Here is a 72,089-nt window from a genome sequence, read left to right on the forward strand (position 1 = left end):
TCAATATAGTACTTGAAGTCTTAGCTAGAGCAATAAAACAACTTAAACACATCAAGGGAATGCAAACAGGAGTAAAAGAAGACAAATTATCTTTATTTGCAGATTATATGATAGTATATATAAGTAAACATAAAAATTACATTAGGGAAATCCTACAGTGAATAAACACTTTCATCAAAGTAGTTTGATATAAAATCAACTCACAACAAACATCTATAGCCTTCCTACATACAAATAAAATTAGGGCTGAGAATGGAATCAGAAAAATTACACACTTCGCAGTAGATATATGAAATAAACTTGGGCTAAATCTAACCAAGAAAATGAAAGATTGGTATAATATATACTTCAAGTCTTCAAACAAAGAAAGAAGGTATCAGAAGATAGAAAGATCTCTCATGCTCACGGATTGTAGGATTAATGTGATAAAAATGACCATCCTTCCAAAAGCAATCAACAGATTCAATGAAATTCCCACCAAAAATTTCAACACGATTTTTCACATACATTGAAATGACATGTCTCAACTTTACATGGAATGAACAAAAAACCTCGGGATAGCTAATACAATGCTGAACAATAAAAGAACTACAGGAGACATCACCATTTCTTAATTCAAGCTGGACCTTTCAAAAGTGATATGATATTGATATAAATACAGACCAGTCAATCAGTGGAATTAAGCTGAAGTCCCAGACATAAATCCACACACCTCTGGACTTCTCACACTTTCATAAAGCCAGTATCTTTAACAAATTTTGCTGAACAAAGTTGATGTCTGCAGGTTGAAGAAGGCAAATAAAATCATACTTCTCATACTGCATACGACTCAATTTCCAAATAAAATCACACTTCTCATACTACATACGACTCAATTTCCAAATAAAACCATACTTCTCATACTGCATACGACTCCATTTCCAGAGGATGAAAGACCTCAACATAAAGTCATGCACTGAAATTGATGGAAGAGAAAGAGTGGAAGAGCCTTGAATTCATTGCCACAGGAAATTTAGCAAATAAAACATGAATAGCAGAGGCATGAAAACCAACAATCGATAAATAGGACCTCTGAAATGCTTATGGAAGGCAAAGGACACCGTCAACCAAAGTGACTGCCTGCAGAACAGGGAGTAATTTTATCAACTCCATATCCATTAGAGGATTATGTGCAAAATATATAAAGAATCCTAAAATCTGGATATCAAAAACTAAGTAATTCAAATTTAAGATGGGGTAAAGATATAACACAAATGATTACTCATGTTAGTATGGTTGTAGAATTAGGGGGACACTCCAGCTAGTGGGAATGGAAATTTGTTAAACTACTATGGAAATGAGTATGGTGGTCCCTCTAAAAGGTTAAATTAATCTGCTTCAAGATCCAGGTATTCAACTCTTAAGTAGTTTATGCCATTGCTGAGCACAACACAGTTATAACCCCCTGAATATGAGCTGGTGCCTGTGTGGAGCCCTCACCCATGTTCCTTCTAATGTCTTTGCTATAGGAAGTTACTGTGAAAGCTATCAAAAGAGAAATGTGAACATCAACTCTGCATCAAATTCTATGACCTACATTCATGTCTTGCTAGAGCAATGGTGGCATGGAACATGAGGGAGTAGCCAGTTTGTTTTGTATTAAACCCCACTCCAAGAGATAGTTTTGTGACCAAAAATCAGACAATAGAAACCCAAAGTCATAGAGTAAAACCAAACATGATTGAGAGCAGGAAGCGGCAACAACAACAAAGATAGATAGATAGATAGATAGATAGATAGATAGATAGATAGATAGATAGATAGATAGATAGATTATAGATAGATAGATGATAGATAAATGATAGAAAAATAGATAGATGATAGAGTGATAGACACATGCATGAATGTACGTATACATACATACATACATACATACATACATACATACATATATTCACAGTTAAAATAATTCTAATGATATTCTGCTATACTCATAGATCAGTGCCTTATCCAGTCATTACCAGAGAGGCTTCCTCTGGTGGCAAAAGGGAATAGATACAAAAGCCCACAGGCAGACATTAGCCAGAGAGAATCTCAGTTGAAGATGTTCATTAAATTTCTCCATTCAGAGCTCAGGAAACTCCGGGCAAGAGGAAGCAGTAAGATTGTAAGATCCAGAAGAAGAGGAAGACAACAGAAAAACGAGGCATTCTGAATCAACAGAGCAAGGCTCCCATTAACTCACAGAGACTGAATCACCAAGCACAGGACCTACATTGGTCTGTGCTAGATCCTCTCTAATTTGTTGTAGCATTGAGCTTCATATTTTTATGAGACATTCGAGTGTGTGAGGAAGTGGCTCTCTGATTATTGTGCCTGCTGTTCAGAACTTTTCTTTTGTGGGTTTGTTTCTGTCTAGCACCAACGTGATGGGTGTTGTTTAATTTATTATACATTTTTTGTGATTTTCTTGTCATTGTCACTTAGAAGCATCTTCTTTTCTAATGAGAGACAGGAATGGAGCAGATCTGGATGGGCAAGAAGAGAGGAGGAACTGGGAAAAATAAAGGGCAGGGCAACTAGAGTTAATATGTATTGAATGGCAAACAGCCTATTTTTAATAAAACACATCAAGTCACAACAATTTGGTCTTTCTTCAGAGGCTCTTAGGTCTCATCATGAAATGCAGTTCTCTCAGCTTATTAACTTTTCTGTATCCAGGGAACCAACTGCTCACTCACTCAGAATACACCTTTGTCAACCACACTGAATTTAGGCACTGTGTGCTTAAATTTATTTGCCTTATTGATTATTTTATATCATTTTAAAATATTTATTGAAACAAGAGACTATTTATCTTGAAAAATTCTAGAGAGCCTGACAAAGACAGGGGTGGATGCTTGCAATCAGCCATTAGACTGAGAACAGGTACCCGAGGAAGGCGTTAGAAAACGGATTGAAGCACCCATCTTTCTGTCTACCCCTGCTTGAGCTTTCCTATGAAAGGACTGTTCAGACAAAAGTAAATCACCCTTCTTTTCCAGATGACATTTTGTTTTTGTCATACTCCATTATTTAAATAATAACCAATATGAAAAAAGTGTAGGAAGAGCTCTCCATTATCGTATAAAAATAGGCTTAATTATTCAAGAGGGGTGACAACAAGATACTAAAGACAGAGATGTCTAAGAAAAACTGGGTATCCTCAGGACCTCCATGGTCATTTCACCAAAATTCTTACTCTCATTCACATAAATTCCTTAACATAAATATATTCATACACACACATCTTTGTCTACACTCATATTATTTCTATGTGTCATCTATCTATCTGTCTGTCTGTTCTGTCTGTCTGTCTGTCTGTCTGTCTATCCACCCACCCATCTGTGATATATATGTACACACACACACACACACACACACACACACACACACACACACACACACACACACACATATATATATATATATATATATATATATATATATATATATATATATATATATATATATATATATATGGTTAGGCATGGCCCCCAGTTGAGGGTTGAGGCCACCAACTCATATCAAAATTTTTAACCCAGAATTGCTCCTGTCTAAATGAAACTCAAGACGGATGATCAAAATGTGAATGCTTCACTCCTTCTTTAAAAGGGGAACAAGAATACCCTTGGCAGGGAAGAGAGAGGCAAAGATTAAAACAGAGACTGAAGGGACACCCATTCAGAGCCTGCCCCACATGTGGCCCATACATATACAGCCACCCAATTAGACAAGATGGATGAAGCAAAGAAGTGCAGACTGACAGGAGCCGTATGTAGATCGCTCCTGAGAGACACAGCCAGAATACAGCAAATACATAGGCGAATGCCAGCAGCAAACCACTGAACTGAGAATAGAACCCCCGTTGATGGAATCAGAGGGGGAACTGGAAGAGCTTGAAGGGCTCGAGACCCCATATGTACAACAATGCCAAGCAACCAGAGCTTCCAGGGACTAAGCCACTACCTAAAGACTATACATGGACTGACCCTGGACTCTGACCTCATAGTTAGCAATGAATATCCTAGTAAGAGCACCAGTGGAAGGGAAGCCCTGGGTCCTGCTAAGACTGAACCCCAGTGAACTAGATTGTTGGGGGAGGGCGGCAAGGGGGAGGTGGGGAGGAACACCCATAAGGAAGGGGGAGGGAAGGGGATGTTTGCCGAAACCAGGAAAGGGAATAACACTCAGAAATGTATATAAGAAATACTCAAGTTAATAATAAAAAAAATAAAATAAAGGAAATACAGGAACAAAAAGTGGACAGGAGATTGAAGGAAAGGCATAGGGTAGACATTTGTAGTTCCAGTACTCAGTGCTAAGTAGTCAAAATAACAGTGAATTACAGATGAGGTTAGAATAGTAAGAAATTCTATAAAAATGAGTTGATTTGTGACATGCTGGAAATCTTTACAATGGGAGGAGCCTCGTATTATTGGGAGAGGGGAAGAGAGCTGGATGTTGTGGTGAACACCTTGTAAATGACTGAATCATGCATGTTTAGACAATGGTACCTTCACAAAAAACTGCAAAGGTACTTTTTGGAGTTTCCTGCTCGGGGAAGATGTGGAGACCCCTGATACTGTGCAGAGAAGTCAGAGAATGTCTGCATCTCTCCTCTCTGATTCACCCATAGGCGTGTTTTTCATATGTCTGTGACCACATTAAAACTTTTATTATAGGTTTTTGGTTCATTTTATATAGTATGTTTATCAGTAAACAATGCATTTTTTTTTCTGAATTCTCTAAGACTTAACAAGTAGTTTTCTAATGTATAACAAAGTTGCATAGAAGTTACAGACTATCTTCCCAACTACCCACTTGTAAATGGTGCTTAGTTTTGGGATCAGGCTTACGGGGAGATTTCTCCTAGTGCCTGGTTCTATTTCTAGTAAGTTGACTTATGAATAAATTGAATTGTAAGATTCTCAACTGCTGTCCTAAAACTGTTCATCACAGGTGATAAAAAAAAGAAAATTTCTTACAGATCTGGTCACCAACTTTTTGTCTTTTGTATTGAATGTATAGTGAGAAAGGAAATTTTGTTGTGTACAATCACATAAAGCAAGTCTTGACTCTGAAATGTAGAGGAGGGAGTTAATATCAGTCTGCTTAGAAAATGAAAAAACAATTTTAAGAACTCCCTACCCACCCCCAAAAATACTCATAGACAATTTTGAAACAGAAAAAGCATAAACAAGGGAGATTATGTATGTGTTAGGTTTACAATTTTTTTTATAATTGAGGAAAATAAAGTTGTCTAATAGAAGAAAATCAGTTATTTAAATATTAAACAGAAGACAAAGTTTTAAAACCAAGTTTATAAACTGAAGATCCAGCAAAACGTTGCAAACACTGGTGGTAAATAGTTACTCCTTGACAGTTCTCAGTAGATACCTCCTCTTAGGACGTATTATAGTCAAATATTACATGCAATTTCCCTGGCTTGGGTTTTCTTGTTTACATTAACTACTGGGAGTCTTTAGTGCTTAAATGCTACAAGGAGAGCAGAGTCTTGCTGACTACGCTAGCATTATGTATGCACAGCAACTTTTTTCAGAAGCATAATAGTTTTAGCAAAGGTGCCTTGGGCATATTATCAAGATGCTATTAGAAACCATGCTGCGTTCATGGTTATTGATTTTCATATGTATCTAGCAAGGGATGAATACTCATATATATTTGTTTATTTGCATTATATCACAAATGTCTTTGAATTACGCACAAAACCCAAACTAACTGAAGTGAAAGAGGACAACTCCCCCGAAATCTTGTATCTACGGAAAGTGGCTAAAAATAACAAGATTAAATATTAAGTATTTTTAAATGTACAAGTATCTTCAGATTTGTCTCTATAAAAGCATTGTAAACTCATTCCAGTAATAATGTAGTACAAATGGAATTTTTGGAGATAATTTTAAAAGCTCTTAACATTCTATCATGTTGATAGAATACATTGATATAATGCACTGATTAAAAATAAATTAATTCAAAACTATATATTTACATTTTCTACTTTATGTGCTTAGAGTGAATTAACATAGTAGCTTAATAGTTGAATTTTATTTAAACTATGATCATATAAAACATAGTGTATATCTGAATTAAGCATTGATAAAATATATAGAGTAGGAAACAACTTTTAGATTTAACATACAAATTTGCTTGAAAGAGCAATACAATAAGAAAGAATATGTATCAATTAGCTCCTAGGAGTCGTTGATATCAATTATAGATAAGAATAAAGTTTGTTGGACTAATACAACTTTTACAAGCCCCAACTGCATATATCTATTTCCATAAACAGTGATATCCTTTTTTTCTTTTTTATTCTTTTATTGGATATTTCTTTATTTATATTTCAAATGTTGTTGCCTGTCCATAACCCCCCTACCCCTTCCCCTGCTTCTATAAGGGTATTCCTCTCCCCTTCCACTCTCCCTTACTGCCCCCTCCACTGACATTTCCTAACATTGGGGGGTCCATCCTTGGCAGGACCAAGGGCTTCTCCTTCCACTGGTCCCCAACAAGTCCATCCTCTGCTACCTATGCAGTTGGAGCCCAGGGTCAGTCCATGTATAGTCTTTGGTTAGTGGTTTAGTCCCTGGAAGCTCTGGTTGTTGGCCTTGTTGTTCTTATGTGGTCTCAAGCCCCTTCAGCTCTTTCAGTCCTTTCTCTAATTCCTACAACAGGGGTCCTGTTCTCAGTTCAGTGGTTTGCTGCTAGCATTTGCCTCTGTATTTGACATGCTCTTAATGTGTCTCTGAGAGATCTATGTCCGGTTCCTGTCAGCCTGCACTTCTTAGCTTCAATCTTATCTAGTTTTGGTGACTGTATGTATTTGGGACACATGTGGGGTAGGTTATGAATGGCTGTTCCTTCAGTCTCTGCTCTAAACTTTGCCTCCATATCCCTTTCTATAGATATTTTTGTTCCTCCTTTCAAGAAGGAGTGAAACATCTGCATTTTGGCCATCCTTGAGTTTCATGTGGTCTGTGGATTGCATCTTGGGTAATTTGAGCTTTTATTAATATCCACTTATCAGTGGGTACAAACCATGTGTTTTTTATCTCCTGTGGTTGAACACCTCACTCAGGAAGGTATTTTCTAATTCAATTCATTTGCCTATGAGTTTCATGATGTCATCGGTTTTAATAGCTGGGTGGTACTCCATTGTGTAAATGTACCACATTTTCTGTATCCATTCCTCTGTTGAAGGGCATCTGGGTTCTTTCCAGCTTCTGGCTATTATAAATAAGGCTGCGATGAACATAGTGGAGCACGTGCCTTTGTTTTAGGTTGGAGAATCTTTTTGTATATGCCCAGGAAGGGCATTTATTCAATTTATTTATTCAATTTTATGAGTTCACAAAATTATTGAAAGGCAGCAATAGTAAACTGTATATAAAAAATAAACATCTGATAGTAATAGTGTCTGGAAATATATATAAATAAATACTTAGAGATTCCTTTCAGACATACTTAATAAAAATATATCATTTTTGCCTTCTGAAATCTCTTTCTCATTTCTCTATTTCTCCGTTATCACAGGAACTTGCGAGTATTTCAGTTTTTTAAACGTATTTGATTTCACATATCTCTGCCCTGCTTTTCTTATCCTTCAAGCAAAAAGGTATTGATGATTAGTACTTCCCATTGGAATTGCTCTACTAGTGAACTAAACTTGTCAGTTATATTACCACAAGTATTTCCCACACATGAATCCTTTGTACCACTGTTCAGGGAGCAGAGAACTAGAAGGATACCACGATGTCCTGTGTCAAGAGTCATCCAGTCTCCAGCTGAGATGATGGCCACACAAATGGTCACAGAAGTTGAATTTTTTTTAAAAAAAAAATTTGTTCTTTTCTTTCTTTTTTAATTTTTTTCATCTTTATTAACTTGGGTATTTCTTATTTACATTTCAATTGTTATTCCCTTTCCCGGTTTCTGGGCCAACATCCCCCTAACCCCTCCCCTCCCCTTCCTTATGAGTGTTCCCCTCCCCATCCTCCCCCCATTACCGCCCTCCCCCCAACAATCACATTCACTGGGGGTTCAGTCTTGGCAGGACCAAGGGCTTCCCCTTCCACTGGTGCTCTTACTAGGCTATTCATTGCTACCTATGAGGTTGGAGCCCAGGGTCAGTCCATGTATAGTCTGTGTACCCCAATTTTTAATAGAGTTATTTGGCTCTCTGGAGTCTAACTTCTTGAGTTCTTTGCATATTTTGGATATTAGACCTCTATCAGATGTAGTACTGGTAAAGATCCTTTCCCAATCTGTTGGTTGCTGTTCTGTCCTAATAACAGTGTCCTTTGTCTTACAGAAGCTTTGCAGTTTTATGAGGTCCCATTTGTTGGTTCTCGATCTTTGAGCATAAGCCATTGGTGTTCTGTTCAGGAAAATCTCCCCAGTGTTCATGTGTTGGAGGCTCTTCCTCACTTTTCTTCTATCTTTACATTGGTGGGACTGGAGCGTAGAGAGGGAAGGAGGGAAGTGATATAATTATCACTATTATTATTATTATTATCATTATTTGCTTGTTATACTATAGATCTTACTCATTACCTACCTCCCAGTCCCTCCTCCCACAATCCTTTTTCCCCATCTCCCTTCCCCTTCTCCTCTGAGAGGGTAGGTATCCCCTGCATCTTCCCCACTCTGGTGCTTAATGTCTCTGCACTACCTCTCCCATTGAGGCCGGACAAGGCAGCTCAGCTAGAGTAGCATAACGTATACATGGGCCCTGCTCCATTTGTATGGAATCTACATGAAGACAACGGTGCACATCTGGTACATTTGTGTGGGCAGGTCTAGGTCCAGCCCATTTATGTTCTTTGGTTGGTCGTTAAGTTTCCAACATCCACAAGCGTCCAGGTTAGTTGACGCTGTTGGTCTTCCTTTGGGGTTCCTATCCACTTAGAGGTCACAATCCTTCCTCGTGTTCTTCTGTAAGAGTAACCAAGCTCCATCCACTATTTGGCTCTGGATTTGACTGAGTGTGCTTCTAAGTGGAATCTCTCAGAAGACAGCCAGGCTAGTCTCCTGCCTGCAAGCATAACAGAGTATCATTAATAGTATCCAGGATTGGTGCCTGCCCATTGGATGGATCACAGAATGGAGCTGTTTTTGGCTGGCTGTTCCCTCAGTCTCTGCTCCATCCATTTTCCCTGCATTTCTTGCAGACAGGATAAATTTATTTTGTAAGCTGTGAGAAACAAAATCTACCTTCAAGATCTATGTTGGAACCCATGAATTACATATATACGATATTATTTAATGATGAATAGTAATTATTTATTGCTTACACTTATTATTATTGTTGCTGTTATTGTTATTGTTATTGCTATTTAGGAAAAGCAGATAACACCTAGAAGACCCTATGTTTTCATAGGTTGCTACAATCTGATAAATCATTTTCTTGAAAAGCATTTCCAAGTACATGGGTCCAGAGTTAGGAGTAAATTTGTCTCAATCTGATACTAAAATTCCTTTGTTGTTTTGAAATTACAAGACTAGTTCATTTTCATAGTCATGACTGATGATACACATGAGAAGAGAGAATATGTAGAGAAATGATTCAGACTTTTTAATGTGCACAATCTTTTAGAAGTATTTTATTTGAAAATAATGGATATTGAATTTAAAATGTCAACTTGGACATTTCTAGAAACCTTCATTTAAGTAAGATCTACAAACCCAAAGCCTGCTCATCAGAAATATGCACAGATATCAGCAAGAATCTCTCATTTGCTTAATCGTGCTCCAGTGGCCTGAGATCTGGTCTGCATTTTTACCTGTATACTCTTTTTCATCATGTTTGATTTTTTTTTAATTCCTGTTATTTCTGAGTCACCGATTCAGATTACAAAGGTCTGAGCTTTCAGTGCAAAGATTTTTCCAAATGAATTGGTAAAATTATTGAAAACCTGTTCGAACATTTGTTGGGATTCGTTACAAGCTACCTATTCAAAGGGACTCTCAGTGGGTGTGTGCATGTGAGGGGGAGGCATTATTTTAAGGGAAATAGAAAACATGGTTTAAAGCCCAAAAACAAAAACCAAGAAAAGCAAACCCAGACAATTTGACATCCCTGGACAACTGTGCTGTTTATGGGAGTGGAAATATGCAGGCCTTTTAAAGCCCTCTCCAGAGAATATCACATTGATCAAACAGTCCCTTCCTTTATGCTTCTCAACTAATTTTAGCCCAACGTTGTCTAAAGAAAAAAAGGCAACTCAATGTCATTTTCAGTAGTTATTTTCTTAACAAAATAAAAAGTAAGGTGAGTCGAGTTTAAAAATAGCTTTTTAAAATTAAAGCAAAAGGTAAGTCCTTTATTTTCTTTATAGAATGTATTGTTGCTAACGAATTCATCTGTAGCCTTATGCTTATTTTATGGTAAAATATAAGCTCAAGAAAGACATTTTTTCACTGATTTCACATTAGTACCTCCTGCAACTAAACAATGAGAAACTCCTATTGAGTTATGAAAACACATTGTGTGTGTGTGTGTGTGTGTGTGTGTGTGTGTGTGTGTCTGTGTGTGTGATGTGTAATCAGATCTATAAGAATTTAAATTAGATCTGTGATCTTTAAAACCATTTTATTTTGCAATGACATGGCTTTTCTCTTTACTGTTATTGTTTTAAAGCAAATGCTTCAAATCTCATCATGAACTTTAGTTATCTTTATAAAAATAAAAATAAATGCATCGACCCATTCCTTAATGGCTAATATCATCATTTCAACTCCAATCAGAATGGCTCCATTGAAATCCATGCTGGTGGTATAGCCTAGCCAGAACTCTGTACCTTCTCTCAGGTAAACAGCTCATAACAACATGCTTATATGTAAATGGAACCAAACGGAATGCAAAAAGACTGAGAGAAAGGGAACCAGACTCCACTTGGAATTATTCTGAGAATGAATAATCAATCTGCTCAGGCCCTAGAGGTAATTGCTTAGTGAGCGCTGTTTGTCTTAGACCTGATACGACCATTTGCAAGTGGACCAATAGTTGCTGAGGGAATAGAGCAGCAAGATGAGGCTCTTGAAGAACTTGGTAATGTGGAAGGAAAAGGATGGTTTTCTTCAAAGGAGAAAAATTGTATGCAACTCTCCTTAATTTTCCCTACTAATTTTGTAACTAAAAGGTCTATGTGAGACATTTCCTTTGACTGATGACTTGTGGGTCTAGGAATGATAAAAGGGAGAATCGAAAATAGATACCAACTTTAATAGTCTGCATGCAATGGGTTTTCCAAACATTGAAACAACAAGGTGTGTTTCTGATTATCCAGTCTTACTAGTTTGTCCTACATACAAATTTCACCTGACTCACACCGTTCCCTATAAGTTCAAACTCGGATACTGATACTGCATAGTATCAGTGAATGTGACACTATCAGTTTACAGGTATCAGCAAGCAACCCATAAGGAAAAAAGTAAGGACACCTTCACAAAACATGATTTCACTAATATGTCTGTCACTTTAGGTGTGTAAAATAAAAAACAAAGGTAAATGACAAGGGGTCTCCACTGTTGTACATGTGAATGAATGAGCAAAGGAGTTTTGGAAATGGGTTTTCCAACATCTCCATGTATTTTGTCTCATACTCTTCTGCATTGAAGCCAACTTTTTGTTCATTGGTTCTAATGATATTATTTCATCCATGTCATCTCATGCACTGTGGGTCATCTCCATTTCTCTTTCCCCATGTTTGCATCCTAAAGAATACACTTTAAATGCACAAGAGAAGCCAATAATTTCAATTTAATCAGAAGAATTGTAGGAAAATACCCTCTTAGTTCTGGTGTGTGGTACCAATATCTACAGGATATGAGAAGGCAATCATCATGTATCCATCAAAAAACAAAAACAAAACACCACAATTACTACCATAAATGGCATGTCTGTGTTTGACATCAAACAGTCCCTCACTAGCTTAAGTCAATACATATAAAGGGAATACCTCAAGAAAGAGGAACAATCACTCCTGAAAGATTAAAGGAAAGTGATAAATCACATAAAACATACATAGCTCCTTCACTGTGTGTATTGTTGGAGAGACTTTTATGTTATTAATTGAACTGGTTTATCAGAAATATGGATAGTGTAGATTTTAAAATAAAAATAGGGGAAAAAACAGAAAATATTGAAACAGCACAGCTTTGGAATTTTCTTGGGAAGCTTCACCTGAAATGTGGAGAGAACGATTTCATGGCACTGCAGACAAAAAGAAATGAGTTCTCCAGTCTCCTCCCCCTTAGACTGCACTGTGGAAAGTATATTTATCTGTTCAGGTAGTAAAAGTAAACAGAAACCCTAGGAACTCCTGCATGGAGATGTACACACACACACTCTCTCTCTCTCTCTCTCTCTCTCTCTCTCTCTCTCTCTCTCTCTCTCTCTCTCTCTCTCTCTCACATACACAGACAGACAGACAGACAGACACACACACACACACACACACACACACACACTTAAATCAATAAAACTAATCCTCATTTTTTCCTCCAACTAGTTCCTAGGTGGCAATACATTTTAAAAATGGGGAAACTTACTCGGCCAGTCTAATCTAACTCGAGCACAGATGATAATCTTTGTGTATCAGCGGGGTATAAAACCAATGCAGTATTGTAGTGCCTCCAAGTGGGAAGTTATTATACTGGAGAAAGCCTTCAGCACAAAAGGGGATAAATAAGGATGTTAGAGTGTTTGGATGAGATCTATGTGCACAAATAAGAATTAGAGCCAAGATGAGCAGAACTTCGGAGGCTAGGATATGGGTATCCAACACTCATGATAAAAGAGAAAAGAAAAGCCCTAAACAACTTATGTATAATATTTGGATGCCATGATAGGCTACTGTAATCTGGTAATGATAAGCTTGCCTAAATTCGTAGACAATCAAGTCAATGACTATGAGCTAGGACCTAAATCTGTCAGAGAAATTGCATTCTCCCCTCAAGCTCTAAATGACAGTTATTAATATTTCTCTAGATAAAGGCTATAACAAAATGTTACTGTTAACTTCCATATATTTTGAATTTGTTTTATAAACAGATTGTTTTACTATTACAAAGAGTAACTTCGATGATGGTGACAATTGCCATGGTCCCTAATGTAATCCACACCTGATACAAAAGGGGAAGACTTTTCAAAATATTCACATCTTTGCTATTCTACCTTTTGAAGAAGTGAGCAGAGCTCTGTTAAGTAATGTCATAAAGTCTTGGAAACTCCATGGATGCCAATATCGATCCTTGGACAGAATTACAGAAAGACTCAGTTGATATGAATATTCAGTACAGGAAAATAGTAGGTCTAGTTATGCTTTAATAATGGACATATATGAATTATAAATATGACAGAGAGAGAGAGAAAGAGAGAGAGAAACAGAAATACCTCAAAACATATTTTTTGATTTCACCTTCTGAATCCAATAACCCAGATTTCTATAATTCCAGTCTTTTAAAGTTCATGAAGGGATACAACTTACTGTCTAATTTCATTTGTAGTTTTATGACTTACTGCTTCTAATTTTACATGTTTTTTTAATTATACTTACATCACCTTCCTCTTTCCTTTGTGTCTTCCATCCTTTCCCAAGAAACCCCTTGTTATCTTTCAGATTAACAGATGACATTTGTTTTTAGCCACACAACAGAGAGAGGAGTCCTAGTATATAAATTCAATCTTATGAGACTGAATAATTTCTAATATGCACAATTTATTCTTCTAACCAAAATATAAGTGTCTCCCTCATTCTTTATCAAAGAAACTTCTCCTGGAAGAATGAGGGGTGTACCCCACAGAACATCACAATGAAAAAATGCACCAAGGGGATTATATAACATCTTTGGGATCTGTGAGCTCCAGATACCCATGTAGTGAAAATACAGACACTGTGACAGTTTGAATTTTCTTGGCCTAGAAAATGACAGTGTTAGGAAATGTGTCATGATAGGAGTGGGTATGGCTTTTTTTTGGAGGAAGTGTGTCACTGTGGACATGTGCTTTAAGACCCTTGTTCTAGCTGCCTGGAAACTAGTTTTTTCCTATCAGTCTTTGAATGAAGTGGATAGAACTCTCAGCTCCTCAGCTCCTCCTGCACTGTGCCTGCCTGGACTCTACTATGCTCCAGCCGTGATGATAATGGACTCTACTTCTGAACCTGTAACCCAGCCTCAATTAAATGTTGTCCTTATAAGACTTGTCTTGGTCATGGTGTCTCTTCACAGTAGTAAAACCCTAACTAAGACAGCAAGTCACACATGCATACATGTTTTTAATTAAAATAATAAAGTTATATGGGGCTGGATAGACGGCTTAGTGGTTAAGAGCAGTGATTGCTCTTCAAAACGATCCTGACTCAAATCCTAGCATCTACATGGCAACGAAAAACCGTCTGTAACTTCAAGATCTGACCCTCCCCCACGCAAAATAAAAATAAATAAATTTAAAAATTATAAAATATGAAAGAAGTAATTAAATAAACTCAGGATTTTACTCAGTATAACAGGAAAAGAAAAAATCAAATTAAACAAAACTTAAAATTGGAGGAAGAACTCATATTTTAGGAGAAAGAAAAAATTAGAACATGTAAAGGCTTAATCGTACAATTTTCTTTTGAGAAAATAAACAAAGTTGGAGACCCTTTAGCTTGACCAACTTAAGATAAGAAAAAGGAGGATATATACACTCAGAAATTAAAACAGAGACATTAGAATATGGTGCAAAAGATAGGACCATTTGGCCCTTTAACGAATACTTATGCTTCAACATACTATGAGTAATTAGCAGAAGCAGTTAATTTTGTAACTGATGTGACTCAGTCCAATTTTACCTGGACAGACCAATGGTAAGCAACAATCAAATCAGCAATAAAGTCTCCCAGCAAAGACAAGCCAGGGACCAGATGGATTAATAATGATTATGAAATAATTGTCAAAGAATTCTTTTGAAATTCTTAAAATGAGACTTTTCTTTCATGAGATCATTGTTAACATAGAATCAAAATGATATAAACATCCAAGGATAAAAGAAAAAGATAAACAAACATGGAAATGATTACAGAGGGTAATACATGAGATTTAAGATATTAAGGATAGTTTCCTAGGTAAACATAAACAATATGACACATTAACAGAGAGTATTCTAAGCTGTGTGAATCTTTCAAGAAGTGCATGGTGGCAAAAAATTTTAAAATTCATTATACATTTAGTACAAAACCTTTCATAAGTTAGGCAGAGAAAGAGAATATTCATACAATAAGTACTCTGAGTGGCCAACCTATAGCCAATGTGTTTAATGTCAAATAGTTGAGATGATATGTATGAGATACATATTTCTAAAATATGAAGAATAATAAGCATCTCTGTGTTCAGCATTGCAATTCTGCATTATACTGGAAGCCTTGGCCGGCACAGTTAAGAGAAGTACACATCAACCAGAGAACAGGAAGTCAAATTATACCTGTAAATAGACCATATAGTAAAACTTTACATGCAGAAATCCTAAATACAACATCAATAGAATATTAAAAGTAGTAAATTCAGCAACATAACACTATCCGAAATAACATTTAAAAAGCAGCAGCATTTTCTACACCAATAATAAACCTCATAAAAAGAAACAGCCCTTCAATAGAGGAATGGATTAAAAAAATGTGGTACATCTACAAAATGGAGTACTACTCAGCTATCAAAAACAATGACTTCATGAAATTCATAGGCAAATGGAATGAACTAGAAAATATCATCCTGAGTGAAGTAACTCACTTACAGAAAAACACACTTGGTATGCATTCATTGATAAGTGGATATTATCCCAAAAGCTCGAATTACCCAAGATGCAATCCACAGACCACAGGAAGCTCAAGAAGGATGACCAAAATGCGGACGCAAAGTTTAGAGCAGCGACTCAAGGAATGGCCATTCAGAGCCTGTCCAAAATGTGCCCTATACAGCCACCCAAAATAGATAAGATTGATAAAGTTAAAAAATGCATGCTGAAAGGGACCGGATATAGATCTCTCCTGCAAGACACATCCAGAGTATGTCCAATACAGAGGTCAATTCTAGCAGCAAACCACCGAACTGAGGACAGGACCACCTTAAAGGAGCTTGCAAACCCGTAAGAACAACAATGCCAAATAAACAGAGCTTCCAGGAACTAAACCACTACTGGAAGACTATACATGGACTGATCCAGGGCTCCAACTGCATATGTAGCAGAGAATAGCCTTGTTGGGGCACCAGGGGAAGGGGAAGCCCTTGGTCCTGCCAAGGTTGGATCCCCAGTGTAGGGAAATATGGGGGGCAGTAAGGGGAATGTATGGGGGGAATACACATATGGGGGAGGGGGAGAGGGGGGATGGGAGTTTATGAACAGGAAACCGGGAACCGAATAACAATTGAAATATAAGTAAAGAAATATATCTAATAAAAAATTAAAAAAAAAAACAGAGAAAGCAATTCTACCCAGAAGAGATACAAAGTAACATGGAAAATTCCATCCAATTAAATGAATGACTCTATAATAAAAATTATCAAACATTAATGAAAGAAATTGAAAAATCATAAACAGTGTAAAGACATATGTTGATGGAGTAAAATAATATTGTTAAGATTTATTATTTCAATATAATCTTTATTGAAATAGCGTTATATACCTTAAAGAGGTAAAATATTCTAAAATTCACAAAGGAGCAGAAAAAGTCTCTAATAGCCACAGGAGAACTTATATGAAAGGAGAAAAGAAAAAAAAATAAAATTGGATTATTTAAAATACCTTGCCTCAGGACACATTACAGATCTATATATGCAAGACAGCTAAGTATTGGGATAAAAGCCAACATGTCAATCAATAAAAAATATGATTGCAGGAATAAATTTACAACTATCTAGCAATCTGTTTTTATAATATCCCCAAGGATATACATCAGTGAGAGTATAGATATTTCTATGAATACTGCAGAAAAATTCAATATCCACAATGCAGATTAATTAAATTTGATCTGTATATTTCAAAGCATATCAAGACTTAAATCTAGCCCAAGTCTCTATATCTACCAGAGTAAAGCATGGTAGAAGTCCTTCAAATTTTAAATCAAGATAATTATGTTTTTACACAGAAATGCAAATGTATAAGTGCAGAAAATAGAAAACTGATAGTTTTAATTAACTAAGTATCCCTGTCATTTTACCAATCCTACAACAGATAGAGGCCTTATATCCAAAATATACAAAGAACTCAAGAAGTTAGACCGCGGGGAAACAAATAACCCTATTAAAAAATGGGGTTCAGAGCTAAACAGAGAATTCACAGCTGAGGAATGCCGAATGGCTGAGAAACACCTAAAGAAATGTTCAACATCTTTAGTCATCAGGGAAATGCAAATCAAAACAACCCTGAGATTTCACCTCACACCAGTGAGAATGGCTAAGATCAAAAACTCAGGTGACAGCAGATGCTGGCGAGGATGTGGAGAAAGAGGAACACTCCTCCATTGTTGGTGGGGTTGCAGACTGGTACAACCACTCTGGAAATCAGTCTGGAGGTTCCTCAGAAAATTGGACATTGAACTTGAGGATCCAGCTATACCTCTCTTGGGCATATACCCAAAAGATGCCCCAACATATAAAAAAGACACGTGCTCCACTATGTTCATCGCAGCCTTATTTATAATAGCCAGAAGCTGGAAGGAACCCAGATGCCCTTCAACAGAGGAATGGATACAGAAAATGTGGTACATCTACACAATGGAATATTACTCAGCTATCAAAAACAACGAGTTTATGAAATTGTAGGCAAATGGTTGGAACTGGAAAATATCATCCTGAGTGAGCTAACCCAATCACAGAAAGACATACATGGTATGCACTCATTGATAAGTGGCTATTAGCCCAAATGCTTGAATTACCCTAGATGCCTAGAACAAATGAAACTCAAGACAGATGATCAAAATGTGAATGCTTCACTCCTTCTTTAAAAGGGGAACAAGAATACCCTTGGCAGGTTATAGAGAGGCAAAGATTAAAACAGAGACTGAAGGAACACCCATTCAGAGCCTGCCCCACATGTGGCCCATACATATACAGCCACCCAATTAGACAAGATGGATGAAGCAAAGAAGTGCAGACCGACAGGAGCCGGATGTAGATCGCTCCTGAGAGACACAGCCAGAATACAGCAAATACAGAGGCGAATGCCAGCAGCAAACCACTGAACTGAGAACGGGACCCCCGTTGAAGGAATCAGAGAAAGAACTGGAAGAGCTTGAAGGGGCTTGAGACCCCATATGTACAACAATACCAAGCAACCAGAGCTTCCAGGGACTAAGCCACTACCTAAAGACTATACATGGACTGACCCTGGACTCTGACCTCATAGGTAGCAATGAATATCCTAGTAAGAGCACCAGTGGAAGGGGAAGCCCTGGGTCCTGCTAAGACTGAACCCCCAGTGAACTAGACTGGGGGGAGGGCGGCAATGGGGGAGGGTGGGGAGGGGAACACCCATAAGGAAGGGGAGGGGGAGGGGATGTTTGCCCAGAAACCGGAAAGGAATAACACTTGAAATGTATATAAGAAATACTAAAGTTAATAAAAAAAAAAAGATTATATCAGAAGATTAAAAAAAAAAGAAATAAAAAAGGGCAAGGGGGTAAATGAGAAACCTTCAGACATGGATGATAAATTTACAAATTGGTTATTTGGCAAGAGATTTTAATAAAGCCTTGCTCTTACTACAAATATTGTGTCTCAGTACAACACAGTGGCCAAAGATGGCATACTAGATTTCTAAGTGCAGACTGCCCTGCACAAGCAAAGGATCCCAAACTCTCTTATGGCTAAGGTTTTTCTATTTTCTACTCTTGAAAATATATCTCTATGATTTCTCTGAGCTCTGTTCTCAAGAAATCTTTTAAGACTAGTGTATAAATACTCTCAGGATTTGTACATTCATTGGGTGTGGTCAGAAAATCTGTATAATATGTAACACAAAGCTATCTTAAAACTTGTAACAAATGTTGAATAGTTAAAAAATCTAAGCATAGATAATCTTAATTTGCCACATTATATATATGTATATATATTTATATATATTATGTAACTTGGATTAAAAATTTAAATATAGATCCTGTTTAAAATGTAGATTGACTAGAATAATGCATATTTTAATAGCAACCACGTGACTAGCCTTCATCTTGTCTACTGACCTCCTTAGAATCGAAGCAATCATGTGGCTAGCAGTCATTTTTACTGAGGTAAAAAGAGTACAGGCCATGTGACTTCAGCACGGTCTTGATTAAGATGATCACATGGCATAAAACAACTAAGGAAACAACTATATCTTATTTTATTTCTAGTAAGCTCTTTGATCATCATTTTATCTTCCTTTTAGACTAAAGAGATAACAGGAGGTTTCTAAGACATTTTGAATTAGTATGGATTTTTGTATGATAAATTCTTAAGCTCATAAAGGTCTAATCAGATTAACAGAATCTGACTTAAAAATGTGTGTCTAACTACTTCTGTCTTTGCCAACTGTTCAACACCAGGCTTTGAACAAGAAAGCTTTAGATAAGAAACAAGAAGCAACGTATGTTGGATAAAGGATGCTTCATGCTAACGCAACGACAATTCACCTTTATTCATAATAGCTAGAAACTGGAAACAACTTATATATTCCTCAATAAAAGAATGGATAAAATCATGTGGTACATTTACAAAATGGAGTATTATTCAACTGTTAAAAAATAACATCATGAGTTTCTCAGGCAAATGGATGGAACCAGTAAAATATCCTTCTGAGTAAGGTATTGGAGACACAGAAAGACAAAGAGGTATGCTTATGTATTCATTTGTAAGTGGCTGTTAGCTTTCATGTAAATGATAACCAAGCTATAAATAGAAGATGCAGAGAATTTAGGTAAATAGAAGAGGCTAATTGGGTCGGCGGGGGTGGGGGTGTGGGGGGAGAGGCGTGGGGCGATATGGGTCTCCCTGGGGAAAGGATACAAAAAGTATTTTACATGCAAATATTGGTGATTAGATAAAAAAGGCAGAGGAATCGGGTGTGAAGGGGAGACAGTGCTAGGGGAAATCGGGGAAGGGTATTTGTGCACTGATGAGAAAATCTAGTCCAATGGAAACTTCCTGGAATGTAGAGAGGTGAACTTAATGTGGGCTGCTAGTAATGGGGAATACAGTCTCAACTGGAAATCTCTTATAGCTGGGGGAGGCTTCCGCTTGCAGGTGTGGGTTGCCTGTATTTGAGTTGTTAGCCAAGGAGGACCCAGGTAAATCCCCAGACAACCCAGGCTGATGCCAAGACAAAAGATTTCTCTCTGGAAACTTGCAGTAGGTCCACATTGCCAAGGATGATATGCACACAATTCATTGGACAGAGAGAAGTCAAGCTGGTGCTTACATCAAACCTTTACTCCTTTTTCTAAGTCCCTTTGATGCCGAAAGCTGCTCACCAGGCAACCAGAACAAAAGTTCGGACACCAATAAAGCCAAAAAATCCTTTAACCACAACCTTTGCTGCCTAAAGAATATGCTAGGGCAATGAGGACACAGACTTCTGGGAGTAACCAACCATTGTCCGATTTGACGGAAGGCCTGATCCATGAGAAGAAAAACCATACGCCATATTGCTTAGGTAACGAAGAACCACAGAATAGCTGTCACCAAGACTTAGGGTAAAACCAAACACAAGTGGTTAAACAAAGCAAAGCAAAAACAGAAATGAAAAACGATAAAATAAAACAGCAGCAAAAACCAAAACCAAGAAGTAATGATTCCTAAGCATATTCTGCTGTACTCATAGATTGTGCCTTAACTAATCGCCGCCAGGGAGGCTCCCTCCAATAGGAGACGGGAACAAATGCAGAGACCCACAGACAGACACTACTCAGTCAGAGAGTCCACACGGGAATGGACTCCTGACTATGAAGACAAGTGTATGTTGGACTCTTTTTTGTCTACCTTTGGGAATTTTTTTCTCCTATTACGTTGCTGTGCTCAAATTTGCATGAATTTTTGCTCCATTTTATTATATTTTATTCTGTCATTTGGGTGTTATTTCTTAGAGGCTTGTTCTTTTAAATGAGAGACAGAAATGGATTAGATCTTACTAGATCGCTAGTGGAGGGGTGGGGACATGAAGAGCAACTAGGAGGAGTGGAAAGAGGGGAAACTATAATCAGAGCATATTGTACTAGGAAATAATCTATTTTCAATAACATACATATGATGATAAGGAAAATGCTTTAAATCTTTAACATTTAGGAAAAGGCTTACCTCATATTTCTCAAAACTCTTTGTGAACCAGTTATATAACTACGTATAAAATAAAATATATATTTTATATAATATCTCTTCTTGTTATATATAAATACATAAAATATATGATATAATATATAATTCATATAAATACATAATATAGACCTGTTTGTAAACAAACCTATGTACTCTAAAAATTAAAGCAATTAATATCTGATAATTTTTTACTATAATTACCAGTTTTTATACTGCAAAGAATAACCCTCATATTCAGTAGTCAGCATTTGCATACTTTATAATTAGTTTTAACATGTACCTATTGCTTTTAATTGTTTGTTTTGCTATAATCTCAGGAATCACAGGATAGTCTGGAACTCTGGATGACCTTAAAAATATAATTTCCCTTCTGCGACGCCCCCTATGGTTATAATTACAAGCATGAGATACCACTCTTATCTTTCCTATGCACATATTTCAAATGTGTTATTCAATGATTCTGTCTCAAGGACTATGAACACTTGCTCTTTAATTAATCACTATGCTTCTAATTAATAGTAATGAAAGCATGTATAAACATTTTTTTCTGTCTTTGTCTTGTTTCTGTTTTCTACCCATATCCTCATGAAACAATTTTCATATAAACAGTCTCTCCTATGCCCTTGGGCATTCTCAATACAAGTAGGGAATCTTAAAAAGACACCCAGTAAGAATGAGTGCCACTCTCTTCTGCAGTGCTGTGACATTTATGTGGTACTAATATAATCATAAAAAATACCACAACCATTATTGAATCATTACCGGTTTATTCACTTTACGTTTATTGGTTTAAATTTGCGCCATGTGCATGTGAAGTGCTCAGCTGGAGACTTTGGGGTACAACATTTTATTTCCAGAAGTAAAACTGAAGCACCTAGAGCAGCCATGGTAATTACTGACAATGTTAAAAGAGCATGCATGCAAGCACGTGTTCCCCTGACTCTTGTGCTGCACCATAACCTTGTTTCTTGTTCTTTAAAAATCCCCACATAAGCTAAGGGTTGTATTGGGGGTGAAAATTAGAATGTAGCACAGAGAGGTATTTTTACCTTTATTTATTATTAATCATAACGATAAAAATAAGAGAATCTATTGACCAACAGGCCTGTAGCTACCATTATTTATGGTAAGAGGTTTCTATGATAGCACATTCTTATTCTGGTATTTTATTTTTCTACAGACCAAGCGACTAATGACCATCATAACAGAAAACTTACCCAAGGACACAAAGTATGTAGCTGAATTTATTTTAACAGCTGACTCTACTGACTTGCTTTGCAATTAAATAAAAATTACATCAGAATACTTAACCACTGAATTTCTGTCTTTGGTTCTTTTTTTTCTTACTTCTTATTCTCTTTTTCCTCTTCTTTTTTCTTTCTTCCTCTTGTCTAAGACATACTGAGTGTCAATGGGATCAAATATAGTGCTCAAGCGGTGAACAGATAAAAGTCCTGTAAACCGGGCTTTCTGCGTGCTGACAAGAGGAGCTCACATGACTTGAGGAAAAATGGAAATCAGAGCATGAAAATGAGTTCTCTCAGGAAATGGGTCTAAATGAAAGCTGCAGAGCAAGGTTTCTCTCTCATTTCTCCCCTTCTTCCCTCACGTGTTTCATTCTCTCCTTGGGCAATCCATAAAACTCAAATTTCCCTTTCTCAAGGTTGACCATTGGAACCAGAACTTTTTATATTCTCAAAGGAAGAGCAAAAAAAAAAAAAAATCCCTAAAACTACAACCTTTCATTATTCTCTACTTTTACATGTAAAATACGATGATAAGGAATTTTTAATCTACATTATTTATGTACATATAGGCCATAAAATAACCAAGCAAAGAGTGCTGCACCATCTAGGAAGAATGAAGCTGTATAGAAATACGTAAAAGTTGGTGATTCTTGGACACATTATTTTGTGAGCAAGCATGCACATAGCCATCAGTGGTTAGACCCCCTCAACTCTGACCATTGGGTTGGCTGCCCTAGAATCTTACCCGGTGTCATACAGAGCCAGCTTTTATAAAGATACTTAGCCTTTCCCAACTGCTTACCCTTGTACCTTACCTAAGCATCCATACAAGTCATTTGTAATAGTGCTATGACACCTTGATTGTCAATGAATTGGAATAACCCACTCCTTCCATTTCAACTGACGAAAAGACTGAGTGTTGAGCATTTTCTACCTGATTCAGAATCATATATATACATGCTTAGTTTCCAGTTTATAAATTCCTTAGAAGTACCAGGAGATGTGACCTTGATGGAATAGATATGTCTTTGGTGGTAGAAGGTTGGTGGTGGAAGGTCACTGAGTCTCCCTTCCTCCCTTCCTCCCTCCCTCCCTCCCTCCCTTGTTGTTGTTGTTTTTCTTCTCCTCCTCTTCTTCCTCCTCCTCCTCCTGCTGCTGCTTCTGCTTCTCTCTCTCTCTCTCTCTCTCTCTCTCTCTCTCTCTCTCTCTCTCTCTTTCACTCTCTCTGTCTGTTGTCTATGGATCAGGATGTAAAGTTCTCAGTTATTGCTCCAATGACATTCCTGTCAAGGTCTTGAAATGATGACCTTAGAGTAAACCTTTTAAATTGTAAACAATCTCCCAGTTAAATGCTTCCTTTTCTAAGAGTTGCTTTAGTCCTTGTGTCTTTTCAGAGCAATAGTATGTTATCTAAATACTCATACTCAGCAGTGGTGGCTGTAAACTAATATGAACGTAAGAAATGAACTAGCCAACTCTATTATTTATGGGTTTTATCTAATAATTACTAGCAATATAAAAATCTAGAGATGGTATGTTCCTTTTCAAAGATCACCAGTCTTAAAATAATGCCCTCCAACAATGACATAGATGAATCCAAAGACACAGAATTGAAATGAACAGTTATAAATATGTTAAAAGATTTCAGAAGTTCAAAGATGATGTCCCAGTGAACCTAAAGGCAGGATAAATTCCATAATGAACTTCAGGAAAACACAAACAGCTCATTGAAATAATAAAGACAATTTAAAATATGGAAAGTGAATTCAGTAGAGATATATTAATATAAAACTAAATTCAAACTGCAATAAGCTGGAATTAGAAAAATTGAACAAGTCAAAAAATAGGACTCTGTGCAAAGCACCACCGAGAGAATCATGCACATGATATAATGTAAGGACTGAAATAAAACAGAAAGAAATTTTAGGTGGATGTTAGGTAGATGGTTCAATCAAAGTAAATGCTAAATTTATAAAATCAAACAACAGAATATTCATGGCTTTTGGATGTTCATGAAAGCCCCAGATATATTAATGATACACTTAGAAAGAAGACATTTCAGACCAAAGATACTATGTATCTTTAGTAGTCACAGAATAGAAAGTTTTACCAAACTAAGTATAGGAATCTCCTTGTAGGCATACAATTCTCAGGATGTCAAATTATATTGACAGAAAGAGAAAAAGGAACATCTCGTATCATATTAGAGTTAAAACACTATACACACAGTAAAAAGAAAAGGTATTGAAAGCTCCATCATGAGATACGTCACATATCACTAATATAGGCAAGCACAGAAGATTAACAGATGATACTTCAATTAGAGCTTTAAAGCCACAGAACATTGGAGTGGTGACTTCAAGTCCTGAAACACTGTACATAGCAACCCAGTCTAGTACACCAGGCAAACTGTCTGCCATTGTTGCACAATAAAGTAAAAAATCTATGCGATATAAACAGGAGAAAGAAATGACGTGTACCAAAGCACAACACTGGAGGGCTTACTTAAGACTAAAGAGAAGGCTAAATAGGGAAGAGGCCACAGGAAGAAGAGGATATTGCAATAACTAGTATGCAAATTAGGACTACACAAAATAAAACTCAGCCAGGTTGGTGTCGTAACTGTTGCTCTTAGAAGCAAAAGAAAGCTGAATGGAAGTTTGTTTAGAGATAGGATCTTGGATTTAGAAACAGACTAATAAATATGATTCATGAAACACTATACACTTCCTTCCAGGAATGTTCAAGTGTCAGATTTCTTGAACTAACAGCTTCTAGTGGGTATAGGACTATCAGAGATGTGGAAGGAAACAAGCAGGGGGAATATTCAAGAAGTGAGTGAAATTAGATAACTCAAAGAGAAACACGTTTAGCCAAATTACTGAGCATGTGTGAACGTTTTGTCATGGAGAGCAGAAATAATGTTGACTGATAATGCCTACAGATCTTTCTAAGGGGAAGTACAGACTCAGACAGCTGGACCTGGGACATCTCTTAGAGACTGGTGCCTTAAAAGGGCTGTAAGCTTAACCCTGTTGGGAATCATTGGGGAATTTAAGATGTATGGCCTAGAATAGAAGGTCTTCAAGCATTTGAGAGCATGATTTTGGAGGGAATAATTGCCACCAGCCTCTTTCTTTCTCTATTTTTCATCTACATTGCTGTCCTAAATGCTCCCCCCATTAAATGATGCCTTGCATCACCAAAGAGCAGCATGGCTAAAACAGCTACAGAGCCTGACAGTCTAAACTATGAGTGTAAAGAAACCTTTTTCTCTTTGTTGGCTTAGCATCTCAGTTTTGTTAACTTTTGTTATTGATGTTTTTCTTTTGTTCTGTTTTTGGAATCTGAAGTAGATAAACACACTTCCCTTGAATTTTTTTTTTATCAAGTAAACAAGAGATACAGAACACAACTTAATTCATATTGTATTGAGTGGTCCTCAATACCTCTAAGGTTACATATATGCTTTTGCTCTAAATATGAATTGTTTTACCATATAATCCTTAAGGAAACGTAAATTATTAGTTACATAAATATTTTCCTCCATCTCTTCCTTTCCTTCCTCCCTCTATTCCCTCTTCCCTTCTTTCCTCTCTTATTACCTAAAGATACACTTGTGACAATAACATTGGGGAGGAAAACAGAAGAATGACAGGGTATAGGACTAAGGTGTAGAAAATATCTATTCTTAGAGTTTCAAATAATCCATTCAATTTTTGTGTCTTGGATAAGATCTTAAAACACAACAGGAAATAGTTCCTATGTTAAGGACAGTTTAGTTCCTTTATATTCCTGTCATTGTGCACCACAGTCTTAGTAAAGCTCTGAGGGAAGGCCAATGTGCACCTCATTTTAGAAGAGACTGAACAATGACAAGGAACATCAATACAAAACAACTTTTTTATTGCATTATATCACATTTCATATTATAATCAACACATAGTAGCTCATTTGATTTCTAATGAGAGGAAGAAAGAGGGTGAACATGAAAGGGGTTGGGAGGAGTTGGGAGGAGTGGACAAAGGGGAAACTGTAATCAATATGTATTATGTGAGATGTAATCTATTTTTTTTTCTTTTTTACCTATTTACTTTAGATCATGCTCATTGAGTGTCTCCAGGTCACCTTCTCCCACAATCCTGTCCCCAGCCCTCCTCTTCTCTTCTGAGCCGGTGTGGGACCCCTGGGAATTCCCCTACCTTGGCACTTCAAGCCTTTTTTGGGCTAGGCCCTTCCTCTCCCACGGAGGCCAGATAAGACAGACCATCTGGAAGAACATATCCCGTGTATAGGCAACAGCTCTTTGGACAGGGCCTGCTCCAGTTGTTTAGGACTCAGATGAAGACCAAGCTCTGCATCTGCTACACGTGTGCTCAGAGACCTAGGTCCAGCATGTGTAGTTTGGGTTGGTGATTCAGACTCTGAGAGCACTAAGATTTCAAATTAGTTGACTCTGTTGGCCTTCCTGTGGAGTTCTTATCTCTTTCATGGCCATCAGTTCTTCCTCTTATTCTTCCATAAGAGTCCCCAAGCTCCATGCAATGTTTGGGAGTGGAAGAGTGTATCTGCCTGAGTCAGTTTATAGGTGGAGTCACTTACACGACAACATGCTCCTGTCTGCAGGGTAGAGATCATTAATATTGTTAGGCATTGGTGTTTGCCCATTGGATTCATCTCAGTTTGGTCTGGTTATAAGAAATCTATTTTCTTTCTTTTTTTATGTTTTGATTTTTTTATTGGTTATTTTATTTATTTACATTTCAAATGTTATCCCTTTCCTAGTTTACCTTCTAGAAACTCCCTATCCCATCCCCTCTCCCTCTGCCTCTATGAGGGTGCTCCCCTCCCTACCCACCCATTCCAATTCTCCTCCCAAACAGAGAAATGGTTTGATGAATGTTCTCTAGGACACAAACAGAGCATTATGAATCAAAACACATTTAAAATGTATTGTTGAGCCCATAATGTAGATCAACTATAGGCAAGCAGAAAGGGTTGTCTTGTGGGCTCTAGATATTTGCCAATAATGTCCTTATTAGTTTCAAATGAAGGATACAAAAGTATCACAAAGGTGTTAGACCTGTAGAGGTGGAGAATAAATGGCCCTTTAGTGAGGTTCAAGTTAGCCCAAGATGAACTGTATTTACACTTTAGATCTGCAACATTCTAACTTCTGCACAGCATCCATGGTCTCATCCAACAATCAGCTTTGTATATTGCTCTAGAAACATTTGCTCATAAAGTATATTCAATATGTTGCAGAAGGCTGCTCACTGATTTAAACTGAGTATTCCAAGCAGAATGTTACAGGGATGTAACAATAAATAAATTGAGATATCCTGGGAATTATGCATGCCTCTGTATTCCCATGTTTCTAGTGTATTCTGCCCATGTTTGACACTGATTATATACCACCCATCAAATGATGTATCTAAGGAAAACATCCTGTTTACAGCTACTGTGATATATGAAATGCTTAATACACAGTGTCCTCCAAGTCCTTTATAATATTTTCCAAGAGCTCACTTGAAGAAAATTATTTGAGGGGAAAAAATGTCTGGATAATTCTTATTCTCTTAGACCTGCTGAGACACAAATGATCACTTTTCATTCAACTAATTGTGCAGTTGCAAAGCTTTTTGTCTTTATGGACACCATAGGCAGAAAGATTCCCTGTCAAAACTAAGCTCCTAGCTGTCTCCTCTGCTTACAGATGTTTTTATCACCAGCCATTTCAAAAGAAAGCTACATAGTGGCTAAGAAAATGCCTGTTGGAAAGCCAGAGGCAAAAATCACCTTTCCTTAAATGAGAAAATAGCGTGACAAGTGTGCCACTTACAATTATAAATTAAAATGCCTTCGGCAAGTCTGGAAGAAGGGAAGCAGTGGAGCCAACTTTCTGACACCTCGCTATATAATGTCTACTCTGTTATAGGCAGTAAATGTGAGCAAAGGAGAAGATGAGGAAAATCAGCTGAGAAAAAACAACACTGGATGTGATATGAAAAGTGGCTAACCTTTACTGATGGTTACCAGGTTCTGTTTCAATATTTAAAAGTATTTCTTACTGTTTTCTCTCCAGGATCCTCATGATAAAAGTCCACACATCATCTGGCTCTGTTAGAAGAGGGGTGCCAACCAATTTTGAATTTATCAACCAGATCACCGTTGACAAAGGCAGATTAGACCTGTGCCCACACCCCAACTTCTGTTACTTTTCCACATAGCTAAAAAAAGAAAGGTAAAGAAGCAGCTATCCTTTATTTTGGTGTAACTGTTTTGATTAAAATCACCTTCCTATCTTTCCAGCATTATTTTCCATTTGATTTCTGGGGCAAGTTTTTGGATACCTACAGGGTTAAGTGTCTGTCTCAAGATTCTAATGCCATTATTAACTTAAACCAACAAGGAGGCAAAGTCTGAAGGAATTCTTTTTCTTGAAGAATCAGATATACTGAAGCACTAAGTAATTCTCTCTCTCTACCTTCTCTCTCTCTCTCTGTCTCTCTTTGTCTCACTGTTTCTCTCTTTCTCTCTCTCTCCTTTCCTGACGTTTCTAAATCACTGCTATTAAAACTATTGTTTTGAAATAACTATTACTTGTTGAAATCCATGTTATGAAATCCTATTTGCAGTCACTCATGGAGAGCCAGTAAGTAGTATGTTCATGCTAAGTAGATGTTTAATTCCTCATAGTTTCCAATTACCTTAACAATTTCACCACCTTTGCTAAAGAATGTCCCGCTGCATTTACATTCTCTTTCAAAGAAATCTCTTGCGAGATTAGTGCTTTGTCCCCAGATGACAAGTTGCAAATGAGGCATTTTGCTTTTAAACATTTTCAACTTGAAGAAATAATTTATCCAAGCAGGGGACCCTCCTCACTGACCCCAACATGTGGGAACACAGAGCCTTGAGTACCAAGCCATAGTTTCTTGCATTTCAAAGAAATACCAAAAATTAGCATTGCAAGATTTCTATTTGCATTACAGAAAAAGTGATGCATTGTTCACAAACGTTAGTATTTGTCTAGAGTGTGTAATGACAGGTGATACAATTTCTTTGCCATTTATATTCCTGGGAACAAGATACCTAAAATTCAATTCCTGATTTTTGTTAAGTCTTAATAAAGGTGTTTGAAAAAGGGCAACCAGCATTGCTGAGGAAGATGAAAGGATTATTTCCACCTGACTAATTGAAAATCACATTTCAAATTGACTTTGATCTCTACTCTTAGTCAGGGTTTCTATTCATGCACAAACATCTTGACCAAGAAGCAAGTTGGGGAGTAAAGGGTTTAGTCAGCTTATACTTCCACATTGCTGTTTATCACCAAAAGAGGTCAGGACTGGTACTCAAGCAGATCAGGAAGCAGGAACTGATACAGGGGCCATGGAGGGATGGCTTGCTCAGCTTGCTCTCTTTTAAAAGCCAAGACTACCAGCTCAGGGATGGTACCACCCACAAGGGGCCCACCTCCCTTGATCACTAGTTTAGAAAATGCTTTACAATTGGATCTCATGGAGGCATTTCCTCAATTGGGGCTCCTTTATCTGTGATAACTTCAACTTGTGTCAAGTTGACAGTTAACCAGCCAGTACACCTCTACACTGGTGTATTTGGAGATGGTTATAAATATGAACATCACCCCTGACATCCAGATTAGAAATAGCTCTTTCTACAAGCATTTACGTAACATTCAGGTGGTATTATATAATTCTATGTCATTGTCATTTTCTTTGAAATAACTAAAACTGTAGTAGAAATCCATTGATTGTGGAATTTCTGATAAAACTGAGATGAGGAAAGTTATAGGGGCTTTGGAGCGGAATGGACCATTTCATTTGGCAGTGTGATTGAAGAGTCTCATCAGCGAAGAATCTTAAAATTCTAACGTGATTATATTTGCTTAAGGCCTTTCCCAATTCCCAGGTGAAAAATTGCCTTTGTATAGAATTCTCATCTGAAACCCAGTTAAAGTGAAAAATTAGACCTCCGTGGCCTAGATTTTATTCTAAGAGATTGTAATCAAATCCAAGGAATCTCTGGAGCTAACATACAATCTCTCTGATAATAACAAGGTGGTACTTGGCCCTTCTGTCTAAACTTTTCTTGATACCTGGAGGTGTGTTGCAGTCTCATAAAGGAAAAAAAAGGGGTTGGGGATTTAGCTCAGTGGTAGAGTGCTTGCCTAGGAAGAACAAGGCCCTGGGTTCAGGCCCCAGCTCTGAAAAAAAGAGCCAAAAAAAAAAAAAAAAAAAAAAAAAAAAAACAAAAACATAAAGGAAAAAAAAAGAAATCAGTGTCTAGTCTAACATAGTACTTGATGAAGTATAATAGCCAGACACTACACAAGATGTACCTACTCTTGTGATAGTGGTACAACTATTACGGGAGCAACCAAACACTCTCTAATTTAACTTGCGCTTTAGTCCTTAGGTCTAGTACTGTTAGCTCTATTAGGCATTAATGGTTAGGAAGATCAAAGGCCTAGGGGAACTCTTAATTCTATTGTTTAGCTACATTGACTTACATAAGTTTCTTATGACATCTTTGTTGATACCCACAAACAAATGCTACTCAGGGAATTAGTCAGGGAAGCTTCTCTTTACAATGAGCTATGTTAATTAAAGCTCTTAGCTTTTCAGAGCTAAAAATAAGAAATGGTTCTGTAGTCAATCATAAGTAGTATCTATAAAGTATCGCTAAAGCTCAGCAAATATTGCAATAGAAAGGGCTAGAAGAATGTAAGAGACAATTTTCTAAGATGACTGCCTGTGTTTAACTCAGACAGGACCATGACATAGGAAACAGAAGGACTGACATTGGGTTAAAAAGAGAAATAATCTCATCATTTCTCAGGGAACTCCTAGGGCTGGTTTCTGTTCACTACCTCTCTTATGTGTCCATAATGATCACCTAGCACAGGCAAGGCCATCTAGTTTTCAATTAACAGCTTCTAATTGATCAAACTTCCCATGCTAACTCCATCCACTGTTCTGAGAAGGGCATTTTCATCTACCTCCTACCCAATGTAACTACCAACATTTTCCCCCATAACCAGATGCTCTCTCCTCCCTTGGCAGTTTGTGTATACACAATAAACTGTATTTCCTACCAATGAACTTGTCATGTTTTGTGTTTTCACAGTACCTTCACTTACAGTATATATATAGAAGACCATAACCAGATTGCATTGGACACATGTGTGATAAAAATACAAAGAGTACATATAATTTAAAAAGACATATTTACAGAAGACTTCGAAATTAACTTAAAAGTTATAGAAAAATGAGAGATTGAGATGGAGAGACTGTTTCTTAGCAACCTTTATAATATAAAGAGAGCCACAAATATACTATATCTGACTACTGTGAAGCACAAAATTGTGACTCTGAGAATCTCACAGACAAGCTCTCAGGTGTACTTTATTATCCTCACACAGTCTTTTGCTTTATCTTGATCTTCCTCCTTGAAAAAAAAATTGCTCTAATAAACTCCAATTGTGCTTCATGCTGGCTCACTATGGTATAATTTTCTATACCATAACCAAAGATGAGCTGATCTTACCTAGATTTTATCCATAAAACATTAAAGAAACTCCTCCTCATCTGTTGTGGGCAACAGCACCGAGCTGTGTCTCCAACCTTGCTTTTTTCCCCAAAATCTGTACTGGGTATCTGTTGATGTTTAAATGTGCACAGCTATCTCTAGTGTCACGAACCTTCTGTTTGGTGATCAATAGGCATTCCTGTCATTACATTTTACTATAGAATTAATTTCTGGTAATTCTATTGAAAATCAACCATACATGATGTTTCAAAGCTGTCTCTATAGATAATGCCATATTATTTCAGAAATTAGAAGACAGACCCTAATTAATCTTATCTCAGAAAAAATTTTGATGCAGATACTCTGGACACCTGGCTTCAAGCATTACTTTTATGTACCATGCATGCCACACTGCTTTATCTGTCAGAGAGAGAGATGGTAAGACCAGAAGCATTGGATAGGAATCTGAAAATCAACTACATTTGTTTATTACCCTTTCATATTTTAAAATGTAGACTTTGTGCGATATTTCTAAGAAATAGTCTTAAATGTTTAATAATTAACTCCAAGGATTGTTCCTTCTTGGGATTCTTTCATAAGATTACTTCTTTAAATAACCTTAGCTAACAATTGCATTTTATTTACATACTAATGTTTTATTTCAAGATGTACATTGGGCATTGAATATGATATTCTAATACATGGTATGTTTGATTGAAGACTAGATAAGAATTGCCTCATATGCAGTTCTTTTTGTTGTTGTTTTAATCTTCTGCCTCCTCTCCCTGTCTTTACTCTCTACTGAAGCAAGTTACAGAATTCAGGCCCTTTGTGTTTGTTTGCTTGCTTGCCTTTGTTTTTGTGTTTGTTTCTTTGTTTGCAGTGGGTGGAAGATCGCACATACTAGAATATCTCTCCTCTAGAGTAAATCATGAAACATAAACATGTAATCAACTCCTTTCCCTTTGAGAGCTTTCACTGCAGGCAGCTCGTTCTACCCCTTGTCCAGGAAACGGCAAAGCAATGCAGACAGGACAATTCTATTGTAGACAGAAAGACCTTGCCTGACTTTGATCCCTGGTTTACATCCATAGAGGACACAAAGGGCCAATCAGTTCTACTTGGTTATCTATACGTTCTTTTATTATTATCACACTCTCATCCATTCCTCCCAATCCCCTTTCACCTCTCTTTTCCAAATGCTCTGTTCCTCCTTTTCCCCTCAGAAAAGAACAGGTTTCCCAGTCCTATCAACTGAACACATCATAAAAAGATGCTAGACGATCAGGCACAGCTACTCATATCAGGCTGGTTGAGGTAATCTAGCACAAGGGAAAGGGTTTCTTCATGCAGGCAAAAGAGTTATAGACACCCCCACTCCCACTGTTAGGAGTCCCACAACATCACAATGTAAACCACCATAGCATGTGTACAGAGAACCTAGTCCAGACACTGGCGGCTCCATGATTCCTGATTCAGTCTGTGAGCATCTAAATGCCTTTCTTAGTTTTATGGGGCATGTTTTCCTCATATCTTCAATGTCTATACATTCTTGATAAAACATAAGGGGAAAAATTCAGACAGTGAGTGCTAGTGAAATTCCTCAGTATTAAGAGTACTATTTTTAGTTTTCCTATGGTGGCTCAAAACCATATTCGACTTTAATTCCAAGGTATCATACATTGTACATCTATTCTGGCCTCGGTGGGTACCGTATGCATGTGGTACTCTGGCATACATGCAGGTAAAACACTCATATAAATGAAATAAAAATAAAAGAAACCATTTAAAAATAGGTTTTCAGAGACTTTATATTCTCATTCCTCACTGTCTGCCACATTAAACTCTAAATGAATTTGTTATTCTTGCCTCCTCATAAAATGTCTTCTGTCATTAGAGCGATGGCTATAGTGACCACTACACTAGGTATGGAATCTTTTCACACATTTACTCTTGAAATAATTTCCAAGTCATACATATACATCTAAAAAGGAATGAAATATCAGCAGGGAGTCCATGCTGCACTTGTTTTCTGTCAACTGTAAAAGAGATCGCTCTGCTAACCCGTTCTTATGGATCCCATAATGTTCTTCCTCAGAGATGGTAAGGCAGATGTGGTTTTCAGGTCACAAGATCACTGGGCATGAGTGATAAAAGTGACAGTTTTAATTCATGACTTTAAGTACACTCATCTAGTTTGACAGAGCCACTAATGGTACCCTTTGGATACACATGTATGTCAAGTCACATGCCAATTTTAACCCAGCTTAAAGCAGGACTGGGATTTCTTAGTGACATAGAAAAACACCATTGAATCATGTGACAATGCCATCAAACTTAAAGCTATCAAATATTTATATAGGTTTGGGTTTGCCTCATTTGTTTGGTTTTCTCCAAACGAAGAGAATGATGGCTGAATACAAACTAACCCTTAGAAGAAGAAATTGATGAGAATATTACAAAAAATAAGAAAGGCAAGGCAACAGAACAATGAAGAATAATGCAGAATTAACATTTTTAATTTAAAGGGATGCTATTATTGTAAAATGCAAAGACTCTACATTCATTGAATTAGGAGATCCTTCATCTACACATGGTTTCGTGCACAGAAAAGAAATAATGAAACCGCAAATGACCATGATTACTGTGCATTCCCTTAAGTTTTCATACACGTGAACTAAACCACGACAAACTTGTTCATTGAGGATGTTCATGGACTGGGTTATGTACTTTGTGCGACAACTTCTCTGGAATGTTTTACAGGATTTTATTATATTGTGACAACTTAGAATGTTGAGAATACAGAAGAATGGATATGAATTCACGTGTTACTAATTTGAGATTTTATAAAAACATGCCGGGTGCAGAGAGCCAAAGGTCAGATCCCGTTTTTGCCAAAAACAAAAGGGATGAAAGTACTGGGATCTACACAGGAGTCAGAAATGTGTTCAAAGGTCCCCTCCATCGCTCTGCAAGGCCTAGCATCGCATAAATGCTGACTGCATCGCCAAGTGCTGTCGATTTTTTTTTTACCTTAAAAATAGATTTGAATTCATTTACCACAGGGCAAAGAGGAGAAGAGAATAAGTCAGGAGGATCTCAAAGTGGAGACGCTTAGACACAAGAGACAGAAGACAAGTAGGAGGTAAAATGTAATTTTGAGGGGGAAAAAATCATAAGATAAGATTGGATTTTTTTGGTATAATTTTTTCTGAAAATGCAATTTGTAACAAGTTATATTGTCTGTAAAGGGATCCCTACTGCACTTCTAATGTGTTTTTTTAGCATCTGAAACATGAAAGCACATCAGAATACTTCATGTGCAAACCATGGCATTAAACAGATTAGAAAAACTAAATGTCACACGGTAACACGATCGGTTCTTGTGCGGTTAATTTAGTAGAAAGCCAGAGAATCGCTGCAGGAGACACTTTCTCTAGTTATGCACCCTGCAGCTAAAATACCTTGTATACTTTTTTTTTTCCTGAGGAACAATAACTTTGCTGAAGTGATAAATTTAAAGCTTGTGTGGTTTTTGGATTGCACCTCAGCAGAATTGCTCTGAACCGGGTCATGTACTCAGAGAAATAGATGTAAGAGTGGATACTCTTCTGTGTTCCTTAGCCTCCCACAATTATCCTACCCAAACCTTCCTTTGTTAAACTAAGTGGCTGTTATTTATTCCAATTTTTTGGTTCTTTGATTAGGACTGCCTTCTTTCTATGGCCCTTCCACTTTCCTTCGCATGCATGTTATTACTGATTTCAATATCTGTGTTGGTTACATGTCTCCTCCATTCCATATCATTATAGAAAACACAAGTCAGGGTTCCACTGAATTAACTTGTTTCTCATAATACATGCCTTCATCTTAAAACCATTTCATTGAAAACAGTGTATTTCTATATATCTCTATCTTTATATCTATCTCTCTGTCTAGCTAGCAATCTATAATTTTTTCGAGATAAATGATGTGATGAATTTCTAAACCTTTGATTAACATAGTGATTACTACATCCAAATTAGTGAGCACAACCATTAAGACTCCTTTCTAGCCTATGTGTTTGCATGTGGTTAAGGCATTTAAAATTCGTACTCTTATCAAATGTCAGGTAAACAGCACATCATTATTATCTCTTATCAGTCTGTTATATATTTCATTTCAAGAACAAAATGTCTTACAAATAAAGTTTGATTACACTATCCCATTTCCTCTGTGTTCACCCTTGCCAACTCCTAGTCCATCCCTGCTTCTGTGTGTAGTGTGTCTTTTTAAGGTACTTGGCTTGCACACTGGCACCATGAAAAGAACACTTTTCTGCCTTCACTTAAAATAATACATCGGGAGTTAACATTATCTGGCCACCAGGTCAGAAAAGTTAAATTGGCCATCATGTATTCTCCAGTGGTCTTCAAGCCAAGTCCATCGCTCCTGTTAATTAGAGCTTTTCCCGTGGATACCAACTGAAATCACCTTGGTTGCTTCTTTAGCTCTCACCTGAATCTAATTAGTCCCCTTGGAACATTAACCCAGCTCCCTTTCTCCAGCCCCAATCCTACCTCATGATTCATCTCATTAGAAAAACTGATAAGGGGGCTCCTAATATCTGCTAGGTAAGACATACAATTGCAAGCTCCACCACTAAGCAGTTTGCTAATGATAAAGAATGGCCTTCCTTGTGGCAAGCATTACAGAGTATCATTGCCTAATGCCCTTTAACTTGGGTAATTAAACACACCAACAGTAGAGATAATTTTTTCACAGTGGGGGTGAAGAAGGAACTGGAACCAAAAAAATATACCTTTCCCTAGCAGAACTGACATCTCTATAAAGTACATAAGCAGGCCTAATGAGGGTGCTTTCCATATTGCCGACTAAGCAGTGAGTGTCTTTTGGCATCCCCACATCAGAAAAACAATAAAAAAAATGGACTTAAAAAATCTTTACACTTGAATCGTGACATACGATACTAGAAAAATGACTACTTATCAAAGAATCCTACAGCCTAATCTCAGAAACGTACGAATGTATTATGTGACATGGCCAAATAGACTTGGTGAAAGTAATGAAGATTTTTTAGGTATTGATATGGGGACATTATCTTGGAATTTTCAGAGTACCACAAAAGTAATCAAAAGGATTCTTAATGGCTACAGGCAGAGAGGTACCTTACAACAACGCTCCCCCCAAAATTCAGAATGATACTTTGTGTTCTCTTGACAGTGCACAAGCAATATTTTATAGACTATATGTGAGATATTTTTGAAAGTGTATGTTGGGGATCAAATAAGAATGGGGCTAGAAAAAAAAAAAAAAAAAGAACGGGGCTAGATTGCTGACTAAGAGGGTAAACTGCTTGATGCCCAAGCATGAATGCCTCATCTTTCTAAAAACTCAGCAACTACATAAATCTCATGTGTATGCATGCTTGCACACTCAAGTGCACACATAGGAATGGGAACATACGCAAACATATTAAAAGATAGAGATAAGCACATTGGATAAATGCATAGCAAAAAATAATTGGAGTTCCCATTGGATTTTCCCAAATGATACTGGGAACAAATATATATATATATATATATATATATATATATATATATATATATTTCTCTTTTGCAGCTGTGAAGATTAAACCTAGGGCCATAATGAATCCTAGTTAAGTATTTTGCATTGAGTTATGTCCTCAATCTGTCCTTTTAGTTTGCTAACATTTAGCTGCTTAGAATGACTTTGAGTCTGCAATTTGTGGCTCTCTCCTATTCTCCCTGTTAGCTTCAGTTGCAGTCCTCACATAAGACTAAGCTTCAAGTTATTTTGTAAATAAATCCTGTTTTCCCACGTAAACACATAGCATCTCATATAGTTAAATGCCTCATTGTTTTGCTTCCTTTTAGTAATTTCTTTAGCTCTGCCACAAGGTTACACGAATGCTTTTTCTACAAGTGTAAATACTTGGTTCTGGAAAATGATCTTTGTAAAGATTTCATTGGCTAAGCAACAATTAAATGCTATACAATATACATTAAATATTAGAACATTCTTTTAGCTTCATTCAGTAGCATATCCTGAAAAGGATTTATTACACTACTATTCTACCATGTGGCTTAGAAATACTGTTAGTAGCTGAGAACCAGCCACCTATCAGAGAATTGGACACAGATAAAATGAGACAGCATTGAAAACGCATATGCTTAAGCAAAATTTGACCTATACTATGGTAATGTATTTGAATACCAATGTCATTTTGCAAATGCGGCAGTAGTCTTGCCATTTTTTCGATATCCTTCCAACAGTCACCTATTCTATAAAGGAAACAAAATAAAACCTTCTTTCTTTCCAATTGTGAACAAATGCTCTATTTCCAGATGGCTCTTAGATTAAGGAAATCTAGAGCTGCATGACAAGTGTTTCAAATATAAATCTCTCTCTCTCTCTCTCTTTCTCTCTCTCTGGTGTGTGTGTGTTTGTGTGTGTGTGTTTGTGTGTGTGTGTGTGTGTGTGTGTGTGTGTGTGAGTATGCATGCCCTGTAGAACCTACAGAAGTAGAAGTCAGAGGAAAAATTGCAGGGCTCAGTTGTCTGTTCCCACCATGTGGCTTCCAAGAATTGAACTCAGGCAATCACCTTTACCTGTTGATCCCCTTCATCAGCCCAGAAAAAAAAAATTCTTGATTGCATATCTCCAATAAGGAACTGGTAAATTAACAGCTGGAAGCTTGTAAAAATGTGCTAGCAGAGAGTGAAATTTATGCATCTATTAAAAAAGAATTGCATTTGATATGATAGAAAAACAAATAATAGTCTTTAAAATAAATTTCTAATTGAAATAAGATCAAATAAATTCCTTCTTCTCTTATAACCATTTAGCCCTTCCTGATGTCTCTCTTCACTTTTTCCATAGCCTCAGACTGAATACCTCTTTGTCTTTTGTTACTGCTGTTACACAAACACATACATGTTTAAGCAAATATATAAATATGTGCTATTGAGTTTGTTTTTGTTGCTTCCGTGTATATGTTTTCAAGGATGACTACTTTCTATAGAGTTTTTAAATGTCTATGAGAGACTATTTCCTGTTGCAGAGTAAACACTGCAAGTCTTCAGCTATCACTGTCAGGGGGTGAACCCTGAAATACTGAATATATCTTTGATAGTCTCTTTATTATTGAAGAATTTGCATGGGCACCATGTCTGTACTGTTGACTGTGCAAATTTCTCTCACTAACAAAACCAAGACATGAAATATTAAATATCTTCTCAGAGACCATCACAGTGGGACTTGAACTTATTATACAAAATATGTACAATCTGTACCTGAAGAATTTCAAAGTTCAGGTTTGGGAATAATTGCATTCAAAATTTCAAACACTACAAGAAAGTTTACTCTTATTAAACTTACTTTGCAAAATCTTTACAGTCCACATGCACTGAATGCATTTGTGGAGGTCTGAGATTGGGGCTCACTGTAGAAAGAGTCCACAATTGATTTGAAAGAGAGTAATAAGAAAATAAAAAGGAAGTGAGTAAAACAATGCTGACTAGTGAGAGCTGAGCACTGGTGTTCATAAAGAATGCTAGACAGTGTGCTATTATGCTGTTGTACATCCCATTTTGCAAATATGAGGAAGTCATTTTGAGAAAGTGTCATCCCTCTTCATTTTTTAAAAAATTTGGCTCATGGTAAAAATACAATTTTGTTAATAAGAACAGTTGTCAGGAGAAAAACTGCATATGTATATATTGTACTTTCGTCTCATATTCCAGCTAGGAACAGGACTAGGACTCAGATGTCCCTGGCTTATACAATGTCGATATGTGGAGAACCTTTTGAAGGAGGTATATGTAAAAAACAGAAAGGAAAAGACAGGGTCAAAGCTGTGGGTCTCTACTGTGAAACAGGAAGGGCCGAGTGGTAAGGGCTTCTGTTGTTCATAGAAGCCTTGGGATCAGTGGAGAAACAAAGTTGTTTCCTTCCTTCCTTCCTTCCTTCCTTCCTTCCTTCCTTCCTTCCTTCCTTCCTTCCTTCCTTCCTTTCTTCCTTCCTTTCTTCCTTTCTTCCTTTCTCCCTTCTTTCCATCCTTCCTTCCCCCTCTTCTTCCTCTACCTCCTTCTCCCTCCATCCTTCTCCCCATCTCTTCCTCCCAGCCTATGTCCTTAGCTGTTTCCTTCCATTTAAAATTGCTGTGAGACTTGTATATACTAACTTAGAGTGACAGAATTTTCAAGAAATTTGGGTCTTTTGTGGAAAGATAAAAAAGCTGAGTTCCCAAGGATCAACCTCACAAGATCCTGCTGATTCTCGAGGGACCTGGAGGTTTGAGGGTAGAAGTTGGAGGAGTCACAGTTGTATGAGGCAAGAGAGAAAGCTTCCTACAGCTATTCTCCAGTGTGACGTGCATTTTTTCACTTTACATTATCATTAAAGATCCTCACTCTTCTCCTCCAATTCCACCCTCACAAATCCATTTTCCTATTAACCTCCTCCTTCTTCTCCATACCAGAGAATGTAGTATGACCGTTCAGTGGTACAGCAAGTTCATTGCTGTTCTAACTGAATTTTCTCCTATTGAGTCCTGACCAAGCAGTCTGGCTAGGGAAAAGAGATTCAAAGACAGGTGTGTTTAGGATATCATCTATTTCCTTGTTAATCGTAGAACAAGCTGGGTATTTTTCTAGTCCCTTGGCCATGACAGAGTGATCAGATTAATGATGAATTCTGGTGAAATAATCAAGGTAGTTAGTCATGTAAATATGCATCAAGACTCAAATCTGTGAGAGGAATTTATTTCAGCTGACAAACTCCTTCAAAGTGGTCCTGAAACTTATTTGCCTTTATATATATAACCATAGTGCTTGGACGGATGATCTCTAGACATGTTGAAATAAATCTGAGAGAGAAGCTAATCAAGAGACTTGGAGAGAGAGTTAGTAAAATAGCAATAGGAATGTAGTCCATATATGTACATCTAGTGGTTGCTTCATCCATGTCTCCTGGGTAATGCTTGCCTTGTATACTTCTATCAAATATTTGTAAATGTCATGTAGATCTTTGTCTAGTTTGAACACCAAAATCTAAAGGCAGGAAAATAACTTTCTCTTTCAATTTGTGAAATCCTGCTGGTACAAGGCTAAGCATTCCTGATGTCATCCATTGACCTGATGCATTAAGACAACCTCTGACACTTCCCAAAACTTTACACCTGACTTTACATGATTAACTCTGATAGAACAAAAATTTCCCAGTTTTCAGTTTTGCTCTATAGTATATCCCAAGATCTCTTGAATAGCTGGCCATCTACTCATCATTGTTTGCTCTAATTTCATTTCAGCATCCAAGAGATCAGTACAGCTGTCTTAGTCAGGCTTTCTATTCCTGCACAAACACCATGACCAAGAATCAAGTTGGGGAGGAAAGGGTTTATTCAGCGTACACTTCCACATTGCTGTTCATCACCAAAGGAAGTCAGGAGTGAAACTCAAGCAGGTCAGGAAGCAGGAGCTGATGCGGAGGCCACGGAGGGATGTTACTTACTGACTTGCTTCCCTTGCTCTCTCAGCTTGCTTTTTTTAAATATATATATAACCCAGAACTACCAGCTCAGGGATGACACCACCCACCATGGGCCCTCCCACACTTGATCACTAATTGAGAAAATGCCTTACAGCTGGATCTTATGGAGGCATTTCCTCAAGGGAGGCTCCTTTCTCTGTGGTAAAACCAGCTTGTGTCAAGTGGTCACATGAAGTCACCTAGTACAACAGCCACAGGATTTGCTATCAGTGTATGCTTTTGTGCAGGCAGAAAGGTGTCAGCCATATTCTTTTCCTTTTTACCCCTTAGTTTGATTTTTGAACTGCCTGCTTCTTGAATTGCTGAGGATTTGTTTTCCTCTCTTGTGGGATTGAGTTATCTTTCTTATGACTAGACTAGGTCATACTGAAGGTTTTCACTACAACTAGTAGGTCCTATGAAAGGTTTCTGATATTCTCACAATAAACCCAATTCTGTTTAGACACAAAGAAGGTTCTTTGTTTCAACTCCTAAGGCTTTAGAAACTTGTTACTGTCAAAATCACAGAGGAGAAATACAGACCATCATCTAATGTGCTTTTTTGTTAAGAGTGTTTTTTTTGTTTTTTGTTTTTAATTTTTAGTTAATGTATGCGAGTATACTGTAGCTGTCTTCAGACATACCAGAAAAGGGCATCGGATCCCATTACAGATGGTTGTGAGCCACCATGTGGTTGCTGGAATTGAACTCAGGACCTCTGGAAGAGCAACCAGTGCTCTTAACTGCTGAGCCATCTCTCCACCCCCCCTAATGTGCTTTTTATTTTATTTTATTCTCTTCTGTAAGTTCATTGTATTATATGCCTGTCGTCTTCTACTTAACATCACATAGCTAATTCTTGTGACCTTATCAGACATTCCCATGAATCAGAATTCTTTGCATTTTCCATAAAGGGGCCTTTTAATGGTGCATCCGCTTTCCAGCTTGTCTTACACTACTGGTAAAGAAAGCTACTAAACAAAGTGCATATTCTATGGAAAGATAGATCAACTATACATCATAAAACCACAAGCCCCTGACAACAGTGGATGGAATTGTTTACTGCCATGCTTTGACCAAATATATTCCTAGTGTTCGTAACAACAAAATTTGCTAATATTATCCAGGATGCTACTAAAGGTTATCAATGTCTGAACATTGGTTTCTCCATCACTAAAATAAATACTTTTTTTTTTCGGAGCTGGGGACCGAACCCAGGGCCTGAGCTAAATCCCCAACCCCCAATAAATACTTTTTAAATGAGACCTTATAAAATAGTGATTGGGACACAAATTAAAATACAGAAAGATGCAAACTATTCTATGAATAACTTTGGATAAATTTAAGGTGTGTGTGTTCTTGTGGAGAGAAGGAGGAGGAGGAAGAGAAGTAGGGTGGGAGGCACCAGAGAGATGATTGTACAAATGGCTGAGCATAATAGGAATGAAAATCAGGTGCTCTGTAAGAACAACAAATACTCTTGCCTCAAAGCCATCTCTCCACCTCCAGCTTTGATTATTCTGAAGATTATTGTTATTTGAATGTGTGTGTTTATTGCTTCAGTCATGTATAATGAAAAACAGATAAGCTTATGAATAAATTTACTTCTTTAAATCCAATTTTATCATCAGCATCATTATTATTAGACTCTTGGAAATTCTAATCGCTGAATTTAGGGCATCATTCATGTAAAGGTAAGCCCTTGATCACTGAGCTGTAGCATATTCCATTGAACTTTGTGTTTCTTTGTTGCACTTTATCAATGGACTTAAAAATTAGTTAGCTGGGCACATCAGCCTCTCCTTATTGAATGTGACAAATCACAGTTCAGATAAGGCAATAAGCTGAGATATACTCATTTATAAAATTATTTTCAGAATATTGAAAACTGTATTTGATAATATTAAAATAAACAACCTCTGTATGAAAAGTCTATTTGCAATAAAAGAAAATTAAAGCACAATGTATTCATAATATACAGTTATAGTAAAATATATCCTAGTATGGGATGAAGAACATACATATGAAATGAAGAATATATTCTTACCTAACTGAGATATATCACAGTAATTATAATTACTAATTTCTTAGTCATTTTTAAGAATCAATATGCTTTATTCATTAAATTTTAGTATGCTTTAAAAAAAGTTCCACAAGTGTACCATAACTGACAGTTTTAAATTCCCGAGAAGTAACAGCTATTTTTATTAAAATGTACAGGGCTTTTATTGTTATTTTTATAATAACAAGTCTTATTGTCTACTGTACTTATATACATTCTTGCAGTTCAAGTCATTGATGAGATGCCCCTATGAGAACTCATCACCACCCCAGAGAGGGTAGAGGAAGGGTTGACTGAGCTGAAATTATCCTAGATTGTCTTTGAGGAAGTGTGCAGAGGGCATCAATAAATAGCAGGGGAAGGCAGCCCTATTACTTCTGGCCATTCTGTACAAAGTCAACCTTTAACCAGCAGAGCAGGCTTTTAGTTTGATTAATACTTTAATTTTGTAGCAAAGAAATTACAAATTGGAAATATCTATTAGGTCATCTGGCTGGGTGCTTCCATATTACAATATGCATTAGGACATGTAATTATCATCCTAGAGAGGAAAGGTAGAAAAGCCGACCTCTGCCTTCTACCAAACACAACCCAATTTTCCTTAGTTGATAAATCCATCACTAAAGAAGCCTTTTAGGAGACCAGTCATGATGTTATACATCCCTAATCTCAGCACTTAAAAGGTATAAACAAAGAAAGTTCTAGAGTTCAAAGCTAGCCTGCGCTAATAAAACTGCCTCAAAAAAAATCATTTTGGTTCCAAGCTACTCACTTTCATATTTTCTATATTAATTCTATATAGTTCCTGGCTAATCAATGTAATGGAGAGGGACTTAAAGCACTGTAAGTCTTGCATTAATATATTTCCATTTCTCAATTCTAATTATACATTATCCATCATAATACTCATCCCTTTTCTACCCTCATTTCTCCGAGTCTAGTTTTCTTATTATGATGTTGACTTCTCTCAACCCATACCTCTAGTCACTGACCATGATTATACTGTATGGGCTTACTATTTTAATAGTACCTAATGTATGTTCCTGATCATTTATATCAGTCTCATTTGATTCACCCTTCCTAGATAAACCAGAGACTTCTGGGTGAAATAACTAAGCATTATTTTAATGTTCTAAATCTAATGATTTAGGGAATGCAATTTCATATAATATGCATATGTTTTCTCATATAAAACTCCTTCAAGGAGTTAACCTTGTGGCACAGCTATCTGGACCCAAATCCCTCCCAGAGAGAGCTGGTCTTCCAGGAGTGCTGTGTCTTCTAAGTCCACAGGGCATTTTTGCTCCAACAACTGGCCAAAGAGGGAGCTGCCAAGAGACCACAGGGCTGATGAACCATAGAGCAACTGGGGAAAGGATCATTCTGGTCTCCATTTGCACCCCAGAGTTAACTCTGAGGAATAGCTCTCTGGAAACAAATCCCACCCAGAGAGAGCTGATCTCTCCAGAAGTGCTGTCACGCCTAAGTCTGTAGGTGAATCAAGCATATTTGCTCTAATAACTGGCCAAAGAAGCACCTGTCAGAAGACCATAGGGCTCAGGAACCACAGAGCAACTGGGGAGAGGATCTTTCTGGTCTTCATCTGCACCCTGGAGTTGATCCTTTGTCACAGGTCTCTGGACCCAATTTCTGCCCAGAGACAGATTGTCTCCCAGGAATGCTGACCCACTTAAGATTACAGGCTTAAAGGCTCACAGGCTCACAGAAGAGACAGGCTCAGAGACAGCAAGGGCAACTAACACCAGGGATAACCAGATGGCAAGAGGCAAGCCCAAGAACCTAAACAACAGAAAGAAAGGCTATAAGGTATCATAAGGACAAAGTTCTCCCATTACGCCAAGTCACCCCGACACACCAGAAAAGCAAGGTTCAGATTTTAAATCATGATGACGATGATCGAGGACTTTAGAAGGACATAACTAATTCCTTTAAAGAAATACAGGAAAACATAGGTAAACAGATCGAAGGACTTAAAGAGGAAACACAAAAATCCCTTAAAGAATTACAAGGAAACACAAACAGGTGAAGGAATTGAACAAAATCATCCATGATTTAAGGAATGGAAATAGAAACAATACAGAAATCACAAAGAGAGACAACCCTGGAGATAGAAAAACCTAGGAAAGAGATCAAGAATCATACACACAAGCATCACCAACAGAATATAAGAGACAGAAGAGAGAATTTCAGGTACAGAAGATAATCATAGAAAAATTGACACAACAGTCAAAGAAAATGCAAAAGGCAAAAAACCCTAACCCAAAACATCCAGAAAATCCAGGAAACCATGAGAAGACCAAACCTCAGAATAATAGGTATAGAAGAGAGTGAAGATTCTTAACATACAGAGCCACTGAATATCTTCAACAAAATAATAGAAGACTTCCCTAACCTAAAGAAAGAGATGCCCATGTGCATACAAGAAGCATACAGAAATCCAAATAGAATGAACCAGAAAAGAAGTTCATCTTGTCATATAATAGTCAAAACACCAAATGCACAAAACAAAGGAAGAATATTAAAGCAGTAAGGAAAAAGGTCAAGTAACATATAAAGGCAGACCTATCAGAATTACATCAGACTTCTCTCCAGAGACTCTAAAAGCCAGAAAATCTGGGGTAGATGTCAGACAGAACCTAAGAGAACACAAATGCCAGCCCAGGCTACAATACCCAGTGAAACTCCCAATTAACATAGATGGAGAAACCAAGATATTCCATGACAAAACCAAATTTACACAATATCTTTCCCCAAAGCAGACCTATAAAGGATAGTAGATGGAATACTCCAACACAAAGAGGTAAATTACACCCTAGAAAAAGCAAGAAAGTAATCTTCTTTCAATAAACCCAAAGAAGATACCCATGCAAACCTAATTCCACTTTTAAGTACAAAAGTAACCAGAAGCAACAATCACTTTTCCTAATCTCTTAACATAAATTAATTACCCCAATAAAAAGACATAGGCTAACTGGCTAGATACTTAAACAGGACCCAGCATTTTTTGCATATAGGAAATGCACCTCAGTGACAAAGACAGACACTGCCTCAATGAAAAGGATGGAAAAAAAAATGTCCAAGCAAATGGTCCCAAGAACAGAGTTGGAGAAGCCATTTTAATATCTAATAAAATCTACTTTAAAACTAAAATTTATCAAAAACATAAATAAGGACACCACACTCAGCAAAGGAAAAATCTACCAAGATGAACTTTCAATTCTGAACATCTATGCTCTAAATGTAAGGCTACCCACATTCATAAAAGAATGTTTACTAAAGCTCAAAGCACACATTGCACCTCACATAATAATACTGGGAGACTTCATCAACCCACTATTTTCAATGGACAGATCATGGAAACAGAAACTAAACAGAGACACAGTGAAACTTATAGAAGTTATGAACCAAATGTACTTAATAGACACCTATAGAACATTTCATCTTAAAACAAAAGAATATACATTCGTCTCAGCACCTCATCCGAATGTCTCCAAAATTAACCATATAACTGGTTCCAAAACAGGTCTCAACAGATAAAAGAAGATTGAAATCCCATGCATTATAACAGATCACCATGGACTAACGCTGGACTTAAATAAAAACAAAAACGACAGAATATCCACATATACATGGAAGTGGAACAATGTTCTACTCAATGACAATTTGGTCAAGGAATAAAAAAAGAAATAAATTAAAGACTTTTTAGAGTTTAATGAAAATGAAGGCACAACATACCCAAATTTATGGGACACAATGAAAGAAAGCAACACTAAGAGGAAAACTTACAGCTCTGAGTGTCTCCAAAAAGAAACCGGAGAGCACATACACTAGCAACTTGACAGAATATCTGAAAGCTCTAGAACAAAAAGAAGCAAATACACCCAAGAGAAGTAGACAGCAGGAAACAATCAAACTCAGGGCTGAAATCAACCAGGTAGAAACAAAAATAACCATACAACAAACCATAGACTGGTTCTTTGACAAAATCAACAAGATAAGCTGTTAGCCAGAGTAGCTGGAAAGTACAGAGACAGTATCCAAATCAGCAAAATCAGAAATAAAAAGTGAGACATAACAAGAGAAACAAAAAAAATCCAAAAAAAATCATCAAAAGCCTATACTTCAAAAAGCCTATATTCAACAAAACTGGAAAATCTGGCTGAAAAGAACAATTTTCTAGACAGATACCTGGAACCAGGATCAGATAAACAATCTAAGCAGCCCCATAACTCCTAAAGATATAGAAACAGTCCTTAAAAGTCTCCCAGGACCAGATGAGTTTAGTGCAGAATTCTATCAGAACTTTAAAGAAGACATAATACCAATACTCTCCAAAATATTCCACAAAATAGACACAGAATGGAGACTATCCAATTATTTTTCTATGAAGCCACAATTATGCTTATACCTAAACCCCACAAAGACACAACAAAGAAAGGGAACTACAGACCAATTTCCCTTATGAATATTGATGCAACATTCTCAATAAAATTCTCACAAACCAAATCCATGAACACATCAAAACAATCATCCATCCTGATCAAGTAGTCTTCATCCTAGGGATGCAGGGATGGTTCAATATACAGAAATCCATCAGTGTAATCCACTATATAAACAAACTCAAAGAAAAGATACCACATGATCATCTCATTAGATGCTGAGAAAGCATTTGACAAAATTCAACACCCTTTCATGGTAAAAGTCTTGGAAAGATCAGGAACTCAAGGCCCATACCTAAACATAGTAAAAACAATATACAGCAAACCAGTAGCTAACATCAAAATAAATGGAGAGAAACTTGAAGCAATCCCACAAAAATCAGGGACTAGATAAGGCTACCCACTCTTTCCCTTCTTACTCAATATAGTACTTGAAGTCCTAGCCAGAGCAATTTGAAAACAAAAGGAGAACAAAGGGATACAAATTGGAAAGGAAGGGGTGGGGATTTAGCTCAGTGGTAGAACACTTGCCTAGCAAGCGCAAGGCTCTGGGTTCGGTCCCCAGCTCCGAAAAAAAAAAAAAGAAAGAAAGAAAAGAAAAAAAGAAAGAAAAGAACAACAAATTGGAAAGGAAGTAGTCAAACTATCACTATTTGCAGATGATATGAGAATATACTTAAGTGACCCCAAATATTCCACCAGAGAACTATTACACCAGATAAACAACTTCAGCAGAGTGGCTGTATATAAAATTAACTCAAATCATTAGCCTTCCTCTATGCAAAGGATAAACAGGCTGAGAAAGAAATTAGGGAACCTACTTCCTTTACAATAGCCATAAATAATATAAAATATCTTTGTGTGAGTCTAACCAAGCAAGTGAAAGGTCTCTGTGGCAATAACTTGAAGTCTCTGAAGGAAGAAATTGAAGATCTCAGGAAATGGAAAGATCTCCCATGCACATGGATTGGCAGGATTAATATAGTAAATATGGTCATCTTGTCAAAAGCAATCTATAGATTCAATGTAATCCCCATCAAAATTCCAATTCAATTCTTCATAGAGTTAGAAAGAATAATTTTCAAATTTATTTGAAATAACAAAAAAATAACCAGGATAACGGAAACTATTCTCAATAATAAAAGAAGCTCTGATGGATTCACTATGTATGACCTCAAGCTCTGTTACAGAGCAATTCTGATAAAAACTGCATGGTATCTGAACAGAGACAGTGAGGCAGATCAAGGGAATGGAATTAAAGACAAAGAAATGAACCCATATACCTATGGTCCCTGGAGATTTGACGAAGGAGCTAAAATCATCCAATGGAATAAAAATGAGAATATTTTTAACAAATGCTGTTGGTTCAAGTGGACATCAGTATGTAGAATGCAAATTAATCCATTCTTATCTCCTTCTAGAAAGCTGAAGTCCAAGTGGATCAAGGCATCCATCTAAAACCTGAAACACTGAAAATAACAGAAGAGAAAATGGGGAAAGCATCAAACACATGAGCACAGGGGGAAATTTCCTGAACAGAACACCAATGACTTGCTATTTAAAAATCAACATCTGACAATGGGACCTCATAAATTTGCAAAGCATCTGTAAGGCAAAATACACTGTGGTTAGGACAAAACAGCAACCAACAGATTGGGAAAAGATCTTTACCAATTCTACATCTAATATAGGGCTAATATCCTATATATACAAAGAATTCAAGAAGTTAGACTCCAGAGAACCAAATAACCCTATTAAAAATGGAAAACAGAGCTAAACATAGAATTCTCAACAGAGGAATACTGAATGGCTGAGAAGCACCTAAAGAAATGTTCAACATCCCCAGTCACCAGGGAAATGCAAATCAAAACAATCCTGAGATTCTACCTCACACCAGTCAGAATGCCTATAATCAAAACTCAAGTGACAGCAGATGCTGGCAAGGATATGGAGAAAGGGGAATGTATATTGATGTCGATATGCAGGTGAGGGCTGGCACAAGTTGTATACATGATTGTACAGTAAAAAATTAAGGCGGGGACAAAGCTTTTGTAAGGCGGGAGAGAAGGGGAAGAAGAAGAGAATCAAGACGGAGACGGGGAATGATGTCCAGATCCTGGTGGGATCTGCCAAGGTAGTTGGGATCGATTTCTGTAGGCAAATTTATCTTATGTAGGTGGGCGGTTTATATTCTTATCGATTGTTTGTGAGTTCATTGTGAGGATGTATTGTGGATTGAGAATTTAACATACAAATCTGATTGATAAATTACAGTTTACTGAGTCCTGATTTCACTGGGTTGTTGGGAGTGTGAGCAGAGTCCCGTGCAGGGAGCTGTGATAGGCCAGCCCATGCTGGACTTCTAGAGCCCTGATTTTACTGGGTTGCTGGAACCAGAGGAGTTCATGGCTAGCAGAGAGCCATCGGGAGAGATAATAATTAGTGATAAATTATGGTTGGTTCCATATGGCCCCGGGTGCTGGAACGAACACTAGAGAGCAGTGTTAAAGATAACATGTGTGAATGGCCCACAGACCTCCTGGGTCAGAGTGTAAGTAATTGGGGGCAGTGAGGATCCTCTGAGATAGAGATAACTGCCCCCGCCCCCAACAGTGCCATTTGGCCCTGTGGGTACCTGAACTGAAACTAGAAAGCAGTGTGGCAAGGTGCCACGCTGAAGCGGCTCCTGGACTGCCCTGTTCAGAGAGTACCTAGCAGCCACTCAGATAAATTAGAGCTAGTTCTTAGGCCCAAGGGGGCCAGAACAAGCAAGAGAGCAACCACCTGGGTCAGAGAGAGCCCAGGAAAAAAACATGGAGTGGAATGCAGTAGAACCGGTTGGTCTGCTATTTTACCATCACAGGAAAACCCTCCTCCATTGCTGGTGGGATTGCTGGTACAACAACTCTGGAAATCAGTCACACTGTTCCTCAAATTTTTGAAAATACTTCTACCTGAGGACCCAGCTATACCACTTCTGTACATATACCCAAGAGAAGCGCCAACATAACAAGGACACATGTTCCACTATGTTTGTAGCAGCCTTATTTATAATAGTCAGAAGCTGGAAACAACCTCTATGTCCCTCAAGAGAGGAATGGTTACAGAAAGTGTGGTACAATTACACAATGGAATATTACTCAGCTACTATTATCAATGACTTCATGATTCTTAGGTAAATGGATGGGACTTGAAAATATCATCCTGAGAGAGGTAACACAATCACAAAAGAACATGCATGGTATATACTCACTGATAAGCTTTAGCCCAAAAGCTCAGAATACCCAAGATATAACTCACAGACCACATGAAACTAAAGAAGAAGGAAGACCAAGTATAGATGTTTCTTCAGTGCTTCTTAGAAGGGGGAACAAAAAACTCAAGGCAGGATATATGGAGACAAAGTGAGGACTGAGGAAATTTCAGAGACTGAAGGAAAGTCCATTTAGAGACTGACCCACCAGGGGATCCATCCCATATAGACACAAAACCCAGACACTATTGTGAATGACAAGGAGTGCATGCTGACAGGAGCCTGATTTAGCTGTCTCCTGAGAGGCTCATCAGAGTCTGACAAATGCTTGCAGCTAACCATTGGACTGAATATGGGGTCCCCAACGTAGGAGTTAAAGAATGGATTGAAGGACCTCAGGGCTTGGCAACCCATAGAAAGAACAACAATATCAACCAATCAGAACCCCCAGAGCTCCCAGGGACTAAACCACCAACTAAAGGGTATGCATGGAGGGACCCAAGGCTCCACCAGTATACAGAGCAGCAAATGGCCTTCTTGGGAATCAGTGGGAGGAAAGGCCCTTAATCCTGGGAAGGCTTGATGCTCCAGTGTAGAGAAATGCCATGGCAGGGATGTGGGAGTGGGTGAGTGGGTGGGGGAGCACCCTTATAGAGGCAGGGGGAGTGGGGATGGGATAGGGGATTTCCATAGGGAAAAGGGGATAACATTTGAAACGTAAATAAATAAAATATCCAATAAAAATAAATAAATAAAACTCTTTCAAATAACTTCAGAATGTTCATACTTACCTATGGTTGAGATACTCAGAAAATTGTTTTTATAACAATTTCAGAAAATATTGTCGCATACACTATATATATTCAGAATGTTTGCAATTATAAGTTTGTATATGAGTATATGATTTCCTGTTTGTGGGCCTGTGTGTACAGATGCATATGCAGATGTTCAGAGCTTGCCTGTGAAGTCAGAGATAGATATTGGATGATTTCCTAAGTTTCTCTCCACTTTCCTTTACCAAGCAAGGTTTTGTAATGAACATAGAGCTCACTAGCTTGTTAGGTTACCTGCCCTAAAAGTCCCAGGTGAGTTTTCACCTTGTATCTGAGGACTGCGGTTACATTTGTATCCTGCTGTGTGTAGCTTTTTAAGTTTGGAATTGGTGATGTGAACTCAGATCATCATGCTTGCATGGTAAAAATATAATTTTATAAACTGAGCCAAATTTTTAGTTCTAGATGCAAATTTTATGAACTATGATTTTCTAAAATATTTGTATCTGCGGATCCAGATATCCTAGCAGACATTCTGAGAAACATTCCAGGAAAAAGTGATTTTAACAAGTTAATTCATCCTATAACAATTCATCAATCTTCAGCATCCTTCTTTATATATTTTAGTGACATATTCAAAAGTATCGATTATTAACCATTTTTCTTGCTTGATTTTTTTTTATTTTACATATAAAACTTCTGTAATGTCTCATTCCCAGTCAATATTTTAAGTATAAACCACTTCTAATACTTATTGTGGAGTGCTTTCTTGTTTCAGGGAAAATGTAACTAATTGCTTATAATGGAATATTTTTAACTTGACTTTATTTGACAGTCACTAACTGTCAGTAACATCTACTTGATGATAGCTTTGGACTTTTTGACTGGCATAGTCAAGAAGGTTCATATTTTAGACTAATTTTTCCTGGGTTTTAAAACTACACTTACACTTACACTTAAAACTTACATGAAAGCTTGGTCCTGTTCCTGACACGTAGCATGCCCACCAAATGAGATCTGAGAACAGCTGAATGTTCAATGAATCATGCTCCATCCTCCAGGAATGGGGACAGCATCCTTTATGAAAGCAAATCCAAGTCTCCCTTGATAGTCATTACATGTCAACCAAAGAAAGGAACAGAGATGTATCATTGACGTAGCATTTCATAGCAGAAATGTTCATGAAGAATATAGGACAGAAATGTCTATGGATGGATTGAGCAAATGATATTTAAGCTGAGTGCTTGTGGTTAATAGATTTATTGTACTTTAAGTCAGTAAATATGGAGATGTGATATAAAACTTGAAAGATGGAAAGCCTGAGACTTTAACACCAGTGACTTCAAACTGTGAACTTTACGAGGATAGCATCCCTGTGAGCACAGACTATGATGACCATAAAATTACCATGAGCCCACCTCTACCTCACAAAAGATTCCTTCAGTAGGGATATATTTTTCCTCATTTTTATGTGAGGATCTTCTTAAATGGCAGTTGACCGATCTTTTCCTGCTTACCACATTACTCAGGTTGTGTAGCTGGACTCCCTTCTGAGAACCTCAAGTTCTTTTCATCGTACTTCTTCAAATGGCAAATCAGCTCTGTATATATTTAGAATACAATGTGATATTACACACCTATGCTATACAATGTAGCATGATTAAATCAAGCTAATTAACATAACCATCCTCTCATTTACCTATCATTTTTATAATGAGACATTTGGAATTTATTTTTAGTTATTTTGAAATATATATTATATTATTTTTACTGTAATCACACTGCTCTGCAATAGATTTCAGGAAACTTCTCAAGTCTGAAACTTTTTACCATTTGATTGACAGGTCCCCACTCTCCCCTTTATTGTCCTACAGGCTCTGCCAGCTGCCATTTTATGCTGTATTTCTGTACCTTGTGTCCTTGCATTCTGGAAACACGTTCAGTGGTGGTCTTTAAGTGCAAGACTCAATTAGCTTAGTGCAAAGTTCGTCATGTCCATAAAATTGCATTATGTTTATGTGTGCTTAACACATACATTTATAGCACCAATACACAATGGCGGCCTTATGTCTTTTCAGTCAACTAGAACATTATTGAACACAGTAAGCATTTAACACACATCATTGTGTATATGAAGAGTGCTCATTTGTTTGCTTTAATACTTTTCTTTAGTCCTTCAGACTATTGAAAGAAAAAGACACATGCATGTACACAGAAACTCATACATGAACACACTTTCACACATATGGAGAAACTGACAGAGAGCAAATTGAAAAAAAGAGAGGGAGTAGGAAAAGAAAATGAACTCACTTTCAAAAAAATATCAGAACAAATCTTATTTGCATTTTTAAAGTGTCTTAACCAAATGGTTACTATGAGCACACTATCTGAGCACTGATTTTATTGCCACAAATTATTAGCTGTGAGGCTAAGTATACAATACTGATTTCAGGAGACGACATCTGATCTCTCATATAGTGTATTATATTTGTTACATTTTCTTTCCAATAATTGATAAACAAATTAATATCCAAAACTGTTGATTATTATAAGCAGAATGTTCTTATTACTTAGAAAAATCCAAACCAAACAGTAATTTTTGTATTTAATAAATTTCACCTTTGAATTTCTATCTAAAACCAGAGTCACAGGTACTAGTCAATAATAACTGGATTTAGAACAACTCCATCTTAAACACCCTCTTGTCAGATGTATAGAGAAAAGAATAGCTAAAAACACCAACAGAAAGGAAACAACCGAGGAAAAACCTAAAGCGTACAAGTTGTAGAAGAAAAAAGGGTGCTCAGAAGCCTGGGGACAGTAATAACTGACTGTAAGGATCAGTTAATAAAATGCCATAGAATGTTTACTCTCTGTAACACAAAAGAGTCAGTTTACATATGCACTTCGCGAAATGTGCGTGTTTACCTTAGAAATCCCTCTTACACCATGCTCCATATTTCCCTTTAGAGATGTGCAGAGAAAATGTGAGATGAGGTCTCATCTCTTAAAACAAACAGCAGTTTGTTTTTATGAAGATTTTTCCCATATGAAAGACTATGATTTGATGTCTCTCTGGAGCATCTCCCCAACAACTCCTGACATCACGTTGAAGGGGAAAAATGGCTCCCTCATGAGTCTTTGCAATGGCAAACGCTGTTCTGATTTTACAAAGCATTTTATTCCATTCTGTTCTTCGTGGGTGTCATAAGAGCATATCCAGAATATATCTTGAAAAAAAAGGAAGCGTCTATTTTGTATTCTTTTGTTTCACAGATGTATAGTATAATACGCCCTTTTGTTTCCAAGTGTTAAGGATATTTTATATTTCTTGTTATGCCATACAACTATTTAGGCTGTGTGTCTTAGTTAGGGTTTTACTGCTGTGAAACAGACACCATGACCAAAGTAACTCTTATTAGGACAACATTTAATTGGGGGCTGGCTTACAGGTTCAGAGGTTCACTCCATTATCATCAAGGAAAGAACATGGCAGCGTCCAAGCAGGCATGGTGCAGGAGGAGCTGAGAGTTCTACATCTTCATCTGAAGGCTGCTAGCAGAACACTGACTTACAGAGAGCTAGGGTGAGGGTCTTAAGCAATCCCCCACAGTGGCACACTTGCTCTAACAGGGCCACACCTACTCCAACAGGGCCACATCCCTAGGCCGAGCATATATAAAACATAACAGGCTCTCTTTTCCTATTGCTTTGGTATGTAGCTCTTTGAATTCTCTTTCAGTAATACTCTTTAATTCACAGCACAATAAATATTTGTATCTTATTCTTTTGTTCTCTTACCTTTAATACTAGTGTCAATTTTAAGAGAATGGCTGGGGTTGAGTATATATTGCACCTTGTCCCATGGTCTCCTTCACCCTTCACTATTGAATACATTTATTTTGGCCTACAACTTGAGTAAATGAAAACAAGCTGACTTTTATTGTTGAGTTCTCAAGCACAGCAACAGTTCTCTTCTCTCTAGAGTTGTTTTTCATGGCTCTCTGAATGCCTCCCTATATCTCCGTGTCAATGTTTATTTCCATTGACTTGTAAATTTCATTATACTTGTTACCTTAGCAAAGGTGGTTTTGCAGCCCTGTTCATCGTCACGATGCTCCATCAATCTCATTATTATCCACGTGTTGAGTGTTATTTCAGAATTGTCTCCCTATCTCATCACTTTACTTTTAAATTCCTTTGTTTTAAACCATCAATTTTTTTTCATGATATTCAGGACCATGCTGGTCAAATCCCTGTCTCAACATTTCATTCATTTAAAACCTAGTGAAAGCCTCTAAGAATGCAATTTTTCTTTAATGTCCTTGTAAGACATTTTATGTTCTTCCCTTCCCAACTGTACATGATATTAAAACTTTGGATATTTGAGTGTGTTTGCATGGATTTTCAAAACAAGGTTTCTCTGTGTGGTCCTGGCTATATGGGAACTCACTCTGTAGATGATACAGACCTCAAACTTTCTTGCCTTTGCTTCCCAAGTACAGGACTAAATGAGTGAACTATCGTGCCTGGCTCCTAAAACATTGACAGCATGACTAGCCCTTGTAAATATAAATCCACTATATAAATCACGGTTCTGTGGTGTCAAGGAATCTTGAGTAAGACATGGCATCAAAGCTTTCTGACTCTGTAACTACAAAATGCATATGAAGTCCTCTTTGTGTTAATATATTGCAATTTTTCATTCTTTCCTTAGAATAGGATCCTAGAATCGCACATGTGCTTAAGGATAAATTGACACATTCTCATGTCCCACAGCTATATAGTTATATGAGTATACTGGCCAGCATTTTTTCTTCTTGACACGTATGACATCAAAACTGTTGTTCATATTTCAACCACTGAGTTAGAAACTCCAATGAGCTGCTCATGGTTCACGCAAGTAGAACTTGACTCTGGTTCTTCCATGTGCACATTTCAGCTTTTGTCCCTAACCCATGGTTCCATATTAGGATAATTACGTTTGCAATCCCACTTCACACTTGGCTAAATACAAGACCACTGTGGTCGCCAATACGTGCATCGTCCTCGTTAGATATAGAAGGAATGAACTAAAACTCATGTTCTTTATATATTACATCTTCATATGTGTCTCAATGGGAAAGTATCATTGCTATCAGAAATTAAAGCCTTTTAATAAGATAGACTTGATGCATGTTATTACATGTAGTAGTTATGTGTGTAGTTCCCCTAATCGTGGATTTCTCAGAATACTTATATCCTAGGGGGAAATTCAAGATGCAGAATGCCTCTGTTATGAGTGGCTAGAGATGTGGAATGAACTAACAATGATATGGTGAAACTGAAAACAGAATTCCCAAAGCAATGGGGATGAGCACTAACCTTTTCTGTGTTATTTTGACATCAAATAATACCAAGATCTTTTGTTTCTATCATATGACAAATGAATGAGGAAATGGTCGGCATAGATACAAATATAAAACATTTGCAACATTGTATTCACTATGATACCTTTATTCCCTAATAAGTCATAGCAGTGTGTGTGTGTGTGTGTGTGTGTTGTGCATGAGGATATGTATGTCTATAGCTTTATGTGTATATGTGTTCATATATCACAAATGAAAAAATATGCATGAAACCTCTCTTTTGTGTTCTAAAACATATTTGGTTGATCAACTCAAATAGCTAAGAATATATATTGGCATCTAATTTTGCATTCTGCCTGTAGCATAAAACAATTAAAGATATTACTTAAAGTATACTGTCAAAATTAAGAAAATGACACAATATAACTTTGACAGTATTTTTTGGCCAATGCCTAAGGCATATAAGAAAATAAAAAGAAAACATAGCTAGTTAAATATATGTAAATTTCATTATGTATCACAAATCATAGAGAATGTTATCAAGACCACCCCATACACATAAAGTACACATCTCAGTATGCTAATTCAGTATATTTTTTTCTACATTTAAATTGCATTATTTTAAATATGTTTTCAAATCAAAGACATGTTTGTATGTACATATGTGCATACCCTCTCACATTGAAGTAGATATTTTGTTTTATTGCATCAATGTATTCGATTAATTTTGTTCATTTTCTTTCTTGGAGATCTCCTTTTCTATTTTTCTTTATTGGAATAAATATCTAGGCAATGTGTTTTTAAACATTTCACTTCAGTCCATATGCTTGCTCTATACAAATATGTAATTTTAAATTCTATTCTATATTGTAAGATTGCTATATTTAAAGCATTAAGCTGACTCTATACTCGCTGTAGTTTAATGGAAATGTATACTATCAGGGAAAACATTCACATACTATAATAAAATTAAATCAAATATTTGCTTTCAAATTTGAACTTAGCATTTCAATGATGATAAAGCTAATTAACTTAATTTTTAAATATATTTTCGTAAATTTTTGAATGCATGCTGTGTAATGTGTGGTGTCCAATCATTTTCTCAATATGTTTTGCTTTCTACTTTTGTTAACTTAGTTATTTCTTGTATCATCATTTGTACAATAACTTACTTCGTTAATACAACAATAATTAAAATTTTGAATTTGAAAAGAAAATGAATGAGACATGTAGTATTCACGGAACTTATGTAATAGATCTCTCTCTCTCTCATATATATGTGTGTGTGTGTGTGTGTGTGTGTGTGTGTGTGTGTGTGTGTGTGTAATGATTTATAAGGCTGCACTATGACTAATCTAACAATGGCTAGCAGTGAATGCAAAGTCAAAAATCTAGTAATTGCTCAGTCTGACAAAGCCAGGTGTCTCAGCTGGTCTTTTTTGTGTGGTGGATTCCTGAAGACATAGGCTTCAGTGTTGGTGAAGGAATGGATATGTGTTCAAGGTGTAGGAAAACAGGAAAAGAGCAAAACTTTCCTTAGTCCCAGTTCATATATAGGCTTCCAGCAGAAGATATAGCCCAGAGTAAAGGTGGTTTTTCCACCTCAAGATCTTAACCAAATGTATGTTGTCTCTCCTCCTTAAGATTGCAATCAGAAGTGTATCTTTCTACTACAAAGATCCAGACTAAAGTGGATATTCTGACTTCAAATAAAGTAGAAAATCTCTCACAGGCGTGCATTTCACTTCTGGATTGTAACTCACTCCTGATATAGTCAAGGTGACAACAACGACTTGTCATCACAGTGCCACATTTCCATAATCCCTTTTCTGGTATATCTCCAGTGACCTGAGGATTTCACCCAAGTTCTTTAAAAGTCCTGTCTCCCAAAAACATGAAGCTTGTAGCAAATGTTTAAATGTGGTCGTTGAGGAATATTCAATGTCCAGACTACATGAACCAACAGTCTTTCCTTCCATTCTAACTCCTGCAAATGTTAATATTTGTTGTCAGTGTAAGGTGGGGGGAGTGTTTGGGGAGAGGGAACACCCTCATAGAAGAAGGGAGAGGGGGGATGGGATAGGGAGCTTATGGAAGGGAAACTGGGAGAGGGATTGACATTGGAAATGTAAATAAAAAATATATATATATATAAAAGGCACTAGTCAATGTAATTTTAATTGTATATCATCAAATAAGAAGTAAAATTATGCACAGTGGAATCTTTCTTCAGTATCTTCGTAAGAAAACCATTAATAGTATTTTATCATGGTGTAATTTATTTCTTTTTTATTATTATTAATGCCTTATTTTATTAATTTACATTTCAAATGTTGTCCTCCTTCCTAGTAACCCTTCCACAAACCCCATCCCATACCCCCTGCCATTTGCCTCAATGAGGGTGCTCCCCCACCCACTCCTGCCTCATCCCTCTAGCATCCCCCTGCACTGGGGCAACAAGCGTCCTGAGGACCAAGGGATTCTCCTCCAATTAATGCGGGATAAGGCAACCCTCTGCTACATATATTGTTGGAGCCATGGACTCACCCATGTGTACTCTTTGGTTGGTGGCTCAGTCCCTGGGAAGTCTGGCTGGTGGGGGGCAGTTGTTGATTTTGCTGTTCTTCTTACGGGGTTATAATCCCCTTCGGTTCTGTCATCCTTCCCCTAACTCTTCAGTTGGGGTCCCCGGACTCAGTCCAGTGGTTGACTCTATCTACATCTGTCAGATGCTCTGGGAACACTTCTTGGCATCAGCAAAAATGTCGGGGTTTGGTGTCTGTAGATGGGATGGATCCCAAGGTGAGGCAGTGAGTCTGGGTGTGGCAGAACTCCTGGGAGTCAAGCTCTCTCTGTGAGCAGGGGTGGGGGTTGCTGGAACACAGGATCTGCTCCCAGATGCATTGCAAAATGGAAGGAAGGCCCAATTTGTTTCTTAATAGTGGATTGGTTAACCATTGAGCTGTCTACTGTCATATGATACATTTTATAGAATATCTTTATAGTAAATATTCTGATTCATATATGTCTCACTAAATTATATTTTTATTCAATATCACAAGAAATATGAATACATTAACAGAATATTCTAAAATGTTAGACAGGATTCTGGCACAACTAACTTGCCTTGTTAAGTTTCTTGTTATAGATGTAGTGTTTTCTTTAATTTCTTATTTTTAATTTTATCCTCAAAAACTAATTAACTTGATTGTTTAGTTATTAAATTAAACTTACTGTTTGCATATTAATTTGCAGAGTTAAAGTCTATAAGCTACATCCCTTGTCTTTATAGCTATTTGTCTATTGTTTCAATAAATTATATCCCTCGGTAAATTACTGATTATTTAAAATATCTTTAAAAAAGAAGCAACAAATACTGACATTTACATAGTGGTAAGGGATATTTTTCTGTGAATGATGTATACTTTATGACAAAACTACATTCTTAAAATTATTTCTATAGTATACAGTCACATGAATTATACAAAGGAAATGAGATATCTTTTTGATAATTGATTCTCAAAGATAGAGGACTAAAATGCAGGCAGCAATTACTACTTCCAATTACACAGTGATGAATCCCAGGAAACAGAAAAAAGGAAGAGGCATTTCACCAAAGCCGGTAAGCAAAGCTGAAGCCCTCAGAACAAATGCTTGTTGGCAGTCGGACCCTCCTTTGCTGTACATTTCAGATGGACAACAATGAGCAAAGATAGAACTGTCGCCTGGAATATGAGGTTTGACGTGTAAATAGAAGATTAATCCAACAACTGTATTTCTTTACCCTTTAACAGTCCTCCATAACCATGCAGAGAAACCAAGATTTATCACAACCTGCACCCCAAAATCTGAGCAGTTAAATCATTTCCTGAACCTCTAAGCTAATCTGGCTACCTCCCTATCATGATTCCATGATATTTGCTTCTTATTTTTGGTCTGGCTTTATGGGCTTCTGGTGTGTTTCAGTGATCTCTCCCTGGACCCCTTCCTCATCGCTCTAATTCCTCCACTCTTCTTGGCTAATTTTAAACGCCCCCTCGTACGACTAGCTGGTGGACATCCTGTCTTATTCTTTCTTCTGACCACTCGGGAAGAAAATAAAGGCATGAGGCAGAAATTTTTCTCATGATCTTAGCTATATCTTGCTTTGCAGCCACATCAATCCTGAATATTTATACTGAGAAGAAAGTAAATTCTGTTTTAAAAATGCTACTTAATGTGAGTTGTTTTGTTACAATAGTTATGGGAAATAATGAAATTATTATTATAAAATTATGTCTACTTACATTGTAAAATAATCTTTGAAAAAATAGCAAAGCATATGCATGAGCTTTGCCCTTATCCCAGGTGGTCATCTTTAGATAAATGTACACACAGCAACACTAGAAATATTCAGTAGATTGTACATACAGTTATGTAAATAAATGTAACAATACTTAAGGATGAGATCATGAATTCTGAATAAGGAGGGGCACACAGGAGTGGAGTTGGTAAGAGAGGGCATTTGAGTGATAGATATGGCATGCTCATGTATGAAGTCCTTTCGTAGTTTGTATTTTAAAATATAAAATACAAATCTACTACATTTTTTAAAGTATCTCTGATGGGCTTTAAACCATAGTCCTGTTAGGATTTTATAATATATACCAGATTTTTAAATACCAGTAGATCAAGTAGTGTCTACACAGTAATTTAGCATGGCTACGATGTCTTTCCTGGAGTGCCTGTTTCTTTGACATTGAATTCATTCAAATCTGTACATTACAATGATGTCAGAGTCTCCAGCTACTATATGAAGGATTAAAACACCAAGGTCTAAACTGAAATTATAAATCAAACAGTGATGTTCTATTTGAAGGTCCTTTTTCCATATCTTCTAAGGCTGCTCATAAAACAAACAAACAAAAAAACAAAAACAAAAACAAACAAACAAACAAAATCCCAAAACCAAACCAAACCAAAACAAAAAGACACAAAAAACACTATGTGCAACCAGGTATAGAGAACCTGACCATTTCCCTCAGTGATAGTTTTTGTCAGCTTGGGCTTCTTCCTGGAAACTCCCAAGTGAGGTATTGAGTCCTGGGATCTAATTTGGGAATTGGCATGAGGCAATCATTATGGAACAGAAAAATAGTCTGAATGCTGAAAATGTTTATGTAAAGAGCAAGGACTGCGGGTAGTGACTCAGGAGGCTTGGAGAGAAACCACTATAGATAATAGACATAGGCTGAATGAGAGGAAGGATATTGAAGAGTAGGATTGGAATGACAACAACCAGAGCTAACAAGAAAGGCATTTTCTGCCATTTTAAAATATTGGTTCTTTTCCCACAACCTCTCCTTCAATTCTGACCTCTCATGCCTGTGTCTTTCACACACTAGAGTTGTCCTTGATCTCACCTCTTGTTCACCAGACAAGCACATCCTCGTGTCTTTAACTCTGTCACTGCTCATTTGTTTTATCTTTGAATGAGGGGATTGGACCCTGACATTGCCCTGCAAGCACCATGAAGAATAACCATCATGTCTGATACTTTCAAATAATAATGCAAATGTTTAACAGCCCCTGATTGTTTAAGGTTCAGTTAGGATTTACAGAATTTTGCAAGGTTGATCTTTGTTTACAGTATAAGTGCATGAAGTTACCTTAACCTTGTCTGAGTTTAAGCAGCATCTAGGTAGTTATGTGTCCTTTATTAAAGTGCTTCACAACATAATGTCATTTTGTTGTTCTTTCTGTGCAGTGACATTGACTCTGGATAAGCATAAGTCGTATCAACAGAAGAATTTTATCCTTTTGTAGAAACTCATGAAAAATATTTTATATGGAAGAGGACTTTCTGATATTGTCACTTGGACTACAAATCAACACACAACTTCTTAAAATGAGCATCCTCAGAGAGCCAGGGAAGCTAGGAGAAATGTATTCTCCACGCGTTTAATTATCCAACATCTCCCCACATAAGTACACTAAAAAGTTATTTGCATGTAAATTCTGTTGGCAGTGTATTATTCTCACAGTGGAACTGTACATGAGAAAGGACACTTCCAATTACTTGTAGAAACACAAACAACAATATTTTTAATGTATTTATTTATGTGTTGGTAAGAGAGTTAGTTCTACAGAATATAGTAGATGCCAGTAGCCCTGGGTTTGTTCTTATAAGCATGCAGCAAAGATACAGACTCTTATTCTTTTAAACATTAATCACTTTTTATCAATATCATTTTCACCAATAATTATGTCTGAAAAAGTGTTTTGACCACTGTCACATTGATGATTGCCTTTGGACACACATCTCAAGAATGAAATCATTACCAAGTTTATTTTCATTTACTCAGTGGGTACGTGAGTGACATTCTATTGATCATTTGTGAAAATGAAGGGATGAGGTAAAATGAGATCGGTGAAGACGTAAACCCATCTGAACATAATTCGTTAAATGACAGGACACTTGTATTTTTAATTCCATATAATTTTTAATTCCATATATATATTGGGGAACAGATGCATAAAACTGCATTTCAAAATTAAAACCAGAGTTTGATTTTTCAGCTTAAAGAAAACCTTGTCATTAGAAGGCCTAATGACTTAAATTCAATCTTTTAGCCCAAAAGAAAGTAGGAAAGAGTCAACTTCCTAAGGAAGTGGTCGCCTGGATTTTACTTGCCTTGGGGCATGCATGTAATCACTTCTACTCAGATGCAAACTTTTACTCACATGTGGGCTTAATTAAATAATTAACGGAAAAGAGTGGAAACAAGTGTCACTGGTTAGAGGCTCCAAGTCCTAAACTGGTCCATCCCAATTTCCTCTTAAAGGAAACTAAGAGCCCTTTAGGAGGCACAGGGACTTCCTGTGTCTGCGCAGAAACAGTTTAATATATCCAATTTTGTGTACAATCAATAAGCACCTTCTCCTTCCTATCTGCAAGCCTGACAATTCTCCCTACCAGCCAGAGAGACAGATCAGAACATTAGTTTCTCATCTTCTTGCCAGTTGACACAAGAAAGATGTTTCTTTGTAGAATCCAGTTTTATGCACTAAGATCTTACTCTTATGCTAGAGAGTTGCAGTTGGCAATCATGAATATTGATTAAACTGATAGTCAAATCTTTGTCCGCAGCCCACAAATCCAGATTTCTTAGTAACTCCTAGATCTCGATGGCTGTCTGGCTTTCTGACTCTCTTTCTCTGTATTTCCTTTCTATGTTTTAATGATATATTGCTTATACATAATTCATATATTGTAAAATTCATAGTTTTATCATACATATATTTATACATGCATATATACATATGTACACATATACAAATAGAAGTGCACACACACATGTGGTGAGGTTTGCTTATAATGTATGGTAGAGGAGTGCTTCCTTTCTTTTCCTGTCTGAATCACACTCTCTCTTTTACAAATCCTTGAAACTTACTTACCCAGGAAAGAATTCATAAGCACTAGGACATTTTTTTTTCTTTATCTCACTTTAAATAATCAATTTTCTTAAAAGAGTGAAGGTTAGATAATTTATTTTACCCTTTGACAACTGTGCCTTCAACAGCTCCCTGGATTTTGGAATTAGAAAACATCACAGTTGTGCACAGAAACGCACAGCTGTTATTTTTAAATCATAATACAACAATCACCATGAATGCTCTGTGAGCAATTGTTTAATGTGCACTGTGAGTTATAAAGAACCACCCAGAGAGGTCCCCAAATTTATGTGCAGAAAACTACACTGACAAGCCTCAAGCTTTTGAAGGGAAATCTTTTGCAGTGGTCTGCAGAGAAACTTTTGCACTCAGTGTTGTGGAAGGCAATGTTCTCTTATCACATGTGATAGTAAAAAAACATCCCTTTTCTTCTGAATATACTAACTGTCTCTTCCAAGGCCATGTGCTATACAAAATCCTTGAGGATAGTTTTGAAAGAACTATTTTATGTGATACTTACATGCACAACAACTTCCTCTTTTTCTTCTTATAAATGTGAAAAACCAGCATTTTAGGTTATTTGCACAGCTATTCACAATTAGAAAAGGGTATATAGTCCATGATACTTTGCACACTGGAAACTGGCACAGAAGTTGTTGAAATTTTTTCTTTATAACTCAGACATGACATGACATGCTGAAGGGGATACACAATGGTTAGTGTCCTGTGAAGGAGGTAGGTACTGGTAGGGCAGACTGATTGAGAGTGTGGAGGTGATTCCAAGAGGAGCCTCTTGTTCAGAAGACCACAAATGTCGTCAGTGTGTGAAAAAAATAAAAGTACTAGAAAGAAAAAAAAAACAACATATGTTATGAAAATGCAGAACTATATATGAGTTGGACACGAGCTTCCTTGCTTATAAACACTTTCAGGAAGTTGTTGTACACCAAAGTGTGTGAAGATCCTCACCTTCCCTCAAGAGCATGGTATTCAGCACGGCGTTTTCTTATCTTTGGGAGAAGGGTATCTAGGTAAAATAGCCGAGAGCTCCATGCTATTAATGGAAAATACATATAATGTATTCAGATTTCTACAATTTGGAGTTGTAACAGTAGGTCATGGGAAAAAATCATTGAATAGATAGCCTCTATTTTCATTCCAGAAAAATAATCATGTTGGAAGTATGCATGTCTGTGACACAACTGGAAACATGTCTCAGCTAAATATAGCATCGTAGTCATGTGCATATGACTACCAAGTTATTTTTGTAACAGAAAAATCATATAAATCATGAATATCATATTGAACATCAGTATATAAAACAGAAATGGTGTTCAGAACGATAGAAGTGATGTCAAGTAAAGATCAGTCCATACACAGATTGCAGCTTACAAACTGTCAGTAACATCACTTTCAGGGATCAGATGGGCATTAGCCCATGGGCATGAGTCATACAATTGGTGCATAGACGTACATTCATGCAAGTGAAACACACACAGATATAAAATAGAATTTAAAAAGATGAAAATCTATAAGCAAGAGAACTTTTTTTGAACACAAAAATGAACATTTTATACATTTTTAGGGCTATGAATTAGACTTTTTTTACGCTAATTGATTTACTACATGTGATCTGTGCTAGAGCTGAAAGTCAGAACCCCTATATTCTTCACAGAAAGAACCTCCCTTGTAAACTCAGAGGAAAGACTGAACCATTTTTTCCTGCACACACAACTCTTATTAGTTTTTTTTTCTTTATGTAAAAGAAAAAAGTTAGAGAAGAAAGCAGTGTCCATTTGACTTTAACAGTTGTTAGGCAGTCAGGTACTTCCGTGAAAAGATTTATTTTATTTAAAACTTATCACACTGCTACACAAGTAAAGAGGCAGTCAAGAGAGTGGGAAAAAAATCTTTGCCAACTGTACATCTGACAGAGTTAGTATCTAGAATATACAAAGAATGAAAAAGAAAAAAAGCTAAGCATCACAAAAGCAAACAACCTAATTAAAAATGTGATTTGGAACTAAACAGAGAATGCTTTTTAAATTATTAGTATTAGTATTAGTATTAGTAGTAGTAGTAGTAGTAGTAGTAGTAGTAGTAGTAGTAATAGTAGTAGTAGTAATCATTTTATTCATTTGCATTTCAAATGATATCCCCCTTCCCAGTTTTCCCTCCACAAACCCCATCCCATTCCCTCTCCACTTTGCCTCTCCACCCACTCACCTATTCCTACCTCACCTTTCTAGGATTCTTCTAGCTGAGGCATCAAGCCACCACGGGACCAAGGGCCTCCCCTCCCACCCTCCCATAGGAGCTAGATAAGGTCATCCTCTGCTACATATATATCTGGAGCAATGGATCCCTCCGTGTATACTATTTGGTTGGTGATTTAGTCTCTGGGAGCTCTGGGTGGTCCAGTTAGTTAATATTGTTCTTCCTATTGTTAGTTAATATTGTTGCAATCCCCTTTAGTTCCTTGAGTTCTTCCCTTAGGGTCCCTGGGCTCAGTCCAAAGGTTGACTGTGAGTATCTGCACCTGTCATAGTAAGGTGTTGGCAGAACCTCTCAGGGTAGTGCCATAACAGATTTCTGTCAGCAAGTGCTTCTCGGCATCTGCCAGAAGAATGGATGGATCACTAGGTGGGGCTGTCTTTGGATGGCCTTTCTTTCAGTCTCTGCTCCATTTTTTGCCCCTGCATTTATTTCGTCCCTGCAACTCTGGGTTAAAAATATTGAGATAGGTGGGTGGGCCCATGCTCCAGCTGCGGCCCCTCCCTATCTTCTAGAGTCTGTCTCTACAGGTTATCTCTCCTGTATGTTGTGTATTCCAGCTAATGTGGCTACTCCCAGATCCCCATCGCCCATTGCTACATAATTCTATTCAATTTCCTGACCCTCTTTCCTGTCATTTCCCATACCTGATCTGGTCCTCATCCACTTTTTCCTCCCTTACCCTCTGCTGCTACCTCCCATGTTCCTCCTACCCTCTATGTACTGTAACTATTTTGTTTCTCTTTCGATGTATGACTGAAGCATCCACATTTTGGTATTCCTTCTTGTTAAGCTTCATATGGTTTGTGGGTTATATTATGGGCATTTAGAGCTTTTGGGCTAATATCCACTTACTATATAACATGTGTGTATCTCTGTGTTACCTCACTCAGGATGATATTTTTCTATTTCCATCCATTTCCCTGTGAATTTCATGAAGTCATTCTTTTTAATAGCTGAGTATTACTACTTTGTGAAGATGTATCACATATTCTGCATCAGTTCTTCTCTTGAAGGGCATAGGGGTTGTTTCCAGCTTCTGGATATTATAAATAAGGCTGCTATGAACATAGTTGAGCATGTTTCCTTGTTATATATTGGAGCATCTTTTGTGTATATAGCTGGATCCTTAGGTAAAATAATTTTCAGTTTTCTGAGGAACTGCCAGATTGTTTTCCAAAGTGGTTTTACTAGCTTGCAATCCCACCAACAATGGAGGAGTGTTCTTTCTCCACATCTTAGTCATTCTGATTGGTGTGGGGTGGATTCTCAGGGTTGTTTTGATTTTGATTTCCCTGACAACTAAGAATGCTCAACATTTCTTTAGCTGCCTCTCAGCCATTCGGCATTCCTCAGCTGAGAACTCATTGTTTAGCTCTGTACCCCATTTTTTTTTTGGTTTGATTTTTTATTGGCTATTTTTTATTTACATTTCAAATGTTACTCGTTTTCCCAGTTTTCTGATCATAAGTCCCCTATCCCATTCCCCCTCTCCCTTCTTCTGTGAGAGTGTTCAGCCTCCCCAACCACACCCTCTTCCAGCTCTGACATTCCCCTACAATGGGGGGGGGGGGAGAGGCATCTAGCCTAGGCCAGACCAAGGGCTTCTCCTCCTATTGTTGCCCGACAAGGCTACATATGCAGCTGGAGCCATAGGCCTGTCCTTGTGCTGTACCCCATTTTTGAAGGGCTTATTTGATTCTCTGGATTCTAACTTCTTGAGTTCTTTGAACATTTTGGATATTAGCCCTCAGATGTACAGTTGGTAAAAGATCTTTTCTTACTCTGTACACTGCTATTTTTCTTATTGACAGTGTCATTTGCCTTACAAAAGTCTCTTCAGTTTTTGTTTTTTGTTTTTGTTTGTTACTTATTTGAAGTGCCAGATTTTATTTACAATGATTCCAGATAATAAGGAGAAATGCTCTATAAGATCAATGTGACAGCAGAAAAACGATATCATCAGGAAACAATGTCACTGGCTTTGAATTTAGCCCCAACACAAGCATGTACAGCATCTCTTTAGCAATAATTGGAGACAACTAATATGCAAAGAGTAATGATTTACTCACAATTGTCGTGAGTTTAGTCCATGACTGGTTGGACCTATGATGAGCGTGTGACTAAGCAACATTTCATAGTTCAAAAATATAACAGAATATAGCTATTACACTCGTGGGTAAGACACAAAATAGGAAAAGAAAAAAGACCAGAAACCACAATTTTTTTGAAGACATTCATCAAATGACTTGAAGATGTTTCATTAGTTCCCACGGTGCAAGTTCCATTAGTACTGTGCTGAGTATGAGGCCCTTACCACAGAAGCCTTTTCACTTTTACACGTTCCCTTTGACATTTGTTGATCTTAGAGCATGAGCCATTGGTGTCCTGTTCAGGAAATTTTCCTCTGTGTCAATATGTTTGAGGCTCTTTCCCACTTTTTCTTCTATTAGATTCAGTGTATATGGTTTTATGTGGAGGTCCTTGATCCACTTAGACTTAGGCTTTGTACATGTAGATAAGAATGGATCAATTTGGATTCTTCTACATGCACACCACAAGTTGAACCAGCATCATTTGGTGAAAATGCTGTCTTTTTTCCACTGGATGACTTTGGCTTCTCTGTCAAAGATCAAGCATCCACAGGTGCATGGGTTTATTTCTGAGTCTTTAATTTTATTCCATTGATCTACCTGTCTGTCTCTGTACCAATATCATGCCATTTTCATCACTATTGCTCTGTAGTACAGCTTGAGGACACAAACTAAACAGATAATTCTTAAAAGAAATAAAAAGTCTGAGAAACATTTATAAAATATTCTAAATCCTAAGCTAACAAGGAAATAAAATTTAAATTTAAATTTCATTCTGACAGAGTTAAAATGGCAGAAATCAAATCTGCAAATGACAACAGTGATGCTGTGGCTGTGTTTGGAAAGGAAGTTATCTACTGAGGATGGGTGCACACACCCTGGTAAAGCCACTATTAAATGCACTGTCACAGTGCATCAAAAAGCTGGAAATGGGTCAGCTATGAGATCAAGCTATATAATTCTTGAACATATACCCAAAAGACTTTGTATCCTAATGAAGAGGTATTTGCTCGTCCACATTCAGTGCTACACTAGGCATATATGTTGCTACATGGAAATAGCCTTTATGCCAATTAATTGCAGGATCAAATATGGTATATTTGCGTAGGGAATATTTAGCAGCTGTTAAGAAAAACAAAAATTCCTCTTCCCATTACAAAACTTTCTTTTCCCCTCAGAGAAATGGAAGCCCCATAGATACTATCCCACCCTCAGACTAGGAAGATTGAGAGAGGGGGAGCTGCAAACAGATTATAAAATGAAAACAAAATCAATTATTGAAAAAACGTTTATAATAATGAATCCAGACAAAAAGGAGAACTAACAGGATCAATCATTATAAAATTTTAAACATTACAGTGTCATCCTATAATACTAAAAATGTACTAAAATAATATTTGTAAATATATAACATATATAATATATAATTATATGAATAAATAATAGAAATTAAAAAATGGAAAACAAAAATTCCACATTGGCAAGTAAATATATGGAGTAAAAACATTCTAGTGAAGTAACCAAGATCTGAAAACCAGACAGGTTTTTTTTTATCTTTCCTACATCAGATGTGCTTATTTTATTTGAAATATCCATAGAGGTCAAGAAAGGAGTAATGGGCCATACTATGTAGGTGAACTTTCAAAGGAGGGAAAACAAGGCACTGAATAGCATAATATTAATGACTAAGGGGACTAATGGAAAAGAAATTGTTAAATGGTAAGAATGATTGTCAGGAAGAATAGAGAAAGGATTATGGAGAGGAATAACTAACACCAAAAGAATTTCAAAACTCCATATAGATACTATCACTACAAAGGGTTTTAAAATATATACACATAAAAAGATTTTAAATGTAGTACCCTGTAGCAGAATGATGATTGCCCTCTACTGAACACCAAAAACTGAAAGTCTCATGCCATAAATGGGTTTCCTTCTTTAGAGGTGAGGACAACTGAAGTACCATAGATTTCCAAGTATTACAGGGTTTGTTATTCCAAATGTTCTTCGTCACTCTTAAAATATGAAGATAAGACCATATTGGTAAAGATAACACATACTTCAGTAACAAATCATGGGGGAAGTCAAAGTGGTGTTTACCTGTAAGTTTCATCCCCTACAGGGTTGCTTTCTCAGTGCCAGAATTTGTTATTTACACATCTTGCGATCAGAATTCTGTGGCCCTGTGAAGTATAAAGTTCAGTTTGGTAATACTTTTTCACTTCTGTAATAATAGCATGAATGCCAGGCGAATAACCAGCCCTGTCTAACTGGATTTTAGGCCCAAACAACACATTTACACCTATACATCACCCTGCTACCATAGCCAAACACCTTGGCTGGCCAGATTATAGCTTCAATGGCTGCAACCAATACTGTTAATCTAATAAGTGGACATCACACTAGATCATCTCCTAATAATTTATTGGTCTCACGATCGATAGGTTCATTGCTAAAATCTCACCAGAGAAACTTTTTTTTATAGAAGATGGGAGATCAACTCAGAGAACCACAATTGCCTAAAGTGTAGAGGATATTGGAAGGCTCATCCATAGAAATGCCCCTTTACTAAAGATTCATGGATAATTGTATAAAATGAGGCAGAAAGCTATAAGAGCCAGGCATAGTAGATGACTATAAGAAAATAGTTCATTGTTGTGAACATAGCAGTACAGCTG

Source organism: Rattus rattus, chromosome 17 (assembly GCF_011064425.1).
Source record: "Rattus rattus isolate New Zealand chromosome 17, Rrattus_CSIRO_v1, whole genome shotgun sequence".
In the NCBI taxonomy this organism is placed as follows: Eukaryota; Metazoa; Chordata; class Mammalia; order Rodentia; family Muridae; genus Rattus; species Rattus rattus.